At 35.7% G+C, this 71,227-nt stretch overlaps 6 protein-coding genes and 1 long non-coding RNA gene across 20 annotated transcripts; 3 read left to right on the top strand and 4 right to left on the bottom strand.

Annotated features, from left to right (window-relative positions):
• Nucleotides 1-12,436: 12,436 nt before the first annotated feature.
• LOC145113893 (uncharacterized) lies at nt 12,437-14,480 on the bottom strand. The gene is made up of 4 exons (XM_079049935.1): nt 14,247-14,480; nt 13,790-14,167; nt 13,340-13,747; nt 12,437-12,868 (listed from the first exon to the last, which is right to left on the bottom strand). Exons 1-4 carry the CDS (start codon nt 14,478-14,480, stop codon nt 12,437-12,439), a joined length of 1,452 nt encoding a protein of 483 aa, XP_078906061.1.
• A 990-nt stretch (nt 14,481-15,470) lies between these two features.
• Nucleotides 15,471-16,687, top strand: LOC145115635 (Pathogenesis-related thaumatin superfamily protein). The gene is made up of 2 exons (XM_079051980.1): nt 15,471-15,754; nt 15,847-16,687. The coding sequence occupies exons 1-2, from the start codon at nt 15,568-15,570 to the stop codon at nt 16,518-16,520; spliced, it is 861 nt and encodes a 286-aa protein (XP_078908106.1). The 5' UTR covers nt 15,471-15,567; the 3' UTR covers nt 16,521-16,687.
• Nucleotides 16,688-23,695: 7,008 nt separating this feature from the next.
• LOC145111189 (ATP-dependent zinc metalloprotease FTSH 8, mitochondrial-like) lies at nt 23,696-27,434 on the bottom strand. Its single transcript, XM_079047485.1, has 6 exons — nt 27,165-27,434; nt 26,867-27,077; nt 26,351-26,422; nt 26,016-26,143; nt 24,650-25,900; nt 23,696-24,580 (listed from the first exon to the last, which is right to left on the bottom strand). Exons 1-6 carry the CDS (start codon nt 27,222-27,224, stop codon nt 23,930-23,932), a joined length of 2,373 nt encoding a protein of 790 aa, XP_078903611.1. The 5' UTR covers nt 27,225-27,434; the 3' UTR covers nt 23,696-23,929.
• A 4,100-nt stretch (nt 27,435-31,534) lies between these two features.
• Nucleotides 31,535-33,931, bottom strand: LOC145116936 (uncharacterized). Of its 3 annotated transcripts, none has more exons than XR_013712393.1 (5): nt 33,830-33,931; nt 33,447-33,501; nt 32,740-32,784; nt 31,838-32,015; nt 31,535-31,718 (listed from the first exon to the last, which is right to left on the bottom strand). It is a non-coding gene; the product is annotated as an uncharacterized LOC145116936 (long non-coding RNA). The 3 variants fall into 3 exon arrangements; XR_013712394.1 differs by having other exon boundaries at nt 32,736-32,784; nt 33,447-33,700; nt 33,830-33,876; XR_013712392.1 differs by having other exon boundaries at nt 33,447-33,700; nt 33,830-33,876.
• Nucleotides 33,932-45,107: 11,176 nt separating this feature from the next.
• On the top strand, nt 45,108-51,150 carry LOC145111187 (uncharacterized). 11 transcript variants are annotated; one of them, XM_079047478.1, is made up of 10 exons: nt 45,109-45,666; nt 45,911-46,109; nt 46,300-46,464; nt 46,720-46,914; nt 47,022-47,110; nt 47,382-47,555; nt 47,627-47,684; nt 48,233-48,430; nt 49,390-49,538; nt 49,609-51,150. In XM_079047478.1, exons 9-10 carry the CDS (start codon nt 49,412-49,414, stop codon nt 50,514-50,516), a joined length of 1,035 nt encoding a protein of 344 aa, XP_078903604.1. In that variant the 5' UTR covers nt 45,109-45,666; nt 45,911-46,109; nt 46,300-46,464; nt 46,720-46,914; nt 47,022-47,110; nt 47,382-47,555; nt 47,627-47,684; nt 48,233-48,430; nt 49,390-49,411; the 3' UTR covers nt 50,517-51,150. The 11 variants fall into 11 exon arrangements, 10 of the variants coding, with proteins under 10 accessions (XP_078903608.1, XP_078903604.1, XP_078903601.1 ...); XM_079047475.1 differs by adding an exon at nt 47,217-47,253 and having other exon boundaries at nt 46,300-46,914; XM_079047481.1 differs by adding an exon at nt 47,217-47,274 and having other exon boundaries at nt 46,300-46,914.
• A 10,155-nt stretch (nt 51,151-61,305) lies between these two features.
• On the top strand, nt 61,306-63,675 carry FES1A (Fes1A). 2 transcript variants are annotated; one of them, XM_079047471.1, is made up of 7 exons: nt 61,306-61,404; nt 61,482-61,585; nt 62,120-62,262; nt 62,360-62,410; nt 62,493-62,714; nt 62,809-62,911; nt 62,994-63,675. In XM_079047471.1, the coding sequence occupies exons 2-7, from the start codon at nt 61,500-61,502 to the stop codon at nt 63,484-63,486; spliced, it is 1,098 nt and encodes a 365-aa protein (XP_078903597.1). In that variant the 5' UTR covers nt 61,306-61,404; nt 61,482-61,499; the 3' UTR covers nt 63,487-63,675. The 2 variants fall into 2 exon arrangements, with proteins under 2 accessions (XP_078903597.1, XP_078903596.1); XM_079047470.1 differs by lacking the exon at nt 61,306-61,404 and having other exon boundaries at nt 61,411-61,585.
• Nucleotides 63,676-68,555: 4,880 nt separating this feature from the next.
• Nucleotides 68,556-71,051, bottom strand: LOC145111183 (actin-like). The gene is made up of 5 exons (XM_079047469.1): nt 70,881-71,051; nt 70,190-70,259; nt 69,709-70,102; nt 69,021-69,634; nt 68,556-68,935 (listed from the first exon to the last, which is right to left on the bottom strand). Exons 2-5 carry the CDS (start codon nt 70,247-70,249, stop codon nt 68,870-68,872), a joined length of 1,134 nt encoding a protein of 377 aa, XP_078903595.1. The 5' UTR covers nt 70,250-70,259; nt 70,881-71,051; the 3' UTR covers nt 68,556-68,869.
• Nucleotides 71,052-71,227: the final 176 nt, after the last annotated feature.

Below are 71,227 nucleotides of genomic sequence, written 5' to 3'. Positions count from 1 at the left end.
GGATCTGAGGTTTGGAATCCTTGGATTCAAGAAAAAATGGCTTAATGCATTAAGTGGGTTGGCAGATTGGGGAACTCGACGAGTTCATAGGGGAACTCAGTGAGTTGGTTTGGGGTTGTCACAATTTTGTTGGAAAAAGGAGGAACTCGACGAGTTGTAGGGAAACTCGACGAGTTGGATCGCAATATCGCGATTCTGTCTTTGAGGGGAACTCGACGAATTGAAGGATAACTCGACGAGTTGGGTCAACTCGGAGTGTTGACTTTGACTTTGACCAAGGTTGACTCTTAGGGTTTGAAGTATTGAGTTGAATCTAAGGAATTACTTATGTTTAGGGGTTGAGTGGAGCTGATACTCGGAGCCAAGACCTATTCAGCTACCAGCATTTGAGGTGAGTTTCCTCACCATACCAATGGGTCGAAGGCAACAAGGCTGACCCATGTTACTTAGCTGTAATGATTATTTGTGGGTGTGCTACCTATGTGTTATGCACTTATATGAAGACCATGTGGGATTTCCCATGGCAGTTGGTTAAGACCATGTGGGGGTTCCCATGGCAGTTGGATAAGACCATGCGGGGGTTCCCATGGCATTCAGAGTAAGACCAAGGAGGGTTTCCATGGCATCCTCATATGTTCGATTGTATGCATGGTTTATATGGAATTATATGATTGTCGTTGTGGTATGCAATAGGGAACTCACTAAGCATTAGCTTACAGTTTGTTGGTTGTTTCAGGTACTTCTAGATCTAAGGGCAAGGGCCCGACATGATGGCGCTGCACACACTTTCCAACATTCTATTATGGACACTCTATTTTCAGAATAATTACTTGATGTTTTGGATTTTTTGAGAAACAATTGTGTGTGGATTTATAATTAATGAACATGGGAGTTGTTATTTAAATGAAAATTTTTATTGAAAATCTGGGCTGTTACACATCACATAAAGAAGATGGGATCTCATTCCTTACACCATAGAAGAAGAATGATTAATGCTCTTTAAATTGGATATCCCCATGTATTTAATTGAAAAGACCCCAAATTGATTATTTTATTATTATTATTATTTTCTTGGGGGGGGGGGGGGACTCTTTAATAGATACAACGTATTAAAATACTCGTAATCTTACTTAAATGTATGAGTAATGAAGTTAGCGTGCTTTACAACTTCTATATGTAATAAAATATACATATAAATAATAACAAAAATAATGTAATTGATATGACTATTAGAATATTAGTAGAAGCATGCTTTAGGAGTGATTGTTTTAAATGAAAGGTCATGATTTCAAGTTTCACTAGAAAACATAAGTAGCATTACAGCATGATCAATATTCAATAGTGCATCAATACATATAGGGCAGTAAACGAACCGAACGGGACTTGTTCATGTTCATTTGTTTAAGTTAACCGAACTAATGAACGAACACGAACGGTTAAACGAACGTGTTTTCTTGTTCATGTCCGTTCGTTTATGTTCGTAAACATGCTAAATGAACATAAACAAACGAACATAAACGAACAAAGATAAACAAACATATATGCACATATAATATAGTAATGTAATCAAACACAATTAAACATATATGAAGATAAAAGGAACTTATATGAACGAACATAAACAAACGTAAACGAAAAACATAAACGAACGTTCACGAACATAATTGAACGAAAAAGATCATTGTTCATGTTCGTTCGTTTAACTAAACGAACGAGAATTTGTGTTCATGTTTGTTCATTTATTAAATAAACGAACTTCCCACCGAACGGTTCATGAACAGTTCGTTTACAGCCCTAAACACATACATACATACATACATAAAAGGAATATATATATATATATATATATATATATATATATATATATATATATATATATATATATGCATGGATTATTTGTTGATCATTAGCTTCGAAGAGGTGTGAATTATCTATCTAGATAGTAATATTATTGATAATTTTGAAGTGTCTCTTGACTACATGATCACTCATACACAAATGGAGGTGTGTGCCATGATAGGTAGGGTTCATATAATTTTTTTTTTGTAGGCCAGACTCTCAAATTATTAAAGGTAATTATGAATGATAGAATGTATGTAAATCTACAACATAGTAGATCTTTCAGCATGGATCGAGCCCATACTGGTGATCAAGCTTAATCAACTGGAAATAACAGGATAAAAGATAGTCGCATGATTGTAATTTATTGAATGATTGAATGATACCAGCTGAATGATTTCAATGGTTTACAAATGGTTATTTTCGACTAATTGAATTTGCAAGACTAAACACTAATAAATAGAGCTAATAATAGAAACTGAGAAAAAATAGCAACGTCCCTTTTCCAACATTCAAGTCTTCCACATGCCTTTTACTTTCCTGATTACTTGGTCAACCATTGACTAACATTTACCCCCTCAATGTTGACCTTCTTCTTCAGATCTTCAACCCCAATGAGTGCTCTCATTTTAGCAAACTTTATTCGAGGCATTGCCTTTGTTAATACATCAGCCTTTTGTTGATCCCCACTTACATGCTCCTCATGAATCTGTTCTCTTTCAACACACATACGAATAAAGTGGTACTTTGTGTCTATGTTGTTACTTCTCCCATGGAAAAATGTGTTTCTTATAAGAGTAATGGTGAATTAATTTTCTATAAGCAACTTTACCTTTCGTGGTCTCTTCCCAACAAGGTCATACTGAACAAGCTTATTAACCACAGTCCTTGACAAGCTGCCGCAGTTACAACCATATACTTAGCTTCACACGAGCTTAGGGACATTATTTTTTGCTTCTATGAAGCCCAGGTTATTAAATTTCCTGAGTAGTAGTAAGCCAATCCTATGGTTCCTCTTCCATCCTCTCGATCATTGCTATAGCTGCTATAACTATAGCCTATAAGCTTGCCATCACTGCCCTTGTAATACATCAGCCCGTATTCGGTAGTTCCCTTCACACATATCTGAGGATGTGTTTTATGGCTGCGTAGTAAATTTGCTTGGGATGTTGCATATACTTGCTCACAACTCCAATGTTATAGCTTATGTCGGGTCTTGTGTGAACCAAATACATCAAGCTTCTAACCAGTTTCCTGTAATTTGTTGCATTCATAGGTTCTCCATCTTTGTCCTTGGTTACTTGGAGCTTGGGCTCCATTGGGTACTGTGAACTATTGAAATCCTCTATTCCTATCACCTTTAAAATCTTTTCTGCATATCCCTTTTGTGTGAGCTTTATTCCCTCTTTCCCTTGAGACACTTCAATTCCCAGGTAATATGATAGCAATCCCAAATCACTCATGTTGAGCACATGTTTCATTTTCTTCTTGAACTCTAGGATTCCATTTTGTAACATCCCGTTTATTAAATAAATAAATAGACAAATTAATAAATGAATAGTAGCCCTAAATGCGGAATAGTGTAGCAATGAGTTAGTTTTGGGGGTTAAAAAGTTATAATTGAGAGCTTGGGGTTAAAATGTAATTTACGGATTAGTTTGTAAAGAATTTTGAAGGTTGAGGGTTGTTTAGTAAATTATGGGCTTATTATGAAATGATTTTTGAAGATAGGGGCTGTTTGGTAAATGTTGAACTTAAATTGAAAAGATTTTTGGAAGCTGGGGGCTGAATGGTAAATATTGGATTAAAGTTGAAAAGATTTTATGGAGACAGGGGCTAAAGGGTAGGTTTTGGGTTTAATTTGAAAATAATAAGAGGAAGGGGACTGGAAGTGTAAATTATGGAAAGTTTTAAGTGACCGGGTATATAACCTCCAGGTCCCGTAACCCTAACACTAACTATTCATGGCTGCCACCTTCTGCCTCCCTCCCTCCAGCCGCCAACATCTGTACCGTCGCTGGACGTTGGGTGTTGCCAGGAAGAACCACCGAGACCGATGTTGTTATCAGGGAGGGCCGATCGAAGGTGCTGGTTTGGGTCTCGTCGTTGCCATCGCCGCCATACGGCTGTTTCACTAAGTGTTGATGCCGCCACCTCCGTTTCTACGATCCCCGGTGCCGCCACCACCGTTGTTGAGGTCACAAACCAACCACCGCGACCATCCTACCTTTCGGCGAGACCGAGTAGCCACCGTGAGCATCCGCTTCCACCTTCTTTCTTCTCTTCTTACCGTTAACCGCCGTTTTTGCCGCTGGTGTTGCTGATGCCGTCACCGTGCACCACCGGGGGTGGTTGCGTTCAGATTTTCGGGCAAGACGTGTGGTGTGTTCCGCTACTAGCTCGTGTTTGTGTGCGCCGGGGGCGTGTGTTGCTTAGCTGTCATCTCAAACCGCCGCTACTTCCCTCCATCTCCTGCCATCGTCGTCGCCGTACGCCACCAGGTGGGTGGGTGGGTCCATTTTGCAAACTGAAACATGTGTGTGTGTGTGTGTTTATTACAGTGAAGTGGTGTTTGGGTGTTGCTTGGCCAGATTTCACAAGAAAAGCCACCACCACCACCACCGTGAGGTGGTGGCTACCATCTTGTACCACCATCGGCCACCACAAGGGTGGTTGTGCGTGAGTGTATGTGTGTGATGTATTGTGTGTGTATTATTTTGGATATTATTGTACAATTGTAATTAGTGGCCGAAATAATCAAGGAAATTCATAACCACCACCGTGAGGTGGTGGCCGTCGTCGTGAACCGCCATTGACCACCACTACCCGAGATGGTAGAGGGTGGTGCCCAACTTAATTAATAATTAATTAATCTAAAGCTTAACAAATGGATTAATTGGAACATGATTGGGTTGGAAACCCTAATTAGGGTTTAGAAAACCCTAATTTGGCTTGGGCCTTGAGTTGGGCCTTTCTATTAGGCTTTGGTGATTGGGCTATTGATGGGCTATCCAAGAAAAAACATATGGACTAGAATATTTGGATGGGCTTTAGGGTAAGGCCCATGTGAGGGTTTTGGGCCTAATTTGGAAAAATGGGCCACAGATGGGCCATATTTGGGCCTTGATGATTATGAGATATTGGACCATCAGAATGCCAAGTCTAGGACCAAGTTAGGTTAGGGGTAAAATGGTCCTTTTACCCCAAGCAGGGATTTTAGAGTTATGTATTGGAAACCCAAATGGTTAATTGAGTGTTGTTTTGATTTTGACAGCTTGGGGATCTATCAGCCAGCAGCCCGGGAGTTATTCGTGGGACTTCAACAGTGCGAGGTGAGTCTTCTCCTGTAGGAACGGGTCTAAGGCACCAATGCCGATCCGTTTATGTATGTTAGTATATGCCGGACTTAGGTCTGATGTCGGGGTTAGCCCGATGTAGATTATATGTTTCTGGACCTCTGTCTGATGTCGGGGCAAGCCCGAGGAATGTTTGTATTCTTAATGTCTTCGTGATTCTTGCATGTGTTTATTATATGTTCCAGACTTCGGTCCGATGTCGGGGCAAGCCCGAGGAATGTTTAGCTTATATGTTATGTGTTATGTGTTCCGGACTTCGGTCCGATGTTGGGGAAAGCCCGAGGAATGTTTATTTGTTATGTTATGTGTTTATGTTATATGTGATTTTGATACATTGACAATTGTTATGATGTTTTTGAGATACATGATTTATGATTTTTATATGATGTTTGATGACTATGGTTTTCTTAATAATTAAAAACGAATTTTTTAGACTCTATTTTTGAGACGTTTCATGTTGGTATCAGAGCCTTGGTTTGAGGGATTCGAGTACGCTCTCGGGTGTGTCTGAACTCAAACTGAGGACTTGGTTTGAAAGTTTTCGAAAGAAAATCATTTTTATAAAAAGAATTTTGAAAAAAGAAAAGAACTTTGAAAAGAGAAAAGGGTGTGGTGCATGCAATCAGCCGAGCTCAAGTAAGTACTCCAAAATTACCCATACAAGTTTATGTTATGATATGCTTATGAGAACTGTATGCTAGACTAGGGCTAAGGATCTAGGAATGATGCCTTGTATGCCTGTTATATGTGTATGAGAACTGCATGCTAGTTAGGGCTAAGGATCTAGGAAGGATGCCTTATGTGCCTGCTATATGAGCTTATTGAGCTGTATGCTAGTTAGATTAGTCAGTGATATGAGGGACTGAGTATGATATGCTTGATTAGGTTTACTCAATGCTCGAATGTTGCTTGCTTTGTGCTTTTAGGAGTTCTAGTTATCTTTAACTAACTAGTAAACGAATATGTTAAGTTACATATTACGAGGACTAAATAGTTTCAGAAGGTTAGGTTTAGCTCTACTTCGCAGCTCTTGTTTGATTCTAACCGTTGTAGGGTAGGGCCTCTCATTCGAAGAATTATCTAGTCTTAGTGATATGTAATGGTATTGGTGAGCTAGTTAGGGGGAGATAGCAGGGACTTCTTATACAGCTGATGGTGGAGAGTGGGTTGGTGATTACTCTAGGGTCAAGCCTAGAATGAGATTAGCGTAAGAACAGCAGTAGAAGGGACTTGGTGGAGTCAAGGCAATTCTTGAGGAAAGTACAGATAGATGTGGAAGGTAGTATGGACTGAAAGCAGAGGATCCGTACTCGAATCAAGGTAGGCTGAGATGAACCCAGGGAACTTGTAGTGTGTGAGATCCCTCGATTTATGATGAGTATTTTGATGATTGTGATGGTATATTTTCAAGTATAGTGACGCTACGTGGTAGACCAGATGGTAGTTCTGGTGCCGGTAAGGGATCAGGCTCGGACTCCATAGTCGGGCAGCTCGATGATCAGATGAAGGAGTTCATTCCATCTGAGATTACGCACAATATCACTTACCAGACTCCTTTGATCTTCGGTATGGTCAAGGAGAGCATTTTGGAGATTCTTGATGAGAGCCAGAGTGCATTCCGCACTGAGATAGCGACCATGATAGGGACGCGTACGTTGATGTTTCGGGAGTTCAGAGATTGTGAAGCTCCATATTATCATGGGGCTAGGGACCCTATTTCTAGCAGCAGGTGATTGGCAGATGTCGCCAATATTTTTGTACCAGCCGTAGTCCCGAAGGGGACAAGGTCCGACCTGCTTCCTGCCTCCTGAAAGACAGGGAATATGATTGATGGAAAGAGGTTGGTAGTGAGTTGAGTGATGAAGCGGTTGATGCTATGTCACGGGATGACTTTCCGACCAGATTCTGGGCGAAGTTGTAACGCCCATGTTTCGAGGCTTAGCATTGATGCGATGATGTAATAGTCTAGGTCAACCGTTGTAACCTATTTTAAAGTAATAAAGATGAATTACTTGAATATTATGTGAATTATGTGCTTTTATGTGATTATATACTTGTTTGTAAAGATATAATAAAAATAAACATCAAAAATAAAATGTTAGATAAGCCCGATATCTATGAAGAAAGTTTTAGTGGTTGTAACAAGGATTCCGGAGATATAAAGAACGCCGAAATCCGAGTTATAACGAAGAAGTTATGACATGTCGAAGTTTCGCGACAGAACCGGCACGACACTGTGTAACGTAAATAGTGAATTTACGATAGAATGCTTTTTAGCCTTAACGATCTAAACGAAAGTCATAGTTTTCATTAAACCGAGAGCGTGCATAAAGAGAACGCCCAAATCTGACTTCGTATGAGGAAGTTATGATTTTTCTAAGTTTCGGCTTAGCAGTATGCAGCCCGGAGTTCGAATAATAGATCGAACGATTTCTAGCCGACACAACCTAAACGAGAAACGAAGATCTTGTTAATAGTAGTGCAACGGTAAAAAGGCAGATGAAAACGGACGTCAGATGAAGGAGTTATGAATTTTTAACGGACTTTTCCAGTCCAGACCTGTTAAAAATATAACTTTAAAAATAAAGTCAAAATTAGCCGACGGAGTCTAAACGAAAGTTGTAGAGTGCGGTCCCGCCTACGCGTGGATATAAATAACATCGAGAACGGAGCTCGTATGCGAAAGTTATGAATTTTTGAAAGTGGGATGACGATTTACGAGACTGTCCGAGGGGGGTACGCCTAGCGTATCCTTGGACGCCAAGCGTTCCGGAGTACGCCCTGCGTACGAGAAGCGAACGCTCCGCGGTTTGACTATTCCCGCGGTCTGAGATTAGCCACGTCGCACCACCGAGGAACCAACACGTGCCCCATTACGGGCAACGTAGGTCCGAGGTACGCCCAGGGCACCGAGGCCTCGCACGACTATAAAAGGGCTGCGAGGGCAGCTCGTTTCCTTTGCCATTTTTCAACTCTCTTTCACTCTCTAATCTCTCTATAGCCTTCCAAAGCACCCCCCGAAGCCTAGGGAACCTCCCTAGCACTAGAAGAAAGCCCCGGAGCACCCGAAGGGTCCAAGAAAAAGAGTTCTTTGGTTTGGAAACTCTCCCCCCGCAGAGCCCGGTTTTCAAGCAAACCTCTCGGTTTCATCAAAGAATATTATTTTAAGAAGCGAAGTGCTGTCCGAATCACCCACTTATCAGGTGAGTGTATAGTCACTTTCATCTTACACATAGATATGAAGTATTTTATATAAATTGTGTGCTATGTGTATATATATTACCTGTGTACTTGAGATCTATGCTGGATAAAAGATCTGAACCTCTTTCTTTTCAGATCCAAACTTTTTCCTTCAGATCTAAACTTTTTCCTTCAGATCTAAAATTTTTCCTTCAGATCTAAACTTTTTCCTTCAGATTTGAACCTTTTCCTTCAGATCTAAACTTTTCAGATCAAGACTATATATATATATATATATATATATATATATATATATATATATATATATAGAGAGAGAGAGAGAGAGAGAGAGAAAAAAAGAGAGCTAGGTTCAAATGTGGATTGACATCTATTGTGTGGACGTACGGACAATGCTATTCTGTGAGAATGACAAAGAAAATATGTTGTTTGATAAAGTGAATACGTTCAATCTTAAATAACTATTGTCATTATCACGCATTTTCACCAATTAAATCGTCTATAATGTTATTATAGACTTTTTATTATTATTCACATTCTGTCAGAATGCTGTCAGGATGTTTATTGAGTCGTATTCTGTAAGAATGAAAATGAGTGAAAAACGATGTGTGAGAACAAAAATGAATAAGAATTAGTGAGAATGAATGGAAATGACAATAATTGTGTGAGGTTGAACCTATTCACATTACTAAACAACTTATTCTTTTAGTAATTCTCATAGAATAACATTGCCCACACGTCCGCACAATAGTTGTCCATCCATATTATAACCTAGCCCTATATATATATATATATATATATATATATATATATATATATATATATATATATATATAATTTATATTTGAAATCTATGCTATATGAAAGATTTAAACTTTTTCAGATATAGACTGTACATGTATTTATATCTACAAATATGTTGGGTAGAACATGGGTAGATGAAATAGTTGATGTGTGGTAAAATGATGAGAGGCCTTGATGTTTACGATGATCTAGTAATCTAGCAGAGTATTGATTACGACCACGGATTATTCTAGGCAGTCCAGTGGAACGCTAGCAGGCTCGCAACCTGTAGGTGTTTTTGAACTAAGTGTTCACCAGATGTACTCCGTCCCCCCATGGTTGCCTTATTTGACATGTATTACTGAGGAATCCCCTAAGCAGTGTTGTTACCCCGAAGAAAAATGCTTAGGCTAGGTCCCTTAGAATAGATGTTGTAGGGATGTAAAATGAGGATAACGGGAACGGGTAATCGGGTTAATGATTTGAAGAAATTAAATAATGAACTTATTATTGTGGGTTGAAAACCCTATATGCTCACCAGGCTTCCCAGCCTGACCCACTCAGTTTCTTGTATTACAGGTAGTGGCAAAAGCATAGTTGGATGATCTGACGAGACATTATGGATTTATAGGTGTGAGTGTATGTGTGTGTTGTATTGTGTGTGTGTGTTATTTTGGATATTGTTGTACAATTGTAATTAGTGGCCGAAATAGTCAAGGAAATTCATAACCACCACCATGAGGTGGTGGCCATCGTCGTGAGCCGCCATTGACCACCACTACCCGAGGTGGTAGAGGGTGGTGCCCAACTTAATTAATAATTAATTAATCAAAAGCTTAACAAATGGATTAATTGGAACATGATTGGGTTGGAAACCATAATTAGGGTTTAGAAAACCCTAATTTGGCTTGGGCCTTGAGTTGGGCCTTTCTATTGGGCTTTGGTGATTGGGCTACTGATGGGTCATCCAAGAAAAAACATATGGACTACAATATTTTGATGGGCTTTAGGGTAAGGCCCATGTGATGGGTTTGGGCGCAATTTGGAAAATTGGGCCATAGATGGGCCATATTTGGGCCTTGATGATTATGAGATATTGGACCATCAGAATGCTAAGTCTTGGACCAAGCTAGGTTAGGGGTAAAATGGTCCATTTACCCCAAGTGGGGATTTTAGAGTTATGCATTGGAAACCCAAATGGTTAATCGGGTTTTGTTTTGATGTTGACAGCTTGGGGATCTGTCAGCCAGCAGCCCGAGAGTTATTCGCGGGACTTCAGCAGTACGAGGTGAGTCTTCTCATGTAGGAACGGGTCTAAGGCACCAATGTCGGCCCGTTTATGTATGTTAGTATAATTCGGGCTTAGGTCCGATGCGGGGGTTGGCCCGATGTAGATTATATGTTTCCGGACCTCGGTCCGATGTCGGGGCAATCCCGAGGAATGTTTGTATGTTTGATGTCTTCGTGATTCTTGCATGTGTTTATTATATGTTCCGGACTTCGGTCCGATGCCCCGCCAAGCCCGAGGAATGTTTAGCTTATATGTTATGTGTTATGTGTTATGTGTTCCAGACTTCAGTCCGATGCCGGGGCAAGCCCGAGGAATGTTTATATGTTATGATATGTGTTTATGTTGTATGTTTGTTGATATGATATATGTATACCGGACTTCGGTCCGATGCCGGGCGGGGCCCGATGTCGGACTTCGGTTCGATGTCGGGTTGGGCCCGATGTAGTGGTCTAGGACCAAGTTATGTTTATGTTATGTGTTTATGTTATATGTATTGTTGATATGTTTATATGTATAACGGATCTCGGTCCGATGTCAGGCAAGGCCCGATACCGGACTTGTCTGATGTCGAGCGGGGCCCGATGTAGCAGGCAAGGCCCAATGTATGTTATTATGTGATGATGTGTATGGTATGTGGTAGTTTGGGGAGACTCACTAAGCTTCGCGCTTACAGTTTTCAGTTTTGGTTTTAGGTACTTCCGATAGCAAAGGGAAGAGCTCGGGATGACTGCATGACACAGACCACAGCTTTTAGCCCGGGATGATTTAATTTGATGTTTTGACATGTGATTTTGATACATTGACAGTTGTTATGATATTTTTGAGATACATGATTTATGATTTTTATATGATGTTTGATGACTATGGTTTTCTTAATAATTAAAAACGAAATTTTTAGACTGTATTTTTGGGACGTTTCACATTTTCACTTGAACCGGTAACTATGAGGTTATCTACATATACACCAACGATGAGGATTAGGTTGGATTTGTGTACCTTATAGACCGCTTATTCGTGTGCACACCTGGTGAATCCTAGCCCTTTAAGTGAATCCTATCCCTTTAAGTGATTGATCCAACTTCACATTCCAAGATCTTGGTGCATGTCTTAACCTATACAGTTCCTTGTGTAGACAATAGACCACATCATTTTTTCATTTGACTGAGAATCCGATTGACTGTAAGACATAAACTTCCTCCTTGAGATATCCATGTAGAAACTCTGACTTGACATCTAAGTGATGTACAAGCCAGTTTTCCTTTGTTGCCAATGCAAGAATCAGTCTGATTGTTTCTAATATGGAGACTGGCGCGGAGGCTTCTTCAAAGTCGATACCTATTTCTTGGACATACCCTTTGGCGACTAATTGGGCCTTATATTTGATCATGTTTCCAGCTGCATCCCTTTTCAACTTGAATACCCACTTTATCCCTATTGCCTTACGATTTGGTGACAATTTGGTTAAAGTCCAGGTGTTATTTCTTTCAATTGACTTCAATTTTGATTCCATGGCTTGCTTCCAATCCTTTTCAATCGATTCTTCAAACGTTGTGGGTTCATCATCAACCAATAACATTTCTTGGTTTCTTTCATACAACTCATGTATCTATGCATCATCCAATCTTGTTGTGTTTTCATAAATTTCATTAAGTGATCGAAATCCCTTTGCTGAAGTGTCATCGTAAGAGGCTACTGGCCGAATTCCTTAATGGTTTCTTGAGGTTTGACTGGGAGGGGTTGATTTTGAGCCGACTCCAGATGTGTGTGACCACGGAGAGTCCTCAAGTTGCGAATTACCTGTTACACGGTCATCATAAGAATTGCCATTTAACAGCGTCAAGGGTTGTTCAATCACATCGTCTATTGACTCGTGTTCTTGGGATGGTCGTGGTTGGGCTATCATGTTGACCACGACATTGGTCCAGTAAGGTATGGTAAAGGGCTCCTCCACAATTTCTTCATTCCAGGCCTATCGTCTTGCTTTGTCAAATACTACATCCCTTGCAATTATACTGCGCCGATTGTTGGGATTGTACAATCGATACCCTTTCCTTCCTTCCTCCGTTCCCAAGTAGAACATCGCTTCACTTTGATCACTCAACTTGGTTAGGCCTCGCAGCTTCTTGACAAATCCCACACACCCAAAAACCTTTAGATGTGCAATCGAAGGCTTTGAGCCCTTCCATACTTCATATGGTGTTACATATTTCAGTGCCTTTGTACATGTTTTGTTCAACAAGTAAACATAGTGTTGCACCGCCTCACCCCATAATTGGTCTGGTATCGCCATGGCTTTGAGTAACGACCTTTTCATCTCCAAAATTGTCCTGTTGCGACGTTCCACAACCCCATTTTGTTGTGGGGTGTGTGGTGTTATCAATTGTTGTTTAATTCCGGTTTGCTAAAAAAATTCCAGGAACTAATTAGAGTTAAATTCACCTCCACGGTCAGTTCTTAGCATCTTGATTTTATAGTTGTTCTCCTTCTCAACTAGTAACTTGAACTTCTGGAACATGCTAAAGGCTTCATCTTTGGATTTGATCAAATACACCCACATGTATTGTGAATAGTCATCCACAATTAATAAGAAGTATTGATTGCCTCCCTTGGTTTCTGGTGTAATGGGTCCACACAAGTCTGGGTGTAAAAACTGAAGTGGTTCTTTAGCTCTCCACTGGGCCACCTTTGGGAAGCTTTGTCTTGGTTTCTTGGCTATCATATAGCCTTCGCACACCTGTGATGGATGAGTCAACCGAGGCATACTTGTCACCATTTCCTTATGTTTCATATCTTCAAGCATTCTGAAATTAGTGTGACCCATACGTGCATGTCATAGCCATGAGTCATCATCTATGCTCATGCTTAAGCATACATGCTTCGCAAGTGTAAGTCGTATTTTATAAAGTCTATTCTTTGGCCTCTGCACCTCCATAATCAAGCCACCTGCTTCATCATACATCCTTAGGAAATCTCTATTCATTCCTATGTCATATCCTTCCTCTATCATCTGTCCCAAACTAATTATGTTGATGTGTAGGGTTGGGATGTAATATACGTCAGAGATGATGAATTGATCACCATTTTTGCAATCAAATAGTAGTGTGCCTTTCCCTTTGATTGGAACCTTAGAGCCATCTCCAAATCGCACCTGTCCAGTCACCTTTTCATCAAGTTTTGCAAATAGAACCTTGGAACCGATCTTAAGGTTGCTAGCCCCGTTGTCTAGATACCACATATTGTCATCATCACTTTCTTTTAACTGGTTCGGATATACCTTTTCCTAATTCAAGAGAACCATTCTTTTAATCTCTTCCCCACATACAGTCAACAACAGTGCAAGTCCATCTTCATATGCAGCCAAATTCACCTCCTGCTCATGTTGCTTCTTTGCTTTGCATTCAGAAGCAAAGTGGCCAAATTCTTGGCACTCGAAACATCTTATGTGACTTTTTTCACGAGGCTTCCAGCTAGAACTACCTGTTTCTTGTCGTGAACCGCCACCCCAGCGTCCACCTCTGCCACATGTCGACCCCCGACCACATGAGCCTCCTCTTCCAGCTCTGCCGTTACTTCCACCTCTACCTCGACCTATGGTTGTGTTTGGCTTGTTTGGACTTCTCTGAGTAGAGGGATTTTTTTGCCTTGGTGAGTAACAATTCATTGTCTGCATGTGTACTTCTCTTCCAGAGTCGAAGTCGATCTTCATGTGCATTTAGATGCCCAATTGCTTTTTCAAATGATATGGTTTCCATGTCTGAACTCTGCTTAATTGAGGCCACCAGATTTATGAATCTTTCCGGGACAATATCGAACAGTTTTCTCACAAATTCTTCATCATCCAATGTCGCCCTTGCACTCCCATATTTTATGATCATGGCTGATATCCTTCCTGCATAATTGTCTATGGCCTCCATGTCTTTCATTTGAAGTCCTTCAAACTCGCTTTTCAATCCCCGCAATCTTGCCTTCTGGACTCGTTCTGCACCCACATACCGCGATTTAGAGAGTCCCATACTTCTTTAGCTGTCTTTTTCTTGGCAGCTTGTGCAAGCATATCTTCTTGAATCGATTGGAAGATTAAGGCTCAAGCTTGCTTTCTCTTTTTCTCATCCACAACCACACCGGTTTGTGGCTCGATGGCATCCCACAACCCATGGGCATCCATGATTGCTTCCATCTCAATCGACCAAGTATTGTAATTCATTGAGGTTAGCATTGCATTGAAGAGGAACTGGGCTGTCTTTGGGTGGATTGGATGAGGATTCAACTGTCATGGTGTTCAATCGAAGGATTTTAGGCATACAAATTGATCAGAACTTCAAGCTCTGATACCAAATGTTGGTGATCATGCTTAATCAACTGGAAGTAACAGGATAGAAGATAGTCGAAAATAACCATTTGTAAACCACTGAAATCATTCAGCTGGTATCACTCAATCATTCAATAAACTACAATTATTCGACTATCTTCTATCCTGTTACTTCGAGTTGATTAAGCTTGATCACCAACAGTCCATGTACACTATGTGATCTCCGGACCTCTTTCTTTGTATGGTAATCGGGAAGTATTTTATGCATATTGATATCTATATAAACGGGTCATGGAATTTAAGTAGCCTTAGGTCTTAATTGGTCATGTTTATATAGTTGTGGGCGACCTGCATAGAAATCAAGGTATGATACGCATATACCTTGAAACAAACAAAATTTGCACTGGTATATAAGATAAAAAAAAAAATTTATAGCTACTATATATTTTTGTTACCCACAATAGCGATATATGACTCATAAGCAATGTACTTACAATTCCTTACACTTAATAGCAACGTGCATATAGTAGAAATGTACTTACAGTTTTTCAGATAATATAATGTGTAATATATTAATATAAGTATAATGCTTATATTTTTCAGATGATATAATGTGTAATATATTAATATAAGTATAATGCTATTACATAGATATCTTAATGGATAAAAAGCAAAATATATTATTCGAGAATAAAGTACCTTCATATTATTGACAATTTGCCCCGTTTTATATAGTATCATAGTATAGGCTTTTCTTTTTGTCACTTTGGAAAAACCCTCCAGTAGAAGCAATGCATCTATGCACTCCTTTTTTACTCCCACAAAGTGAAAGCGACACACACACACACACACTCACCTCTATAAACTCCTTTACCAGTCACACCATCTGCAAACACTTTGCAGAAGCAACAATGGCGAAACCTTCTTATCCTCTCTTCATTCTACTCTGCATGTTCTTACGTTTCTTCATCACTTCATGTAATCTACAACGTCTTCAAATATCTCCATGTATAAAGCATAATCTTTAGTTGTTTTGCATATGTTTCACTGCTTTTGGTCTTTAATTGCAGATGGAGTTCAGTTGATTCTAGTCAACAACTGCAGGCAAAGCATATGGCCAGGTTTACAAGGCGGTGCAGGCCACCAGAGTCCCAAAGACGGTGGATTCCGATTGGGTGGTGCGGAGGAAGTAGTGGTTGATGTGCCGGATAAATGGTCAGGGAGAATATGGGCAAGGCAAGGTTGTGATTTTGACGGTAACGGTAAAGGCAGATGTGCCACCGGTGATTGTTCCGGGCAGTTACACTGCCAGGGTACAGGCGGTGAGCCACCAGCTACGGTGGTGGAAATGACATTAGGGTCTTCACGCTCCCCCTTACACTTTTATGATGTGAGCTTGGTGGATGGATTTAACATTCCGGTGGCAATGGCGCCGGTTGGTGGTGGCGTAGGGTGTGGCAGGGCGTCATGTGAGGTTGATTTGAACGTGTGTTGTCCATCGGCGCTGGAAGTGAAGGTGGGAGGGCAAGTGGTGGGGTGTAAGAGTGCGTGTTTGGCAATGGCGTCTCCTAAGTATTGTTGTACAGGGGAGTATGCGAATCCAAAGACATGTAAACCAACGCTTTTTGCTAATTTGTTTAAGGCGATATGCCCTAAAGCGTATAGTTATGCTTTTGATGACTCTTCGAGTCTTAATAAGTGTCGGGCTTCACGATATGTGATCACATTTTGCCCACCTAAGTGACTCACTGACTTGTGTCGACTGTCGAATTGGGTGAGTCGTTTAGTTGCGGTCTTTTTTCCGTAGAGTTAATGATTCATGTGGGTATGTACGTCGTTTAATAGCACATGTACATTGTCCTATTTCAATATGCATTTAAATGAATTAATGAGATTATATGTTATTTATAACGGATCAAAACAATCGCCACATAACTCACTTCTTTCTATAAATAAAGACATTCCTTCGATCACTGACCCAGATCCAAAAAAAAAAAAAAAAAAAAGGTAGGGTAGCATGGGAACAGCGACAAGACTCGAGGAAGAAGCTCCAGCTAACTCGGGGGGGGGGGGGGGGGGATAAAAACTTTTTTACGAAATATGTTTCTAAATTGTAGGTACATAGTAATAATTGTTTATTGAATTTATGATAATAATTCATAACGATAAATATTTATAATAATATTTATGATGATGCATGATGAACATATATTCATATGAATGAAAGATTTATCATTCATAATCATAATAAGAACGATACTTAGCTTTGATACCAATTTTAACGACATGACGGAATTAATAAAAAGATTAGGATAGGATTATACCTGAATGATGCGTCGGGATGGATTGACGATGGATTGTTTAAATTGTATGAATGATTATATGAATATGTTTGGATAGGGCTCTGCTATTCAGAAATAGAACGACTATTTCAATAGAGGAAGAACTTTGAGATCAACTCAAGTCTTAAACACTCAAACTTAACTTGTTTATTTCATATGGGCAAAGGCCCTATTTATAGGCTCAAGAGAACCGGTTACATAATTGAGTTGCAATCGTTTGATTGCAATACGACATACGTATTTACAATATAGCGCCCTAGACTATTGAGGGTTATACATATTTAAAAAATTATGGAAAGATTTAGAAAACTCTACAAAACATTTAAAAGAAAAAGAATCGGAAATACATAAATTAACCTCTAAAAACAAGAATTATACTGCATATCAATTAGTTAAAATTGGAAGATTAAAAATTGAAATTAATCATTTTAAAATAGTAATAAAAAATATTAACAATTCAATTAATTTTCTTTCAGACGCTTTAATAATTTGTTAAAATGAATTCAAAAGTACAAATTAATTCTTCAAAAGATAACATGCTTTGGACTAATATATTAAAAAACCATTGGAAAATAAATTCTAATATCTCTAATATCATTCAACATTTAGAAAATGCTTTATCATATGAAGAAAACTATTTATTAAAATTACAATCAGTAAATGAAGAATATAATAATCAATTAAAAAAGATATCTAGATTACAAGAAGGAATTAAGAAATACAAAAAATCACAAAATCGTAATTTAAAAACAATACGCAATGTTTCAACCACTCTAACAAACACAACTTGTTAATATGGAAACTTTGCAAGAAAAAATAAAAACACAGATATAGAAATTTATAAACTGACTCTAATGAGTAAAAGAAAAACAAATATTAACCCAAACAGTACCTTTATTACAACTAAAATACAAGATAAAGAACTAGTTTCGTATATAGATACAGGAGCTACTTTATGTTTTGGAAGAAGAAAGATATTAAAAAATTGGGAAAAATTAGGAAAACCAAAATTACAATTGCTGATAAATCAATTCACAAAATTTGATTTGTAGGAAGAGACATAGATATAGTAATTGAAAATGCGCCATTTAAAACTCCAACTATATATCAACATGATTCAGGAATAGATTTAGTAATAGGAAATAATTTCCTTAAATTATATCAACCATTTATACAAACAAATGATCATATAAGTCTCAATCATCCGACAAAAGGTATTATAAAAACTGCAATTATCAAACATTATGATCTTATTAAAATAATCAAACAAGAAGTTGGTTTTCAACTACGTATATTACTAACGTTCGCTAAAGAAATTGCTGAAAAACAACTTGAAGAAGTATGTAGTGAAAACCCGCTAGATCATTTAAAAAATAGAAATAATCAAGAAATAATAATATTATTAAAAAATCCTAATGATGAAGTTAATATTCCAAATAAAATTCCATATAGTATAAAAGATGTTTCTGAATTTAAACAAAAATGCACTGAACTACTAGAAAAAGGAATCATTCGACCTAGCACAAGTCCTCATTTTGCACCTGCATTCTATGTAGAAAATAATAATGAAATAAAACGGGAAAAACGAAGAATGGTGATTAATTATAAAAAAAATGAACGATGCTACTATAGGAGACTCATATAAATTACCACGAAAAGAATATATTTTAGAAAAAATAAAAGGAAATACACATTTTAGTACATTTGATGCAAAATCTGGATATTGGCAATTACGCTTACATGAAAATACGAAACCACTAACCGCTTTTTCATGTCCTCCTCAGAAGCATTATGAATGGAATGTCCTTCCATTCGGTTTAAAACAGGCACCAGCAATATATCAGCGATTCATGGATGAAACTTTAAATGGTTTAGATCATATTTGTCTTGCATATATTGATGATATAATTGTTTTTACAAAAGGAAATGAACAGACACACATTGATGCAGTCATCAAGGTTTTGCAAAGAATTAAAGAAAAGGGTTTAGTTTTATCAAAAAAGAAATCAAAACTTTTTCAATCTACAGTTGAATATCTCGGTTTAAAAATTGGAGAAAATTGTCAATTATCGTTAACAGACAATATACGAGAAAAATTAAATATGTTTCCTGATAAACTTGAAAATAGAAAACAAATACAACGATTTCTTGGTTGTTTAAATTATATTGCAGAACAAGGATTTTTGAAAAACTTAGCAAAAGAAAGAAAAGTTTTATAAAAGAAAATATCAGAAAAAATACCTTGGTCTTGGATCAATACAGATACTATTTTGGTACAAAGTATAAAACAAAAAATTCAAGTTCTCCCCACTTTATATAATGCAAAAATCGACGATTTTCTAATTGTGGAGACAGATGCATCACAAGACACTTGGGCAGGATGCCTAAAAGCAATTATACATGGAAATGTATTATTGGGATTAGATAGTGAGGGAAACCTCATATCTAACTCATCAAAAGTATACAATGGTAAAGCATACACTGGTATGAAAATACCATCCGAAGTAAACAATGATAAAGTATACAGTGATATGAAAATATCACCAAAAGCATACACTGATACGAATGTATCATCTGAAGTATTAAAAACAGATAAATATGAGCAAAAATTATGCAAGTATATATCGGGAACATTTTCCCAAACGGAGCAAAATTATAGCACACATGAACGAGAAACACTAGCTTGTCTTAGAACGTTGAAGAAATGGAAGGTCGAGTTTCTACAAACAAGATTCGAGTTACGAACAGATTCCAAGTATCTACTTGGATTTTGGCGCTATAAATTACAAGAAGATTATTGTCGTGGACGATTGATTCGTTGGCAATTACAATTACATCAATTTCATCCTTATCTCAGATACATCAAAAGCGCAAACAATCATATAGCAGACCCTTTGACGAGAGAATGGAAGCCATCATGAAGCAAGAACAACAACAGTTCAAAAAAGCATCCATTCATGAAAGAAACATTGTGAACACCATTCATGGAGGATTAACATCAGCCATGACATAAGCAAACATTTTCAAAAAAATATATGTCCTTTCGAAGGCGGGAGGAATGACGTAAGCAATGATGTATAAAGCCATTATTATTGAAGACATTATTGAAGACACTTGTCCTTTCAATGTGAAAGGAATTATATTAATATAAATATTGTTTAAATATTGTGTCGGTAGAATTATTTGTCGTTGTATAATTATTGTTTGTATGTGTCATAAAGCTAGTGTCGGTTAGAAATGAAATAAAGTGTGTAACCCTCAATAGTCTAGGGGCTATAATGTAAATATGTATGTCGTATTGCAATCAAACGATTGCAACTCAATTATGTAATCGGCTCTCTTGAGCCAATAAATAGGGCCTTTGCCCATATGAAATGAACAAGTTAAGTTTGAGTGTTTAAGACTTGAGTTGATCTCAAAGTTCTTCCTCTGTTGAAATAGTCGTTCTATTTCTGAATAGTAGAGCCCTATCCAAACATATTCATATAATCATTCATACAATTTAAACAATCCATCGTCAATCCATCCCGACGCATCATTCAGGTATAATCCTATCCTAATCTTTTTATTAATTCCGTCATGTCGGAGGGGGGGGGGGGTTGAAACGTGCTCCAATGGTGGTAATTTCTCCTTGTAAGTTTCAGAAGTTGGGCCTAGCAAACACCAAGTTTTCTCTGTGCAAATGTATATGAAGAAAGAAATTTTTTTTGTATAATAAGACAATATATTCTTTTTTATTGATCAATTAACCATCGTACATCAAGACACAAAAACATATATACACAGTTTTAGTAACTGCCATATGACAGTTACTTGCCAAACGACACAACTGTTGACCCACTTTTACAAATATCAGGAATGACGCTTGAAAGACAGTGATTTGAGGTTCCTTGATACAAAGAGTTATGGGATTTCAATCATGGGGGAGATAGTATTCGACTCAAAGCATGAATTCTATCCAATTGATTGAAATTCATCACAACTTCACCATTAGGTCCACAGATCCCGTCATGAATTAAATTGTTCCTCTGAATCTCATATGCGTCTTAGTTAATTGAAATTCATCACAACTCACTAGGAGACCCACTGCAAGGTTCGATTGGGAATTAATTGGATTTTTAACGCCCATCTGGGTTTTGATTGAAATAGGTTTGCAGTTAGTTTTATAGGATGCTTGAAGAAAAAGACAAAAAGACGAGTAAAATTCATTTAGGTGTTGTTTGTTTTTTCGAAGCAAAAATGTCTGAAGTCTCCGGACCATCTCTGCAACCCTATAGCAGCAGAGAGGTGGACTAAATAGCTGCAGCATGTAATAAAAAGTCTGTTTGTTTTTTAACGTCTGCAGACTGCTGCAATAAGTTAAAGTAAGGTGTGAAGATGTTTGAAGCAGATGGTCTAGTGTTGTGCCACGTAGCACACGCGCAACAGTTTTAAGTTAGAATTCTTCTGATAAACAAACAGCTGCGAATGGCCAAGTGTTACACGTGTGCTGTTCGGCGCAGCAATAAGTGGTTTTTTAGGAAAAAAAAAAACAAACAGCACCTTAGTAACCATCTTTATACACTACCCATAACTTTAGTGTTTCATTTTTTCGGGTATTCTAGCTAATGAATCAATAGTTAAATTGTCCCTTGATCTAAACACCACTCATTGAATTTTCATGCTTATTTGTTCTAAGTGACGAGGCTGGAGGACAGTAGATAGGTCATGGAAGTTATGTAAGCTCAAGAACTGACATGGTTGGACAGACGAAAGAAATAATGCTTGTTATGCAGGCGAGCAAGGCTTGTAACAAAAATGCAAGGCTAGTGCATGTTATGTGTTTGTCTTGAATATGTGTGCTAAAAGTGCTTATGAGACAATGTTATTGAAGAATGTTAAGGGTTAATGTCATTAAATAGTGACTAAGTTACAGGATACAACCTAAGTCCTTCAAACTTTGTTTGAAGAGGTTTTACCTTTAAAAATTTTGTTCATTTTTACGAATTCTTTTTTATTATGAGTTTTATTCTATTGAAATCCATGTATAAGGGCAAAGTAAATACAACCAGTTATATATGTATATACATATATATATAAAGAGAATGTTTGATTTTAGAATAGAAATGATTCCACGGAAGGCAGTGACGGCGTCAGGTCAATGTGGGTGGCCCGTGGCCGACAATGTTGGGGAAGGCTCAACACTTCTTCTCAAAACCCCGGCGCCAGCGAATGTTTTATTAGATTTTGGGTCTTAAGAATATCAATATAGATTTGGATAATTTTTAAGATCATGATTGCAATCATTTTCCAAAATCTGTGATTTTGACTCCTATGTTTTGGGATGATCCAAGAGAGACAATTTAGAGTCATGTCACTTCCAAATCCGAAACACGAAAATACCTTGTTTTGCGTTTTTGAAAGATAGGGAGAATCTGATGATCAAATCTGAGTATATATAGAGAATCTAACCCTTTTCTGGAACATTTCTAAGCTCTTATACCGGGTAGAAAATAGTTAAATAGTCATTATATGCACTTTGGCAACAAAATGATGGTTTGAAATATGGTTATAAGACAACCGAATCTTACATCACGGCGATGTCATAACCTATTATTGGCAGGAAAATGCATGTACGGACTCTTTCCTAATATAGAAATTTGTTTACGTTTCGGGGCGCTACCTCCGAGCCCCGCAAGGGCGCTTCCCCTTGACCATCGTAGTCTCGAGTTCACATTTATCACTCCAAATGTGCATCCGTACCTCATGTCTCGGTGAGTAAATGGAGCTCAATTTGTCTCGATATTAATAATAACTATACTAAAACATGTTGATAACACTAATCATCAACATGTGTTGGTTTTCTGGTCAATTACCCGGTTGGAACCGGTAAATGTTCTTATGCAGTTGGTATAAGAAGATAAAGTTTTATGTTGTTAAATGAATGAGTCAATGCTTTAAGCCCAAATGATTAGAATAATACCAAATCACCAAACAACCCAAAAATAATCATACTTTAATACCTATTCGACCAATAAAAAATTAATAATCGTAATAAAAACTTACAAAGTAATTATTGTAACACAAAAATTCATAGTTTAATACCAATTCAACTAATAAAAATAATAAGCTTTTTTTGTCTAAAATAAATAAAGAAGATGACATATTCGACACAATATCGAGACAACATAATTCGCTTTATACCATGCGTTCTCTGTAGCTCAATTAATATATAACCAAATGAAATGTTTCTATAGCATGGGCGGACCTAGGATTCCGTAACATGTGTTGTCAGTTGCACATTTTTTTATGTAGTGGCACAATAGTAGAAAAACAAAAAATATTAAAAATTTTACACTGCGTCCGAAAAAAACATGGATTGTCGGTGCCACTATGGGCACCATAGTGGATCCGCCCGTGTCTATAGTTTAAAATGAAATACAACCAGTTTACTACATGTTGGAAAAAAACATCATGTTCAATTAGTTTTGAACTTTTTATCATGAAAAAGTAGTAGTATTCTATGACAAGGACAAACGGCAACACGTGTATATGGGATGGTGAATCACAATATCCCATAGTTGCAAACAGGGTAATATCTATGTAATATTATGCTGTTGGAATTCTCTTGAGATATCAACTCAAGCAAAGTGAACATGTTCCAAAAGACTATATATATACATCACCAATCTCCCAAGACATTTGTGTTTGCTAAATTTATTTATTGATTTAAACATCTAACAATCAACAAATCACTTCAAATGCCATTCAAACAAAACCAGTAAACCACCTCACCTTCACCTAACCTTCACCTACCTGTTAATTGTTGAAGTCATTTTTCACCAGCTAATCCATGGTCATCATTCTCCACAAACCCTTCCTTAAACCTATCATAATTCGTAGGTTCACTACTCTGAAAAGGCCGTTTACCAAGTATATAAACCAAATCTTCCTGATGCAACACTTCCTTTTCAAGCAACTGTTCTGCAAGCTGAGCCACTTGCTCTTTATGCTCCTCGATCAGTTGCAGTGTACGTGAGTACGCTTTTGCAACCCATTCTCTCACCTCATTGTCTATTATCGCAGCTGTTTTGCTGCTGTAAGGCTTTGTCACCTCAAATGCATTATCATTTTGTGGAAAAGATAAAAGACCTACTTTCTCACTAAATCCATACACAGCCACTTGCGCATACGTCATCTTTGTTACCTTTTCCAAATCATTCTGAGCTCCCGTTGAAATCTTCCCAATCAAAACCTGCTCAGCTGCTCGACCACCAAGTGTCATACAAGTCAAATCAAAAAGCTGTTCTTTAGTCATCAATAAATTCTCATTAGGAACATATTGAGCAAAACCAAGAGCAGCAGTTCCTCTAGGAACAATAGTCACTTTAAGCAACGGTTCAGCATGTTCTAGAAACCATCCAGCAACCGCATGCCCAGACTCATGATAAGCAACTGTCCTCCTTTCCAGCTTACTTATCACCTGTCAAAACTCAAAAAAATAATAATTCCAATTTTTCATTCAAAAAAAAAAAACAATTTAAAAACATACCCTGTTTTTTTTCTCCAAACCTCCAATAACCCTATCAATAGCCGCCTCAAAATGTTCCATAGTAATCACACTGCTCTCACACCTCGCAGCAATCAACGCGGCTTCATTACAAACATTCGCGATATCCGCTCCCGCAAATCCAGGTGTCAGCGCCGCAAGCCTTTTCGAGTATTTTTCAGGATCTTCTTCATCGAGCTTCAACTTACACAGATAAATTTTGAAAATCTGTTCGCGCCCTTTAATATCCGGTTTATCAATCGAAATTTGTCGATCAAATCTCCCGGGCCTCAACAAAGCTTTATCCAAAATATCGGGTCTATTAGTTCCCGCAAGTACAACAACTCCTGAAGTCGTACCAAATCCATCCATTTCAACTAATAACTGATTCAACGTGCTTTCACGTTCATCATTCCCACCTGAAAACCCACCACGACCACGTGCACGTCCAATCGCGTCTATCTCATCGATGAAAATTATACTTGGTGCACATTGTCTGGCTTCTTGGAATAAACTGCGGACCCTTGCGGGTCCCACGCCAACAAACATTTCCATGAAGTCGGAACCGGAGATGGATAGGAATGGAACGTCGGATTCACCGGCGGTTGCTTTTGCAAGAAGGGTTTTCCCGGTTCCCGGGGGGCCCACGAGAAGCGCGCCTTTTGGGATTTTCGCTCCTAATTCTTCGTATTTTTTAGGGTTTTTTAGGAAATGGACGAATTCCATGATTTCTTGTTTTGCTTCGTCGCAACCGGCTACGTCTTTGAAGTATACTTTGTTTTTGGAATTTTTATCCAACTTTGTGACTTGTGCTTTGCCAATGTTGAAAATCCCACGTGCGCCCTTTCCACCTGATCCAACATTGATCTGCATTCTTTTTCCCATGAAATATAATGTTCCTAGGAGTAATAATGTTGGAGTAAGCCGGATTAGTTCTTGGATCCAATTTGTTTCTGAAGAATATGTGACAGGAATATAATTATGAGGGTCTATTCCCAATGCTTCCTGAGCTTCCTCGAGCTTCTCTTCGAATGTATCCACACTTCCAATATTGAAATAGTATTTGTAGTGACTCCCATTTCCTCTGGACCCCACATCGCTACTGTTGGGACCCTGGACACCTTCTTCACTGCTTTGGATTGTATTAGGCAGTGAGCTCTTTACATAAACTTTAGCAACAGATTTGTTGGTGACAACAATGTGGTCCACCAAACCAGGTTCTAGAAGCTTGTTTTTGAACTCCTGAAAACTTATCTGAAAATGAGGGAACACAAATCCAATCAACCAGGTTAATAACCATTATTCCCATGTATTAGAAAAGAGAAAACAAAGAGCATGTTTTAGAAAGAAAAGTAGTAAGAAAGAGTACCTGTTTTTGTTCCTGAGGAGTTAAAAAGATTGATGATAACACAAAAGCAAAAAACATCAAAGGTGAGATTAAACTCTGGTATTGCTTCATGAGGTTCTCTCGATTGTCACTTTTACCAGAGTCCTCTCCTACATATACCACATTACTTGATGTCAATTTCTCAAGGTCCATACTACATGTTTTTAATATAATTACTTTTTTCTAAACAAAGAAAATGCCAAATAACTAGTTCGCAATTTCTCAAGGTCCAAAAACAACTTGATATTTCTAACATTTGAAGAGGGGTATTTAACATTGACGTTGTTTGTAGCTAATTGATAATACATATGGCATACCTTTAGTGCCCGATTTTTGTCCTTCTCCCTTTGGCACCTCTCTCTTTCCCTTTGGATAATAGTTTTCATAGTCTACATGTATTCATCACAAAGATCAAATAGTCATAACCAGAACAAACAGAAAATGGAGAAACGAAATATCTAACTCAAGAACTTTTAGACTTCAATTTTCAGTATCATTATGCATAAATACAAAAAGTTGCACCAGAAGGGAAAAAGGTGATAACTCTGATCTTATAAAATGATAAATTTCATGTTAAATGCATACAAACAACATGTCTTCTATTCGATTAAGCAACTAGGAGAAAAACTCTACTCCCTGGAATAAACAAAAAAAAAAGGTAAATGAACCATCTTTCTAATAAATTGAAGTGAATGATGTTAACCATATGCTTGAAGTTCTCAAAATTGAAATAAAACTTTTTTTTTCCTTTTGCGAGTAGAAAGCTCGGTAAATAACCATAAAACAGGAGTAACAATTAATTTGAGGAACAAAACGGTTTTATTTTCCCTTACTTTTCCTCTTTGGTGCCTCGCTGCAGAACAGCCTTCGTAACCCTAGGTTTTTTGCAAAGAATTGAACTTCAGAAGCATCTATTTTGGGCTTAATAATCTGCCCCTTGGCACAAATTGAGGTCAAGTAGCTCCTTACGAGCCCTGCTCCGCCATCGAAGCGTGCGATGCTCGCATTTGCTGATGGTTCGCTTGAAATCAATCCCCTCACATTCTGCAATGAGGATTCATATCAAAATTAACACTATTGATTTTTTGTAATAATAGAACTTAATATTATAAACATGGAAGAAAGGATTACACGTTGGAACGTAGAGTGAGAGGAACGGGAGAGGTATCGTGAAATGCGTGTGAAAATCATTGTCTGGATGATCTGGACATGGATTGAAACCCTAGAAGAATCGAAATCTTGGTTGGTTTAAATTCAACCTAAAGCTGAAACGCAAGGGGAAGGATGGATGTTCAGCGAGAAGAGAGAAAGAACTGAGGAGCATTTCCGTTATCATGGCCAAAATGCCCAAAATCAATTCTCGTTCTGGTTGCTTCCATTGATTCCATTTGTAATTTTTCTTGAAAAATATTTTAAATAAACAAATTTAAACAAAAAATCATAACTTATTTATTAGACAAAAAAGATATATAGTGAAAAATCTTTATATATAAAATACATGATTTCCAATCCTAGTAGGAAAAAGAGGGAAAGGGATACTCAATTTAAAGTGAGTAAACAGAATTCCATACTCGATCTCATAGATACATATAAAATTCTGCGGAAAGCCGCATTCGATGAAAGTCTTATGTACGGCTTGGAGTGAGATCTTTCATATATATATATATAAGCGTCGGTGATAAATAGTTTTTTTTTGGCGAATATTTTTCTTACGGGTAAATAATTATTAAATTTTATTAATAGTTATTATGTAAAAAATTACCATTTTTGAATAAAATATTTATATTTAGACCTTATATTTATATTGCATATTTATGCATTTAATGTAAATAAATTAATACTGGTGTCTAGTTTAAGAAATTTAAATTAATTTAAATTAATTTAAATACATGAATTTAATATTTTAAAATTAACATTTTGCTTCAAATTAATTTACTTAATAAGCTTCCTTAATTCAAGACAAAATTACAAGAATGGTCCCTGTGGTATGTCAAAACTAGCAACTTTGGTTCAAAATGGGTTTGGCTTGCAAGGATGGTCCAATAGTTTCGTTTTGTTGCGAACTTAGTCCAATTTCCTATGAACTTTTTTATAATGACGGATTTGCCCCTTATTATTTTATTTTCCATTTTTTCTTTTATTACAACAATTAAAAAACAATTAAAAATAAAACAAAAATAAAATCTCTCTCTCTCTCACACACACACACACACACTCTCTCTCTCTCTTCATTGCCGCCCCCACATCTTCATTGTCTTCCTCCTCTTAATGATATGTAGAAAAAAGAAACCCTAATTGTAATCTCCATTGTTGCCCCCATTAATCTGTATCTCAACAAGATCAAATGGTTTTCAGACGAGCTTCTAAGTGTGAGAGGGGAGAACCCTGATAGTTGCACCAGCTATGAAACAAGGGTTTGAAAATGGGGGTTTCGGATCCGCCGCCTCCTGAGAATCGACGAGCTTCGTCTTTACAGACCAAAACACAACGATGACGACCAAACCACTGGAAACCCCAATCGTCGCCCTGGTCTGTTACTGCCTCTCGACGCCATTACAGACCATAACGAGGCCACTGCAGCAGAGGAAAGGCCACTGGAAATACCGACTGCCACCCCTCTTCACCACCGTTTGTAACCGTCCACACCGTCTCTCGAACCTCCTGGCTCCGTCAAATGACCCTCAAGTGAGCTTCAATCGAGTTTGAAGAAGGAAATAAGGATGCCCTATGGTTTTCACAGGTTACCTCCATTCTCGTTTCCTGAAATCTTAGGGTTTTCAAAGGCCGCCGCCGCTAGAAACCTTAGTTTCGATCTATACGCCGCTGCCTGAAACTTTTAGGGCTAGGGTTTCACTGCTAAAGCTTCCTTTTTTCGGCGATGGTGTTTAGAATTCCCATTGGGGGTGAAGGTTGGGGGAGGGAGTGAGGGTGGTGGCGTCCTCTAAACTGGAGAGAGAGAGAGAGAGAGAGAGAGAGAGAGAGAGAGAGAGAGAGAGAGAGAGAGATAGAGAGAGAGAGAGAGATTTTTCTTTTTTATCTTTATCTTTTTTTTTATTTCTGTAATAAAAAAAATAAAAAAGGGAAAATACTAAGGGCAAATATGTCATTATAAAAAGTTTTAAAATTTTTGGACTAAACTCGCAACAAAACGAAACTATTGGACCATCCTTGCAAGCCAAACCCATTTTGGACCAAAGTTGCTAGTTTTGACATACCACAGGGACCATTCTTGCAATTTTGTCTTAATTCAACTCTTCAAACTTTTTGCAAGTATTAATGACAATTATGCATAATTGATTTGTACAAAAAACTTTGTAACTTATACCTCTTAAAAATCAAGATATGACTAATATGCTTTATAATATACTAGCCAATTTTATGCATACCAACAAGTTTTTACTGATGGGTTCAATGAGGTATATGAGTATTTGTGTTGGTTCGAATCACCTGCATATTTGCGACATTGGATGATTATGCCTTTGATTGGTTACTTGATTGTGATTGCCAACAAGTTTGGTGTGATTGTTCATTGTCTAAGCCATGAACAATCTACAACCTGCTTCCCTCTTTGGAGAGGTCCTGAAGAGTTTCAATCTCACTGAAACATTACAGTGGCAATTGTAGGCAGACATTATATTTCGGTGTCTTTAAAAGGAAATTACCCAATGCCTCCCACCACAACATATTGGAATGCTCATAAAAGCTCGTCTGCATCTTTCTGGCAAACTATGTATTGGTCGCGTTTCGAATTATACAATCAACATAGGCCTCGTAGTTCTGAAATACCTTGGATACATATCAAGGATTAAGTATGAATGTAATTAAACTCTTTTGATATGTATTGCTTTCAAAATTTTGTTTTATTATTAGTATGTCATATTTGTAGTTTTTTGTTATAATATTTTTAAATAAAACGATTTTAATAAATTACATACAAATAACCTAAAAAATATATTAAAAAAAATTATATTTAGCCTATTTTATTTTGCAAGTTTAATAACCTAAAAATATATATAAAAAAAATTATATTTTACCTATTTTATTTTGCAAGTTTAAAAAAAATATTAAAAAAATTATATTTAACCTATTTTATTTAGCAAGTTTAAAAAAGATTATTAAAATACTTTTACATAAAAATGTATTATGATTGGTAAAAAATTCATCATTATTTATTAAGTACTTAATAATTACAAATAAAAGGCATAAAATTATTATGTAATGATGGTTATTAGAAGGTACTTATTAGTATAATGATTTGTTTATTTGAAGAAAAAAAATAAAGTAATGATGAGGGGGTCCTTTAAGACTATTAAAGGGTCTTTTAAGACTATTAAAGGGTCTAATTAGATGGACCCTTTTTGAGATTGTTATAAGGTGATTTTTTTTGTTCTAATTGTTGTGAACACTATACATAAAACAAAAAAAATAAAAGAAAACATGAAAACATTAACAAATTTTATCCTCTCTAATAAATAAAAATGATTTTGCCACTTGTTATCTTCTAATATATTATGCCACATAACTTTTTTTTTTTTAATATTTTCACTTTTTTTTTCCAAATGTTATTTTATGGTTTTTTTTTCATTTTATTAAATTCTACATAGTATTTAAATATTAGAAATAATAATAAGTACATATCAATTTTATTAATGTATTTTCTTTCTAATTTCAAAATTACTAAATTTAATTTTATTAATTTAATTATTATTTTTTTCACTTTTTTCTCATAAATTCAATCTTTTCAAATGTTTAAAATTTTATATTTAAATTTTATTTAAAATAAACTCATGTAATATATGGATCTCACACCTAATAAATTATCAAAATACGAACTAAAAGGGAAAAGAATGTGATAAACAAATAGGGAAACCGAAAGCAAATGAGAAAATCTAAAATGTCACTCCAATACTATATATGAAAACTTATATGTGATTGGTAAAATATATTTAAACTTTCGGTTCAATTAAATTTGATGTTTTTCTTTCGCATATTATTAAATATATATTTTATTTAGAATTACAGTTAATATTTTGTTGGTATTTATAAAAAGAAGGTTGCCTTCTTTAATATATTTTATAGCTAAATTTGGTTATTGATTTCACATTCATTTAGAATTTAGAATTTTTATAATTATAATTCATCATAGTTAAAATCAAATCAATGAAAAAACAAAATCCATAATAAATTTTCGTTTTAAAATTTTAACAATTACTCAAAATATATCACTATATTAAGTTTTATCCTAGAATTATAGGGTTTTGCTTATTTAATAGAGAAACTCAATTTTTCATATTACATAAATAATTAAACTTAATGAATTGTAGAATTTACTACAATAAACATAGCAATATCAAATTAAAAAATATAAACTTAATGAATTGTATGTTTACGTGGATGCAAGAGAACAAAAAAAAAAAACTGAAAGATAAACTTCAAGAATTGTAAACTGTGTTTACAACATTATAAATAGCATATGTTATTATTATATATGGCTTTAATGTCATATTTAAAAGTATCTACAACATTATAAATCCATAATTAATTAACTTTTACCTACTCTTGCAACATCAAAAACTACAGGTAACCATATAATTACAACTCTTAGACAGCCGACAACCCATGTCAACACAAAAAGTCACTTTCTACCATTGCAATAACACTTTTCCCATAAATGACAACTCCTCCCTGAAAACAGAGAAAACGAACACAGTAGAACACATTATAATCAGCAAACAAAAAAAAAGTTTTACATCTTATGGTCAGTGTTTTATATCTTATGGTCAGTATGTTAAATGCCATCATACCTTCCATAAACGCATAGCATCATCCCCTCTTTTTTGCCATTTCTGAACCAGCAAGATCAACCAAATGAAGCTTGGCACACAATATATCATCCCGACAAAGTAGTCTTTGCCACTCAACCAACTAGTATGGCAATACAAAACCTTTATTGTTGATTCTGTAAGCAATTCTCATCCCAATCTGAATGGAATAATTTAAAAATCAAGGTTAAGAATCCAAGGAAAGTGTGTTTCTATTATAAAACTATTTGCACCATTACAACTATTTCAAATAATTTTCTACTTGGTAAGCAGTAGCTAGCTTAATCACAATACAACCAACATAGCATAGATTGAAGCCGAATGTGGGGGTAAAAGTAGAAAATGCAAGGAAAATGAGGTTTTCTTTGTTAATCTAAATCAGAAAAAAAAAACAACATAAGAAGTAGATTGGATACATTGGTTTTCAGTTATGCATCTGGTTCCAGCAGAAACACATATCATGAGCTTGATTTTGTCTAAAAGTATATCAACATGCTTCTTAATCAATATGGATTATGGCTGATGGAGAAGATGTTGACAACATCAACAGATGGTGGAAAAGTTCCTTGAGTTTTACAGATTCATCAAACTAACCACCGCCACCAATATTTTGTCCTACCAAATTCTTCTGAGTGAAAATAAAAAGGTGGATCTAGGCTAACAATATTGTACGATTAAACTAAAATCCAAAAATCCATTTGATTGAATTCTAACATAATTTGGTCAAAATGTTACCTCGAGATGGAGCAACAGATCTCAATAAATCCATTTAGTGAATCAATATCCAAATCACACAAAAACACATAAAAATGAAAAGAAAAAAAAAAGATGCTCACACCTGCAAAAACAGAGAATATCCAAAAAAAAAAAAACCAATTACCTACTTTTATTGCATCAATGGTTGTTCCTCCACTTTTTACAAATTGTACCTTTAAATCCAAATAAAAACTAAATCAAACAGAGATAAAATTGTTATATCTTTCTATCTTGTCCATATCAAGACCAAAATCCATGAAATCAATACATACATAGTTAAAAACAAATGTGCATATTGAAGATGTTTTGTGCCCTACAAATCAATAAAGGTTTCATTTAAGGAAAGATAACGATGACATTACTAACATATATGATTGAATTTAACAAAACACAACAAATTATAGAGTAACATCTACTATCAAATTACCAAGAAACATTCAATAGTTAATTATGAAGCAGACATTCAGTTCTTATTATTTATCTAATCCACATTTAACCAACTCTTTAGTTCTGAATTGTCTTCAATCCTTGGTAAGAGATCCTTCGCATTCATAGTTGTACAAGTAAACACATACCCATAATCAGAGACACATAGTAACACACATTCACATTTAGTTTGTACCCCGTATTAATGAAAATATGGTTCAATCGACATTTAATAGATACACACCTTTAAGATACACACTCGGTCAGAAAAAAAGGGAAGTATATACATATGTTGTTGTTTCTTGAAGCATTTGTTTTTTATACATAGAAATAGAGAAATCAATATTAAAATATCCAAACACATGTGAAGGACAGTGAAGAAAATAGAAGATTACTGACAAAAACTGACCTCTAGCCATGGACTTCCGTAAAGCTTCATCTATTGGGTACTTTATTTCATAGTCCTGCCATTCCAAAACGTGTAAACACTCATAGATTTAAGTCTTTTCCTAGAGAGAGATACAAAAAGGGAGTGAAAGAGAAAGAGATTGTGTCGGTTTTTAAAGAGAGACAAAGAGGGTGAAAGAGAGAAAGACGGTGGTGCAATGCCAGATCTGAGAACGAAATCAAGCAAAAGGGTCGGATGAATCTTCACTCATAAATCTATTATTCAAAAAAACATATCTTTAAGAAAGCATAAATAAGTATCATACAAAAAGACCGAACCATAGAAATCTGAAAAATAAGATCTATGTGAAAAATCAAAAGCGAAATAGATGGGAAGATGCTTACAAGTTTAAGGGTTCTTGATCATTTGATGATGCAATATCAAAATGGGTGCTCCTATATACACGAATAAAATCGTGTAATTGAGCTTTGGGAACAAAAAAGTCCCGTCCCATCATCTTCCGTCCCTCTGAATGAAGAATTTCAATTTCCTTTATGTTTTTTTATTTTACTCCCTTCAATTTAAATGTAAGTTTTAAAAGATACCCTTTTTTCTAATTTTCATATTACACTCTAATACTTAATTATTGATTTGAAATATGTATATAAAAATAAGGGAAAATACAAAACTAGCCTTTTTTCCTAATTACTTATCAAAAAATAGCCAAAAAAACTCACTTAGCCAAAAATAGCCCACAAAAAAGTAGTCAACATTCGGTTGACTACGGTCAACAGGGGATGACTACGATCAACGCCCGTTGACTACTCTTTTCCCCTAATGGGCTACTGTTTCAAGGGACGTTTACTTTTTCGTGGCCCATTAGCCCAAAGTATATAATGAAATTTTTTTCAGATTAGGTCATTTTCCTATTGTTTTCTTTTGTTAGGCTATGTTTTTCTCTCAATGGAGCACCCGAAGAACAATCAGGTTTGTCTACTTTTCTTAAAAAATTTACCGTGTTTGTGATTAGGAGTAGGTTTGTTTATGGGGATAATTTTTTTTTTTGAAAAAAATTGAAAAAAAAAATATAAAACCGTAGGTTTCATATGAAACCTACGGTGTACAAGTGCCCAATGCACTGTTTGTGCAGTTTCGACTTGTACACCGTAGGTTTCATATGAAACCGTAGGTTTCATATGAAACCGTACGGACGTTATTTTTTTCGTTTTTTTTTTAAATGGTATCAATAGAATAGGAATTGGATGTATTTTGTTGTGGTATAATTTTTTTAATAATAAAAAAAGGAAAACCTACGGTGTACAAGTATTTACTGCACAGTTTGTGCAATAAGCACTTGTACACCGTAGGTTTCACAAAAAAACTGTTTTTTTTATTAAAAAAAAATTAATAGCCAAAAAACATTTGTATCCCCTTTTATGTATCTTATGATTTTTTTTGGAAAAAAAAATTGTAGGTTTCCTAAAATTTATGGTTTTATATATATTTTTTTATTTTCAATTTTCTTAAAAAAAAATTGTTTAAACGTATTTGTAACGATTGTATCCCCTTGTATGTATCTTATGATTCAATGTTTTGCATGTTGTTAAAAATGATGTTATTTTCTATGTCTCAATTATAGCATACAATAGCAATATAGTATCTATTTGAAGAAGTTTTTATGTGTTTAATGTGTAGATACTTTGTATTATACTGTATTGATAAAATAACATTGTGTTTTGGTAGTTTCGGGTTTGTTATAAAATATGTTATTGTCACACCATTTTTAAAGTACAATACTATTTTTTGTATACAAGTAGTATAGAAAAGACAAAATTTTGTGTAAAATAATTTACTTTGGTATTTTATAGAAAGTAAATAGATTATATGAAATGTTTAACTGTTTTATTGTGTGATACTTCAACACTGTTTTTTTTATAAAACCTTATTTAACTTTATTTTTTATTTATTTTGTAGCTTCTTAACAAAAAGATGACATGCAATATATCTGTGAAAGCTTCATGTCACAAGTTGCATGAAGTTTTGAGTCAGTTGAATGGGCCGGTTCGAGAGATATTTTCAAGGACTAGCTTTGGTTACCTCTTGGATCTACCGGCTCAGTCCGGAGACGGACTACTTATTCATGGCCTACTACTTCACATGCTGCGTCCTACCCCTGAAAGTGATGCAGCTGAGTGTCTACATTTCATGTTTTCTAGACGTTCTTTATCATTTGGGCCGGAAGAGTTTTGTATTGTCTCGGGACTTTACATGGGCCGTTTTCCTACTTCAAGGATCGAATTTTCAACCATGTATAATCACGGATACGGTGATAATACATTTCGGTACAGAGTCTTCCCGTATCGCACGGACACTACGTTACTTGTAGAAGATTTAGAGCTACTTATCTTGAACCGACGGTTCAATGAGATATCGGCTGACGATGATGTCCGTGCGATTTTGCTATATATCCTCAATCAAGGGTTTTTGGGAAAAGAACCCAAAGACAAAGTCACGAAGGAATTTCTGTGGGTGGTGGAGAACCTGGATGAATGGAACAGGTATTTTTCAATTTAATATTATAAAAAAATACTATTTTTTATATGTTTAACTAATAGTTTTTCATATAATATAGGTTCTCGTGGGGGAGTTACCTATGGAGTAAAACATACCCTAGATTATCGGGTATGTTTAAGAAATTTGAGGATCATATGTCCAAACATCCCACAAAACCTTGTGTGTATACACTATCCGGTTTTGTTATTCCGTTGAAGGTAAAAATATAATTTTAAATTTTTTGGTTTTTATTTTTTCATAATCCCTGTTAGTTATTGCTAACTCTTATATATTAATGTATATTTATTACAAGATATGGATATGAGAGATGTTCCCACTAGCTCGGGGGAATGTTGCGTTACGACGAAACAATTTATATCCTCGTATGTTGCGGTGGTTTCACCTTAGGAGGTTAACATGGGAGAAAGTTTGCGATCTTTTCGATGTTGACCAGGACGAGGCACATCAACCGAAAAGAAAGATGATTGCGTCAGATGTCGAGTCATCTACTCCACATTACTTGACATATATTTCTAGTCTAAATCCTGAATCGCCAGAAGTCCCTTCTTCTGTACGCTATAACTTTAGAAAAGATGTAAGTAAAATACTAAAATTAGTATCTAGTATATTAAAAATTTTCAACTATTATTGATATATAAAAAATTTTATGTAGGGAGCATCTTCATCTGATCCATCCTGTGGAAACAGCCGATCTACCCAGTCCACCGGAGAAACGCATACGATGGAATTAATAGGAGAACAGCCCGAGAAATAATGGCAAGACTTCAAAGCTTGGAGGAAGAAATCTGAGGAATAAAATGTAAAGAGGGATTTGAAAAACGGGATGACAATAATGAATTTTTTGACGCAGCGTTTGGGGTAAAATATTTCATTTTATAAATTTACTATTAATTCTTAACGAAGGTTTCGAGGTAAAATAATTATTTGTTAAATTATTTTTCGTTTAAATGTTGGGGAATGAAGATGTGGGAGGTAGTTATCGGATGACAAGCCCGGTGAACGAACAAATCGGTAGTCCACCGAATTCAAATCGAGTAAACGAGGATGATGATGTTGGTCGTAGAAAACAAAAAAAAACCCGTGAAGGAGGTTATAATTTTATTTTTTTTGTATATTAATTTTTATATTTTCTCAGAGTATATTAAATAAATTAATATGTATTTTGTAGAAGAAGAAAATGAAGATTGTTGCCAGCAACATCGTGGATGCGGAAAATCATATACCTGTGCCTCCTGTTGCAAAACCAGGTCGTTCGGTTAGGGTATTGAAACTTTCTCAATATCTTAGCTCTCCATATGTTTCTGTAAGTTTATTTAAAATTATATTTACTATAAACTTTTTTAACTATATGGATACTTATTGACTACGTGTATACTGTAGGTTCAAAATGCTCCCTGATATCGTCCGGGTGGGGTAATACGCAATGAACCATCACCCCCCCCCCCCCGTTTCTTTTAGCGATCCCCCGACACTTTTATTGGAGCCGTATGTCATTCCTGGATGTGCCGCCCCTTCATTATACATGGGAAACAAACCGGCTGTTTATTTGAAACATCGATTGTACAATGAAAGAATCGAAGCAAGGTTTTGGGATCTCCTTTTTTATTCAATTGACTTGGGATATTTAGATGAAGCGGCATGAAGACATTTTTTATATTTAAAATTTAAATAATTGATAAGGTCCGTATGTTAAATTAGATTTAAATGCAGCATGTTGACTTATGGGGAAGGCTTTTGAATGAGCGGAGACCGAACGATGCTCGATGGACAATCATGTCATCTTCATTTTTTGCTGCATTTGAGACATTCGAGTGGGTAGGAAGTGCATTGGGACATCTGTTTGACCCGTTAGATGGATGTAAATCTTGGTTAGAAGTTGACCGTGTAAGTAAACAAATATTATTGATTAATCACTTAAATTTTGATATTACACTAATTAAACGTTGTAACTAATCCCAACGGTTGTGTGGTAAAACAAGTTTATTTTCCAATTTGTATAAACCCACATCATTGGGTACTTGGGGAGTTATGGATGGACACACTGTCGTTGAATTTGTACGACAGCTTGCGATCTTTTCGCGCCGTCACCATGATTGATTTTGTGCGGTTTGAAGATCTTGTAGACCGCATTCTTGTTGACATTGATTATTGGAATCACATGGGTTTGCCTGTTCAGAAAGCATCCATTGCTGTTACGGATGTTACAGACGTGCCCCAACAGGAAGGGATGTTTGGAGAGTGCGGTGTCTTTATGCTGATGTTCATGGAGCAGCTTGTTTCTGGACAGGCGATTGGTATATCGAAGCAAGGTTTTGGGATCTCATGGGAGGTAATATAGGAACTTTTTATAAATCAGTTAAATGTCGGTAATTTATTATCCTTTGATTTTTCAGGAATGTTGAGCACCGTATTCACACCTTACGCGGAGATGGTCCTTCAAAGGAGGATGCAAAAGTCTCGGCAATGGAAAGCAACGAAAATCCCACCTGAGATCCCGTCTATGTTACCTTCGGATATTTTCCAAGTTTTTGATTTTGTCACAACCAGGGATTCTGATACGTTGTAAAACCCTTAACAAAGATAACATTGTAGTTAAAGCTTGGAAAACATGTATGATGCTTGTTCAATGATCACAAAAATTCCATCAAATACTCTACACAAACATTCAAGTAGTCAACAAAGGATGGAAACCTTAAAAATCCCGGTTCAAGTCCATTTTGGACTAGGATTTCCTTATCGGGCCTAATGGACCAATAAACTTCCAATTTGACTATTTGGGCTTAGGACCCTTAAATGGACCTTAATTGGACCCACTTCCATAAAACTAAACCTTTTTGGGCCTTGTAATCCTAAAATGGGCTAGTTTATCTAAATGGGCCTTATTGGGCCATAACAAATCTAATTAGCCCTAATGGGCCATAAAACTCATTCCTTGATGTATATTGGGCCGTGAATTGATCTAAAAGGCCCATTGGGCCGAAAACCATCAAATTGGGCCCAAATTATGGACTTAAGCACAAATGGCCCAAATCCTTTTCTCTCCTCTCCCTCTCGGCCCAACATATATATATATATATATATATATATATATATATATATATATAAAGGGAAATAGAGGTTGACTTGGGAGGTGCCACCTCCATATTACACAACAAATAACAAAGCCTTTGCATCCCATACTTCCATGCAAGCTTGTATGATCCAACATGCATCAAGGCCTCTTTCTCTCTCTTCTTCTTATCTCTCGGCCGAGATCACAACACACACACACATTACACCAACTTCTTTCAACCTCACTCTCTTTAGAAAGTCTTCATCTCCTTCACAAATTTTCGAAGATATAAGGTGGATCAAGAAGGTTTCCACCCAAAAAATCATCTTCCCTTGGTAAGTCCTTACACCTATAAGTTGTATAACTTCATTTTTATGCTAAGATCATTCATTCTAAGAATTTTGTGATCATACTCTTAGAACAACCTCCATAAGTTCGAGATCTATTCAAGGAGGGCTTGCTAAAGCCGAAAATAACATCAAACTATTCCATTTCTCTTCAAAACCGAACCCACAAACTCAAGGTGAGTTCATACCCCTCTCTTTTCGATTTTCACAAGTTTTATGGGGAAGAATACAAGTAAAATGTGTAGATCTATGTGTATGTGTATGTTATGTATGATTTCATGTATGTATGTGTGATTTTATGTGTTTATGTGGTAAATATGTAACAAAAAGGGAAGAAATATCGAGATCTATGGCACAAGAGAGGAAACAAACATGATAATATACTTTTCATTGAACAAGTCAAGAAAAGTTTCTATCTAAAGTCATAATAAACATAATGCAACATAAAACTCATTTTTGGGGCTATAATTGTCAAATAAACAAAAGTTGGGTTGAAATTTGTCATTTACGATTTTTTTAAGGACTAAAAGAGTCAAAACAGTAAAAATAAATGTTTTTATGAATATCATACTCTTTAAAGGGCTAGAAATGTAATTTGTAGTTTAATGGGCCAATTTTTGGGCTTTTCGGCCCATTGAGCCAAAAATTGCGAAAAACATAATTTTCAAGGGATTGAAATGGTAAACTTCTCAAAACAGAGGGTAAAATGGTAAACAAAACCAATTCAGGGGTTAAAATGATTTTTTTTCCAAATAAGGATCAAAAATGTAAACTTTTTGGATTTTGGGCCAAAATAGTAAAAGTTGCGAAAAGTGTGGACTATAACTGAAAAACTCTTTACTGGAGGGGCTGAAACTGCCAAAGAGTAAATTTTGAACTAAAAACATCACTAAAACAAGTCTATGGGTCAAAAATGTAAAGAAAATGGTTTAAGGACCTAAAATGTTTCTTTTTCAAATTAAGGGACTAAAATTGTCATTTTTATTAAAGAAGGGCTGAAAAGGGTCAAACCAATATTTTGAGCCAATTATTTTATTATTAAGATATTTGAGTCAAAAAAAAATATACCAAACTATAACTCATGAAAATAGAAAGATGAATATACATAAAATTCCAAATATCGTTATAAACAACCAACCGACCTCGTGCCGATACGAAAATAACAATCGATCAATCAAACTTTCCAACAATTATACTATACCTAAAACAAGTAAATATTCAAATCTTTGGGCTTGAAAGTCTCAAATCATGTTTATTGGGCCTTCGTGACCCATTAACATAACTTTTGAGCCCAACGAATAAAAATAAACGTTATTGGGCCTCATGTGACCCAATTACATGTTTAAGGGACCCTCAATGACTTTCAAGTGCTATTGGGCCTCAGTGGCCCACTAGCATTTCTAGTAAGGTCCAAATAAATCAAATGCGAAATGGGCCAACGTGTCCTTCGTATACCCAACAGCCTTAAATAACACACGTAATTAGCAGGACCTAGTAATCCTCTTATCCTCGTTTGTTAGTCTTACCTTCAATTCAAGTAATCAAATACAGGTCGTTAATCAATAGTAATCAATTTCGTTTGGATTAAGTGAGTAATAGCGGGCGACACCTCTAAGGGTCGTTCGTAGTCTGTAGTTATAATCAAAGTCTCCTGGAAGGAGAGCGAGAGTTTGTAGGTATTCCCATACACAAATATTTACATTTTTTTATTTTTTTCATCCCATTATCGAATTTTTTAATGGTATAGGCTTTGCATGTCTCCCAAAATAATGCGTGCATTGTATCGCTGCTTCCAAATTTTGCTGAAATGTTGAAATACAAATGGATACCACATATTCCATGATAGGCGTGAGGAAATATATTTGCAATTGACGTCGCTATGGATGGAGCCCTATCAGATATGATTGTAAGGTCTTCCAAGTTGCCTATACATTCACGTAGCTTTCGAAGGAACCAGGACCACGTCTCAGTACATTCACTTTTGCAAATGGCATAAGCAACAAGCATGATTTGGTTTTGACCGTCCATTGTCACTGCGAGCAACATCGTGCCTTTGAATTCACCCTTTAGGTGACCACCATCAATTATTAGGGTCGGCCTACAATATTTGATGAACGCTCGTACCTACAATTATTTTTCATTGCATTAACAAATACCAATTAGGATTCATATGTTATATTTGTTATAAAAATTAACACTGCTTACCGAGAAACCCAACGCGATAAACACGAACTCAAACCGATCATCATCGTCTACTCTTATCTGAGTAACAGTTCCTGGATTGTGCTTGACCAAGTTGTGCAGATACACTGGTAGTTTGGTGAATGAATCCTCTTTGGTACCTCTTAACATCAACAACGCATACTGTTTTGCACGCCATGCCTGTTGGTATGAGATATTGATTGGAAATTTCGAATTGATGTCCCTAACAATTTCATTGCCCCGATAAACTCTATTATAGTCTCCGGCCAATACTTCAGCGATAAAGTGGCCGGGTACCTTTTTCTTTGATTGTCGATGATTAGACTCCAAATTTGTCGCACAACATGTGTGTTGGTCAACAACTTTTGTGACTTGGAAAGCAGTAGTCGATTGGATTCCCCTTGCCCTAACCATCCATGAACAATTTTTAACCAAACAAACAACCTCGAACCTTCCTTTGCTCGATCTGGTAGTCTTATACTACTTACCTTGTTCCATGCATTGTCTTCCGATTGCAAGCTTGAGCAACTCTTTGTCATCAAAAATGTCTAAAACCTTAATCTCTTCACTTATATCCACCCTCTGACATGGAATGTTCACATCAGCGTTTACAGGACACGAAGGAAAGGGGGCATACCATGAAACATGGTATCTGAATAAATAAGCTTAGATTCGTCATCTAATTCTTCTCCGTTAGAATCACTATCTAGGCCGGATATATCCAACTTGTCACAATCCGCAAACTCGCCATATCCTTTTAGTTCACCATCATGCAAAAACAAAACTTCCTGTTTTCCAGATTCATTACCAACCTTATTCACCACGGCTACTGCTTTTTTTTTTGTCAAATGAATCATTTACACCAACATCATTAACACATGCACCAACATCATTATCACCGATATACTTATAATTCTCCGGTGTAACATACATAATCGGTTTTGGCACTACATTTACATTTTCAGCAACACTATGATATTGACTTTTACTTGGACTTTTAAAATTACCTATTGGGTTGTTGCTCCCTTTTCCACTTGATAAATTTGCTACAGATGCCTTTCCTCTATCATCCATTTCGTTCGGCCAAACGCCTTCTTCAACCACCGCATACACAGACACATATTTATCTCCAACATCATTTATTACCTTCATCAGCTGTCTAATATCTCGATCATCAACAATACCACAATAATAGAGTTGTTCTGGATGTTGATAGGCCAAACTAACTTTTGATTCTTCGGGAAGACCCATCTTGCACTTGACCAACTGAACAAATTCGGTGAACGTTGTGTTTTCGTAAAATTCAACACCTAAATAAAACATTCTCGGATTGTATCCCAGTGGCCAAACATATGATAATTGGGAATTAACAAACTCCCATCTTCCATCCGTAATGAGCAATACAAAATACTCGTTACAACTCATTATCTTAATTTTGAGGATAAAGAAGCCAGAGAGAATAAAATTTCCAAAAATATAAAATACTTAATATATATAAGATAGGTTGAAAACAGTAGTAGTCCAATTTAACAAAAAAGTAGTCAAATTTAGCAACAAAGTAGTCAACTTTACCCAAAAAGTAGTCTACTCTTTTCGTCAGAGTTGACTACTGTTAAAATTAAAACAAAATAATTCAAACCAAATAATTGTTAAAATTTAAACAAAATAATTGTTAAAGTTATTGTACATATTATAAACACTCTTTTTTATACTCTATATTACAAAAAAATAATAATAATAAAAAATAATAAAAAAAAATTTAAAAATTAAAAATTAAAACCGTAGTTTTTTTTTGGCCAAAATAGTAGATAAAACCCCCAAAATAGTAGATAAAACCCCTCCCAAAAAAAAATCGTAGCTTTTTTTGCGAAAACCGTAGCCTACGGTTTGGGAAACAGTAGGTTTCGAGAGGAAACCGTAGGTTTTAAAAAACCTACGGTTTTGAATGTCAAAAATGAATTTTTTTTTTTATACAAAACGCGAAACAGTAGACGAAATGGTGAAACAGTAGGCGAATCTCGAAACCTACGGTTTCGTGGGCTATTTTTGGCTAAAAATTGTTAATTACCCCATTAATTTGGCTAGATTAGTAATTACCCCATAAAAATATATTTATGTTCTTAATAATTAACTCCTCATTAAGATCTCGTTAAAATTCCAAATACAGAGTGTCATTTTTTCTAATAAATTTGAGTTCTTAATAATTAGCAAAGCACATTAATCTGTCTTTAAAACACAACCACAAATCTTGTTTTATCTGTTAGGCTTGGTTAAAATTGATGAAAAAAATTTCATTCATGTTCATTAATATGGAGTTTGTATCATCCAAAGAGAATTTTTAGTAACTTGTCAATTATTTGTATGCCCTACAACTTATAACAATAAAACACCACAACTTATAACAATTATTTTTAGTAACCCGCCGAGTACGAACTGATTTATGAATTATTATTATGAACTATTATTATAATGTATTAGTAACTTGTCAATTATTTTTACGCCCTACAACTGTTACACCCCCGGCCGAGGCGGCGGAATATAATGTTTGATTTGAAAATCAAATATAAATGTAAGGATATTTAATGAAAATAATATATTTTATTATTTTCAAAATTCATATTATTAACGATCGACCAATTTATAACTTTATTAAAATGTCTCATCTTCGTGACATATACCCCCAGTTTACGAATGGCAACTGGCATATCATTTCAATTATCGTATTAATATGTGTGCCAATCATTCTATCCATAAAATGTAATATTACAATTTTATACTCCCACTTTACGTTGTAGTTTTAGAAAAGACCATAGATTTTATCAATTTAAATCTTAAACCCTTAAAACTTTATTAATTTTGAAAACTAACAAATAGAAACATATTATTTATTCATAAAAGTTGTATAATTAAAATGATCTCATGAATACATTTACAAGAAGAGTAATAATGAATATTATTAAATATTAATAGAAAAAAATTAATTTGTTAAATAAGAAATACAAACTATAAAACATTAACAAAAATAAAAGGGATAAAAATGAAAATTTGGTTACAATTTCTTTCAGAGGATTGGTATTTCTTATATGTTAAACTGAAAGCGACTTGCAATGTCATTTTGAAAGTAACTTTCCTTAAAAGCAAACATATGATATTTGTTATAAATATAGATTTTATTAAATGACAAGTTGGGAAGAATGGATGAGTGACACATATTATGAGGTATTTGTACTTAACCTTTCTTATTATTATATATATATATATATATATATATATATATATATTAAAGTTATGAAGAATAGTAACAGTAAAGTTGCATTTTATTTGTCTCTTTTGGTCCCTGTAGTTGCATTTCTTATTTCTGTAGTTATAGGTCCTTATGTTTTCCTGTATTTGTCACTTTCTTATTTTGTTTCCATTTATTTGCTGTATCCGTCACTCTCTTATCTTCTTTCTATTCCTGGTTATTGGTAAAGATATTTGTATATAATATTTTTTTAATCTATTTCCTGCTTCGTGTCAAATGTTTGTGCTTTCCACGTTTTGTTCCTGATCCTTCCGCTCACTTTATCTTCCTCAGCACAAAACCTCCGATCTTCTCGCATCTTCTTCTTCACCGATCCTGACTACTTCACCGACCTCTATTTGGGTGTTCTCTCCTCTAATTCCTGCTTCGCCAAACTTATGCGTTGCTGAGATAAAGAGAAAAATCGAGAGATAGAGGCCATAAATCGAACCACCAATTCCTTTATCGGCTCCGTTGTTGAACTTCTGCCTTGCTAAAACCCTCGCCGCTCCATCGACCCACCACCTGTGGTACCGCTTCTGATTATAGGACGAATCGGTAGAGTCGGTGGTTCTACCGCCATCGCCCTCTCTAACTTCTCCCTGAACCTTTTCCATTTATCTACTTTCGCTTCTTTTCGTTGCTTTTTGTTGATTTGGGTTTCAATAATTTGTCGGTGCGAGCCAGCCTCTCATAAACCGTCGTTGATTTCAAACATCTCTTCCCTCAAATACGAAGAGTGATAGTCGTTTTCCAGTTCATTTCAAATACCGATTTTGGAAGGTATGTCTTCTCTTTTTTATTTCCCCGTCCCTGTTTGTTCTCCTTCATCATCGCTCCTACTCTTAATCGATTGCCTCTTCCACTGTGTTTTCTTGATTTCGATTTTGGGATTAACGGATTGTATTTCTATTTGGGTTAAATTGTTAAAATCAATATTCATATTTACCTTAGTTAACTTCTTTTCGTTTCTTTTTGTTGTGTTGGGTTTCATTCGCCTAACTGGTTGTGCTGTTGGATTATTTAGGGGTGCTGATGCAAATATTCTACCTAGAAGGTGTTTATTGGTTTCTCTTTCTGTCTTCATTCGTTAATAGTTGAACCTGCATTTATTTTTCTGTTATGATCAAGTTTTCATTCGTGATTTAATTCCTTCTGCTCTTGCATTCTTGCTCAATGGAGGAGAGATTGTGAAGAACTTTCTGTTCCATACTCTCCAATTGCAGGTATTCACTGATTTCGTTACTTACTCTTTAAGAATATTTCTTTTTTGGTTAATGAAGTTGTAAGTTTTTAATAAACATGCCACGTTATATGTCCACATCAGCGTTGTGTCAACAAAAACCACAGATAATGTCAAACCATGATTTCATAGTTGAAGCATCTTTGACTTTTTTTGTGTTCTTTTGTTGCCAGAGTTTGGAAAAGACAGTTGACTGCCATAGACCTGGTCAAGGGTTGATGCCAGCAAGCTTTAAAGTTCGAAGTGTGGCTCTTGATGGAAATCCGGTGAATTTGAGGATGTTTTGGATCCTGATTTTGGTGAATCAGCGATTGGTCGTGTTGCACCCGTTCATTCCAGTAAATTCATACTTATTATATCATCAGATCATTTGGAATAATTTTTTCTAACATTTTGTTTGCATTGTTCTTATTGGCTGTGGTTAAATGCAGATTACTGTTCACACAACTATTTAATTTCATTTTATTTTACCAATATATGCAACAAAATGGACTCACCTGCTTCCAAAATGGCATACTGAATTACTGATTTATGTGATGAGATGTTTCTTGATGTAACTATGATTGATTGTGTTACTGTTTTGTGAGTAAAAGGAGAAGATGAACAGGCGGACACCATATGTCGATGCAACTGTGAGCAGTTATGCTACTTCTCAATCTCATGCGTCTGCACAGAGAATGCAACAACATGCTCACACACCTGAATTTCCATTTCGACACAGCAGTGGAATACAATTCTAAACCCAAAGATTAAATTAAATCCAATGTCCCCTCATTCGTATTCCCAAGGTATGTATTTCCTTCGATATCATGATACATGACCGTATTAACCTTATATTCCAACAAACAGTTTTAACAATATTTCCACTGATATAATTTATTCTTTTTTTTGAAAGATGATGGTCGGGTGCTTTCTTTGGGGTATCTTTGGGGTATCGTAGACATGGATAATGAACAATGGTCTTCATATTGCCACCAAATCGAAGTAAATGAAATGTTTATATCTAACTTGAGACAAAGTAAATGACCATTTTACTATTTTTTTAAATGATGATGGATAATGAATGACTATTTTACCCTTATGTTTATAGGTTGTGGAGTCTAGAAGACATTAGTTAAATAAGAATGGTAAAGATATTAAGAAAGTTGGTAAATGAATTATCATACCTTAACAACATCATGTGGTGGGTCATATACGATATAATTAGAATGATAGGATGGATAATTAATGATTAATGTGTGGTGTCGTCTTGTAGATGGCACCCTGAGTTATCTCTTACAAGAAGATGGACTTTGAATAGCTCTGTGTAGCAGCCATCTGCACATACCAGTTGGAAGCACTACGCACATGGAACCACATTGAGTCGACATCATTTAACTACTTTGAACAGGACAATAACTGGACCGTCCCTGCCGAGGAAGCTGTTCGGGTATTTATTATTATTATTTTTGTTATTACTTATTAATTACTAACTATCAATTAATAATGATGATGGTGTAGGAATGTAATGTGGATCCCACAACACATTGCATCATCAGGGACCGGATTAGAAGCGATGGTAAATTTTAACAAATTTTACTTTATATATATTTCCTTATACTTCCCGCTTTTATTTCCTATAAAGACTTTGCAAGTTTATATTTTTAATAAAGATATTCTAGGTTGATGGTCAAATAAGATTATAGCTTATTAAGACAATGTACTTTTATTGTATGTTGAAAGACTAAACATGTTCGTTTTTGGTTTTATAGCATCGGGCCGTTTTTGTAATATTTTTCTACAAAGGGACAATTTTGGTAATGTTTTTATGTCATAGGAACCAACTCTGTAATCTTTTTATCAAAAGTGACTGTTATATAAAATAAATTTGCCACAAGGACCAATTAAGTAGTCAATTTCGGCTTACATTTCCATTCATCCGATTGATGGCAAATTACATAGATTAGCAACATACTTCAATTTGGATACCAATTTATGCAATGTATTTCATTAATTGTCTCACACAACAAACACATTCCACCTCGCGCAACGCTCGGGTAACCCCTCTAGTTATTATTATTATTATTATTATTATTAAATGTATGTTTTTCTCTTTGTTATGTTTAGAGAGATGATATTCATCCAATGGAGACAAATGAAGTAGATGAAAATAATAGTTTCAATGAAAGTAACTATTTTTTCGACGACACATCGCCATTCGAAACGGATATTCATCCAATGGACACAAATGAAGCAGATGAAAATGAAAGTTTGAATGAAAGTCGTTATTTCTTCGATGACATATCACCATTCAAAACAGATAAGGTATAAATTCATTAGTATGTTGTTACAGTAATGTTAGCATCGAGTGGATTTGTTAGCTACTTATAATAATATAATTGTCAAGTGTTCAATTCTCATCAAGAATTGATGGATTGGGTGCAAAATATGGCAAATACTTTAGGTTATGTTATCGTCATAAAAAATTCTAAACGTAACTTTAATGTTGTATTTCAATGTGACCGTGGAGGTACATACAAAAGTACACAAATCTCCAAAAAAAAAATAGGGACAAAAAAAATTAATTGTCCATTTAGCCTACAGGGTAAATATTCGTCAGTAGATAATTCTTGGAAGATAAAAATGATATGTGAATTTCATAACCATGAGCCGTCATTATATTTGGAAGGTCATCATTATCCACGACGGCTAACTGAATATGAATGTCGAATAGTGAAAAATTTGTTGAAAAAGAATGTCAAACCAAAAGATATATTATCTGCACTAAAAAACCTAAATCCGAAAAATGTATCTACTCTCAAAATTATCTACAATGCAGACGAAAAACTTCGACGTAGGGAGAGAGAAGGTAAAACTCAAATGCAAGGTGTTATGAAATTTCTAGATCAAAATGGATATGTTTATTATAGTCGTGCAAATGTTTTGACAAATAAGTTAGAAGATTTATTCTTTGCTCATCCAAGATCGTTAGAAATATGGCGTGCATTTCCACATGTCTTGTTAATGGATGCAACATATAAGACAAACAAGTACGTGATGCCTCTATTGGAGATTGTTGGTGTAACTCCAACAAATATGACATTTTCCATTGCATTTGTGTACATGCATGAAGAAAAACAGTCCAACTATGTTTGGGCTTTAGACTGTCTAAAATCGGTAATGAAAGGATGTATGTTGCCGCGTGTTATTGTGACTGATAGAGAAATGACTCTCATGAACGCATACGCTATTATATTTTCAAATGCTAAAGGATTACTTTGCAGATGACATATAAATAACAATATCATGAAGAAATGCAAATCATGTTGGGATGTTCTTTATACGTCATGGACGAGGTTGGTTAACTCTGAAACAAAGGAAGCATACAACAAGAATTTGGCACAAGTTGAAAAAATTACGAACAATTATCCAGGTATTTTTAAATATACATTATAATATGTTATAATTCATTACATCAACTGAAATTTGTTTATGTATTTCAGATGCATTTTCTTATCTAAACAAAACACGGTTGCCACCACACAAAGAAAAGTTTGTGTCTGCATGGACCGATAAGTTTCTTAACTTTGACAACCACACAACTAATAGAGCTGAAAGTCAACATGCCAAGTTAAAAAGATATGTCGAAACATCGCGATCAGATATCGCCAAATCATTGAAGCGTATTGCTGATGTTGTTGAGTCACAATACACAGGTATAAAAGCGAGTCTTGCGCATAACAAAATTTTGATTGTACATCCGTGCTACGAAATACCACATCTAAAACCATTGTGTCGTTTCGTTTCAATTTATGCACTTGATATCATTTTTAAAGAATATGAGCGGTCCAAAGAATTTGGATTTGTTTATGAAAATTGTGGATGTCAAGTACGTACAAGTTATGGGCTGCCATGTGCGCATGAACAAGCTATATTTGTTAAAAAAGGTCATTATGTACCGCTTCATTCAGTCGATAAGTTTTGGAAGAAACTTGATTTATTAGAATGCAAATCGTTAGAAGATGACAATTTGGGTTGTGCAGTTGAGGTAAATATGTTTAATGTTCATTACGAAAAACAATCAAGACCTGTTAAGTTAAGTTTAGCAAGGAAGTTACTAAACTTAATCACGCCGTCAACAACTTCAGTTTCGGAACCTGCTACTCACAAAAATACTCGTGGGCGCCCCTCCTTAAAGAAGAAACTTTTCGAGAAAAACCATATCGATTTAAACCAGGACCCACCAACTCAAGATCCACCACCTCAAGATCAACCGACTCAAGCGCCACCAACTCAATATCCGTCTCGACGTAGCATTTCTACTTATACGCCTGATTATATGCGGTCTAATTTGTTTGATCTAAACCAGAACCAGATAGGCACAATACGTACTCGTTCCGAGAACCTCTAATGTTCAACTCAACTTTTAATCAGGAACAATCGATGCATAACTCGTACTTCAACCAAGAACAAGTAATGTATAATTCAGATCCACTTATGAATGAAATTTCGTATGAATTTCATCCATATGTCACAAACATACAAAACGTGAGGGGAGATGGAAATTGTGGATTTCGTGCAATAGCTACGTGTCTCGGTTATAGTGAAGATAATTGGCGTCAAATCCGCTTAGATTTACAGAATGAGTTGTTAGCATACCCAGCTGAGTACGCACAAATTTTTTATTACGATTTAAGCACCATACATCACTCATTAAATTTCAATGGATCACATTTCGCACCAAAAGATCGTTGGTTGATTATGCCGGTCACTAGCTTTCTCATTGCTAACAAGTATAGTGTAATAGTTATTTTTCTAAGCAAAGATAGTCCATCAACATGTTTTCCACTATGGCTTGGTCCCCAAGACATCTCAACTCATAGAGTTGTTGTTATTGCTCTTGTTAGAGGTGATCATTATGTGAAGGTTGATTTACATGGAGCATATCCAATCTCTACTAATTTGCCACTTTGGCGTCACAACAGATCATCACGGTCTGCTGGATGGGAAACTGTTTATGCTGCTCGCCTGAATTCCTACATTTCTCCATTTGCAACACATAGTAATTGTAACAAGTCTACAGTTATAATATCTGATAATTAATAAAATCAAGTTTATGTTTTGTTGTTTATAATTATTAACATCTCTATAAATAAAAAAAATTGTTTTTTTTTTAATTTAGCACACTTATATATGTGCGATTCTGATGTTTCTAATATATATATATATATATATATATATATATATATATATATATATATATATATATATATATATATATAAACTAAAGTTGTAAAGTATAAGGTTTAATCTAAAAATCAGTATAAGTACAAGGGCATTTACTATAAATTTGAAAAGTAACATCTTTATTAATTCACAATAACCGTCGATGCCCAAGTACACTTTAATATATTTTTTAATATAAAAAAAATATAATTTCTTAACTGACATATATCAACTCAATTAATTGTTTCGTGTATTTGGAATCCGGTTCGTGCATTTAGAATAATGAATTTGTGAAATATCCTCTACAAACCAGTGGCGAAAGTGTTAGTGGCAGCATTGATTTTTGAAGATAGTGTCTGAAGAAGCAGATTTTGATATCATAGATCGATAAAGGTAGGGAAGGCGAAAAACAACGGTAATGGAGGCATATGGTCGTTCGAGATATCCAGGTCTAGGTTTTATGAGAAGAGATGTATGATTGACGATGTAGGGGAAAGATGCGAGATTAACGATGTAGGTGTCGGCATTAGTGTAACTGGAGTTCAAAATTAAATGTGATAAACTAAATGGGCAAAATATTGGGTATTTAGACGAGGGATTTAGACGGGGCTAAGTCAAACAGTGGAAACAGATACTCAGTGAAAATAGGAAGATAAGCTAATATCCTTGAAATCATATATTGACTTTTTCAATTGTTGACCAAAATAAGATTCAGATAAAATAATTATATAATTAAATCTATGATTTTTCAAGTATACTTTATGTGTTTCGAACTTTTGCCACAACATTTTGCACACTTTACCAGCTTTCGTCACTCAACCATCATGACTCCTCTCTGCCGACTTCTCTTCACCGCCATCACAAGGATCTTCTCGACTTTTATTTTCATCAGTGTATGTAAAACCAGCTACGTTGCCTGCCTTCCTTCTTTCTGTCTCCGTCGTCTTTCTTTGGTGACATCGTATCTCACTACCGACTGTTTCCCTCTCCACCACCGGTGTAACATCCCAAAATAATGACACAAAATATCTGTTTTTAGATTAATAAATCGTTATACATAACAACTCATAAAACCAAGGTAGACAATACTTGGCAAAAACATCATTAAATCAGAATACTTCTCAGAATGCGGAACATGTGGTGTGTGCTCTGCACTCATCCCGAGCCCTTCCAAATTGATAACCGAAGTACCTGAAACATAAACTAAAAACCGTAAGCACAAAGCTTAGTGAGTTCCCCAATATACCACATACCAGACATACATAAATCACATACTGGGCCCCCACCCTCCATCGGGCCTCGCCCGATCTCGAGTCCCACTCAGCTTCGGGCCCCGCCAAAAATCGAGCCTCGCTCGTATCAAGAATGACGAAATTTCATGAAAGAAATACATTTTAACCCAACTACGGTGAAATTTCAGATAGAGAGGGAGAAAGAATGACGAAATCGATTTGATTGACGTGTGATGGGTAAGAAAACTCTGATTCTAACAATTATCCATCTGTTGAGTATGTACGTAATTCAATTGTTCACCTTCTCTGTACATAATCATACAAGAACTTCGATTGCAGACAATATGTTGAGCATGTGTAGGTGGGCAGGTGTATGCGTGTCTTTATAGGTAGGTGTTTGTATTTGTGTATTTGTGCCATTTTCAAAATACAATTACTTTATTGTGTTTAATTGCAGGTTGACATTTTAATGTTAAGGAGAAACAATTAGAAGTTGTAGACAATTGTAATGAAAAGCCACCTACTAAGAAGCAAAGTGCAAACTAATTGCTTCTTCACAAAGGTAGGTTACATTTTTAAGTATGTTCTTTCTATTGGGTTTTGAGCACTATAACACTTACTAAGTGCACATGCAACCCTAAATTGTAACATCCCAAATTCAGGAATATAAGTTCGGGGTGCTATGTGTAAATAAAGGAGTAGACTCGACGAGTAGGTATCTTAACTCGTCGAGTCGGAGCGGGTTTTGGCCACGTGTTAAGTGACCAACTCGCCGAGTCGGCGGTGAGACTCGACGAGTCGGTGCTGGGAAGAGAAAACCCTAATTTTAGGGTTTGCACACTATTTAAAGGACCTTATGTCCTCACCCCAGCCTCTTTGTTACCCCTTGAGAGTCAGTAAACCCTAAATCATGTAAACCTCCATTGTTGAGTGATTGGAAGCTTTGGGAGAGGATTATAGTGAAGGAAACTTGTAGATCAAGAGGCTAGCATCAAGGAGTTCGTGTAGATCCAGAATCTACTTCATCTTGGGTACATTTCTGAGGTAACAAGTCGTTACTTTGAGCTTTTCCCTTCTAGATCTATTCTTGGATGATGATTTGGGGCTATTTAGCATGTTTGGGATCCATTTCGGGTTTTGGGACTAGATCTGGGGTTGCAACTTCAGATCTAAACTTATCTTGATCCAGGAAGGCATAAAGTATCATCCCTTTAGCTTGTTTGTGAGCATTCTTGTCTTGAACCTTCTCTCTAGCTTGTATTGAGCCAAAATCAACTTGCATGCACGTAAAGTTGGAAACTTTACGTGTAAAACTAGCCTTAGGAGTCCAGATCTATGAGTTGGAAGCAGTGGGATGGACTGAAATCGTCTGAATGAGGATGACTTAAGTGAACTCGGCGAGTCTGTTCTTGGACTCGACGAGTCGGGTCGCAAACCCTAACCCATCTGATTATTATGCGGATTAGTGAGTTGAGTGGACCCAGTGAGTTGGACAGGCTAGGACTCGGATTGAAGGGCTCGGCGAGTCATGGGGTGACTCGGCGAGTCGAGTCGCGAATTGTGGGGTTTCTGAGTTCATGAACTCGGCGAGTCACTAGGTTGACTCTGCGAGTAGGGTCAACCAGGAAGGTTGACTTTGACCAGGACTTTGACTTTGACCAAGAGTTGACCAGTTTGACTTCCAAGGGTATTCTGGTAAATTGGGCACTTATAGATATGGTTTCATTAAGTGTTAGGTGGCGGAGTTCGTGGCCGTGAGGAGAGGATTTGATCTTATCTCTTCAGTTCAGCATTTCAAGGTGAGTTATCCTCACTATACTCAAGGGTCTAAGGCACCAAGGCCGGCCCTTTGATTTGTTATTTGAGATAGTTGCTATTACGATATGTTAGCTCGACATCTTGGTAGATAGGATGGTTATATGCTTGTGTGATCGGTTAGATCTGTATCCTGTTAGATCGGATGTGGTTATGTTTAGTGACCTATAGTTAGGTCTGACTGTCTGTATGCTGGTAGGAGATTTCCTGTTATATGGGCACATGCTTGTTATGGTAGTTGAGGGTATTCCATCCCGAGGATGATAGGGCCCTAGTATGTTGTCTGGTAGACTGTTATATGATTATCTGATATAGGTGCACATGTTTGATCGGTTATGTGGGCAATCCAACCCGATGGTTGTGGGCCGGGAGTATTCCATCCCGAGGATGATTGGACTCATAGTGTGTGGGCAATCCAACCCGATGGTTGTGGGCCGGGAGTATTCCATCCCGAGGATGATTGGACTCATAATATGTGGGCATTCCAACCCGATGGTTGAGGGCCTGGGGTATTCCATCCCGATGGATGATTGGACCTATAGTAGTTGTTGTATGTGTAGGTGTGTGGGCATTCCAACCCGATGGTTGTGGGCCGAGAGCATTCCATCCCGAGGATGAGTGGGCTCGTAGTATGTTGGCATTCCAACCCGATGGTTGAGGGCCAGGGGTATTCCAACCTGATGGTTGACTGGACCCATATTATGCTGTTCATTGTTGTATGTGTATGGTTATGTGTGTATGGGTATTTTGGGGGTAACTCACTAAGCCTTCGAGCTTACATTTATCGATTATTGTTTCAGGTACATCAGGAGATCGTGACAAGGCAAATGCGTGATCGTACCGCTCCTCACTTTTCATGATTTTGTTTCTGGGATACTCTGATAATAAACTATTTGGAAACCTTTTGTAATAACTAATGAGACTTGGGTTGTTTTTGAAAGTTAAAATTGGTTTGAAATTTATGGGTGTTACATAAATGCTTTGGATCTATGTTTTCTCTAATTATACATGCATTTTTTTTCCAAATCATTCACCCTAGCTAGCATACAATTGAAGCTATATATAATCAAAAAATAGTTAGGATACATACCTATTGAGTAGGGTGGAGTTCTTGACCTTTGAAAGCTTGAGCACCTCAAGTGTGATGCCTCTAATGGTTCACAAACACCAATATGCAAGAGGAGGTTCTAAGAGAATAAGTTACTTGACTCTATGGTTGGTGTAACCGATTTTGGTGCATGGAGGGGGCTTTTTATAGTTGTGGCAAGTGCTAGGGTTACACTTTGTAAACCCTAATGTTCCATGACTTTCCACATTCCTATGATCCATGGGTTTAACCTCCATGGACTATCCATGGGTTATATTATTGGTTTAGCCCACTTACATAATCATGGATCACTTAGCCCATACTAAAAGTATCATTGATTTACATAATCAACCCCTCCATATTTAATTAGTTTCTTTTGACCACAAAATTAATTCCAAATTAATTTTTGGACAATACTAATTAAATAACCATATTAATATATTATACTTATAATATACTAATAAATCGTAAATAACCCTATTCTCATAAAACCATCCTATCAAATTGCACTGGTGAAGGCAACCCAAAAGGATCATGCTACTATCGGGTCAAATACATACCAGTTATGATTATGGGCTTAGACACCAAATCCAACACTTTCATCATCTATTTGTGTTTCCATTTTCTGCTATAGACACAATACAAACAAAAACAATCTATAGGAAGGGGTCCAAGGATGAATGGAGCCACACAATTTCCTTTTCTTTTTCTGTAATCATTTTTGTAGCTTGAGTTAGGTGCGTTTTAGGACTTTTTTCATTTTTTGTAATCCTTAATTTTTTTTGGTTTGTGTAGTCCCCTGAGGGTTATATAATGCCTATGTAAATCAATGGGTACTAAAATATAAAAATAAAAACCCTTCTAAACCATGCGAAGCATAGATCTTTTCCTAGTTATTGTTATGTTTAGTAAAACGTTTATATTATTATTTACGTTTCAAAAATTGTAAACTTTAAAAGAATGACCCGCTAAAAATATGATATAACATACATGTCATTTATATTTCCTTGATTGTATGTGAAAACATGTCAAATTTTACATTTATTTCAATGACTTTTGCTCGATTGTGTTCTTCACATGAAACTATACGATTGTTTTTTCTCAGCTTAACTAGTCATCTTTATCGGTTATCATAATTAACATCAATGTCGCATTAAAAAAACAAAAATGTAAGCAACATCATATTTGTAGTCGTCAATATCTCTTAAAAACTCGTATTTTTGTTTTTTTTCAAATGGTAGTACTGTTAATATAAGGGCTTTTTCTGAATATAAAAATAATATAAGGGTTTTTTTGCATATACATGTATAGATAGTTATGTTTTTTTTCCATATATCCTTATACAAAATTACATAAATGGTTGTTGTAAAAAAGCATAGGATGGGTCTTTGTTTTCTTTTTATTTTAGAGAATCATAGAAAAAGAATGGTTCTATATGGTTTCTGTTTTCTGTATAAGATCATCTTCAACTCTTAATATTAGTTTTTTACATTAAACTTATAATTATAGTGTAAAAGATAGCGCAATTGTTAAATTTTTTTTCAACCCATTGTATTGTATTTAACACTAAAAAGAATATTTCAGGTATATTCTAGTTTATCCAACTTTTATAGTGTAAAAAATAATGTTGATGGATGTTATAACATTGTATTAGTGTTATATTTTCACCAACACTGTATAGTGTAGGTTTAGCGTGGGGTTGGAGCATTTGAGTGTAAAAATGAGTTTAGTATAGAGTGTAGTGTGGGGTTGGAGATACCCTAAGCCTATATAAATTGATATTATTATTATTATTATTATTATTATTATTATTATTATTATTGTTGTTGTTGTTGTTGTTGTTGTTATATATATATATATATATATATATATATATATATATATAATAATAATAATAATAATAAAAGCACACCTACTTACCCTCTCCCTTATCTACACATGTCGTCTTTCTCACCGTCTCACTCTCTCTTTAACCATTTCTTTTTCTCTCCTCCTCTTTACATCAAAACCTCTAGGGATGTCAAAAAGTCCCGTGGGACCCCGTTTCCTTGGGGCCCATCCCGTTTGAGGGAATTTTTAAAAAAAATTAAAGGCGCGAACAGGGGCGGGGGCAAGGTTAACCCCCGTTTTAATTTCGGGGGCGGGGGCGGGGGTAGGCAATTCCGTCCCAAATCCCCCATGGGGACCCCGTTAATAAATTACACATATATTTACATATATTAATTATATAAATATAATAAACAATAACATGATTTTGAGCTTCCAACATTCATCAATATACATGTTTTTAAGTTGTTAGTATAATGTTTTTAAGATGTCATAATTTTTTTTTTTATTTTTAACATGTAAAATTCTGCTATAAATAATTATTTGTTACCTAAAAAATAATTTCTTTTAGCCCAAAAAAAGGCAACTTAAAATCAATCGGGGCGCGGGGGAACAGGGGCGGGGCGAGGGTAATAAATGAGATTCGGGGGTGGGGGAGGGGGTAGGAAGGCTGGACTTTTCTGGGGCGGGGGCGGGGATGGGTGAATAGGGAAATTTTGGGGGCGGGGGTGGGGGATGCACTCCCTGTCCTGCTTGCCCCTGTTGACATCCCTACAAACCTCCATCCGCTAACCAAACTCATCCCTTCTTCAGATTGAGAATCTAACAACAAAGACTCAATTTCATCTTTCTTGATGTTCACTTTTAATATTTAGTGTTATCCGCAGAAGATATAAAGCATATTTTCTTTAACTGATGTTTACCTCGAATTCCAAAATACAAAACAAAAAGAACCTCAAAATGAATATGATGATGTGGCTAGACTATATACATGTCGAATAAAATCAATCAAAGAGTGCCAAATCCATGATGACCTCGTTAAGATAAAGTTAGGGTTTTTGAGGTTAAGCTCTCTTTAGTCATGCAAAGGCTTAAAGTCAGAGACTTTATGAGTTAGGACGTTCTTTAGGGGCTAGATCCGAGTTTGGGATGAAAGTTTTAATGATTAAGACGTTGTTATGGAAGTTTTGAAACAACTTACGTACGTTGAGCGTACGCCTGGATACACCTCGCATAGCTAGATGCGAGCCTGACTTTCCCGATTTGCGCTCTACGCCCAACGTAGAGTTCAGTACGCTGAGCGTACTGACCAAGGTTGAATTTCGTTGACTTTTGTGGAATCTGACCATTTGAGCATTAAGTGGATGGTAAGGGGTTTGTGAGGGGTAAAATAGTCTTTTACTCTAAGTGTGTGGACTAGACTTGTCTTGGGCCTTATTAGTGTGCGTGTGTGAAATACCTTAATTATTAATTAAGGTTAATTGGTGTATTTAATTAAGGTGGAGTCTAGTTCTGATAGTTTGGGTGTGAGTTCTATCAGTCATTATCAGGTGAGTCTCTTCACTTATTCTTACTCGTGTGGTAGAATAGTTGTATATGTATGTGACGACCAGCTGGGTCTATGTGTTATAACTGTGGTTGTGTTGTTTATATGTGTTGAGACTTTGGGTAGTCTTCAGGGTTTCTGATAACCCACAGGGCGTGCTGTTTGTCCACTGAGACTTTGGGTAGTCTCCAGGGTTGCTGATAACCCATAATTGTTTTATGTGTTGTGATGTATGTGTTATTTTGGGGAACCCACTAAGCTTTGTGCTTACAGTTGTTGATTAAATGTGTTTGAGGTACTTCTGAGGATCGCAAGAAGGCGAATGCTTGATTGTACACATTTGCAGAGAGATTTTGTTTGGACATTTTAGGACACTCACATATTTTGATGTGGAATTGTATTTGACATTATGACTTTTCTTTGGTTGGTTTTTATGAAAATTGTTTTTCTATGGTTTTAAAAATGAAAATTTTGGTTTGAAAACTTGAATGTTACAGATTCTTTAAAGGACATTTTCTGTACCCTTGCGTGTGCACGTTGGAGGAAGATACTATGTTGGAGATTTGAGATTGGAGAGGAGAATTGGCTTGGACAAAATTGCAAAAATGGTCCCTGTGCTTGTCAAAATTATGTGGTTTTGGTCCAAAAACGTTTGGTGGTGCAATAGCGGTCCAATTTTGGATACCTTGTGTGGTTTTGGTCCCTATGGTTATTATTTTGTTGTGATTTTGGTCCATACCCTACCTGAAATGACAATTATGCCCTTAACTGATTCTTTTTTAATTTTGTTTAATTGATTTCTTATTTTCTTAATTAAAAAAAACAAAAAAAAACACCCCACCCTCTCTCTCTCTCTCTCTCTCTGGTAAAGACCCATCACCGGCCTTCAAACCACAAACGACCTTCAACCCACCGCCTCCACCATCCTGTCACCATCGTTGACCACCGCCACCTCAAACACTTCAATCAACCTTCGTAACCACATCTCATCCGTAAAAATCCCAACCTTCGCTTGGCATCTAAGTCTGTTCCGGCCATATCAAGTCAAGGAAATCATTGATCTCGGTATTTCATTGTTTCCTAGATCCCTAATTAATCCAACTCATTTATTCACCAAATCATTTGGAGGTGATTTATATATCTCGCAATTCCAGGTTCTTCTTCTTCTTCTTTCTTTCACTGTGTTTACATGGAGATGGATTTTGTAAAGTTTAGGAAATTAACACAGGATTTTGGAAGAGCAGAGAGGGCTTTTGTGAAATACGATTGTTTGACTGTATTCGATAAGTTTTTGCTCATCAACCATGGAGATGTACTCGTAGCAAATCCTGGAATTGAGATTATCGCTCACATGGAAACCCCTTCATTGCCTCCATCGATTAGTGAAGATAAGCTTCAAGCGTATGTGTATAGTTCTCTCATATGTCATTTTGAATGGTTGCCTTGAACAAGATTGGGAAAACAAAGTCCCATGTGAATAAGAACAAATTAGATTTACATTAGCAAAAATTGATGTTCCTTCCAGTGAAAATGATAATATGAAATCGATGAAACTAGGAAAAAATGATGATGTTTGTGTGAAGTTTTGAGATTGGGGGTAATCAAAAGATTATGGTGCTGATATCTTCATTTTTCATATATCAAAGCTACCACCGCCACCGTCGGAATAGCCTTAACCCTAGTGTCGAGCTGGAAAAGTCCTCTGATTTAAAACCCTAGAACCAGCCAGCGTCCGGTGATTTCTAAGTGGAGATCGAGGTGGTGGCTGAAAGTGGTGGCATTCAAAAAAATCCTAGCATCGATCTGGAAAACTCCTCCACTGATGTGTGTTGTTCTTGATTATGTATGTTCATAAGTGTGTGTATTGAAGAAGCCCATAAAATATGATGTGAGTATGTGTTTTTAGAATAGCCCATAAAATCTGATGTGTGTATGTGTTCATGAAGATACACATGTTCTTCACTATTTGTTTATGTTCATATGATGTTCTTGAGTTCCTGAAAGACAAACCCAGATGGGGGGAGAGAGATATACCGGGTGGGTGGGATTTTTTTTAATTAATTAAAAATATTAACATAAATATAAAAAATATAAAAAAAACAAATGTGAGGGGTATAATAGTCTTTTTAGGTTGATAGGGACCAAAATCACTAAAAAGATTCAATTTTGGACCATTGGTACACCACTAAAACTTTTTGACCAAAACCACAGAATTTTGACAACCACAAAGACCATTTTTTTTAATTTTGTCATTGGCTTGACGTAGCTAAGAATTAACCTCCAGCGTTAGTATTTTACTATGTAACCCAACACTTTGCCATTTTCCCATAATTCCATTAAAATATTGTATCCAGAGTCAACCAAAAATTAAATTAAGACTTTTAAATAGTTGAATTTTTATTTATTTATGATATTAGTCTTTTTTTTTTATATGATATTAGTCATTTTATAATCAATAAACTGTCCATTTGAACAAATGAAGGGTCGACTGCGTTCAGCGGTTCTAAGTAGCTTCCAGAATCATCTTTAGCACTCTACAACTCTATATAAATCAACGATCGATACCGTTAAGTCTTCTCTCATATTCCGATTCCGATTGTAGTTGGATTAACTTACACAAAACTGATCAGAGTTTGTAATTAGGGTTTGCGTTTTGTTGATATGGCGAAAGAGGGACCTAACTGGGACGGCTTGCTTAAATGGAGCATTGCTCATTCCGATGGCACTGGAACCGCGAGAAAGTTAAGGTACGCTAACCCCGTTTCAATTTGTTTATCCGCTTTCAGTGAGTTGAGTTATTTCTTGTTTGCTTCAATTTGGGAGTTTGATTTCTTTATATTGTTTGTGATTAACAATCATGTTTGGAAAAAAGTGTTTATCTACTTGTTCTATTCGCTATTCATCCCAGACTAAATAACTTGCGTTAAGATTCAAAAGGTCACGTTGACTGTTGTTTGTAGGCGGTGGTTCATTGTCTTGTTTCCTATGTTTGCTAGGTGTTTAGGTGTTTCATATGTTATTCTGTTTAGGTGTTTCATATAAACCCAGGAATGGTTATAATCTATACAATTCTTTTCAAGGATTCTTGGTAGACTTTTCAAATGAAATATTAATCCTACATATATCACTGATTTGTAATTTCTATATAGTGATTATTTACTAATACGATCTAAGTTATCCTATAATTTTTATAGTATTACTATATAAATCAGTAGTTATGCTGGGGATGCAATATTTGTACTATTTACATGTAATAATTTCTTTTCTTTTATATTGTATAGTGAGGATGATCGGAAATGGTTCATGGAAGCTATGCAAGCTCAAACTATTGATGTGGTCAAACGAATGAAAGAGATAACTCTTGTTATGCAAACTCCTGATAATATCCTGGAGGAACAAGGAGTAACTTCAACAGATCTTGAAGGTATATGACAAATACTTCGTACTTTTATATTCAATCAATCAATCTACATTTTAAACCATACCAAGGTGTTTACAATGCTATGTTTCTTTCTTTGAAGGTATGCTTGATGAACTTCAGGACCATGTCGAATCCATTGATATGGCCAATGGTAAGCTTTTCCTTCCATTTTTTTTCACATACTTATAGAATCCAAGTTCTCTAATGTGGTTAATTGATGCACTCTATGCCAGATCTTCACTCCATAGGTGGTTTGACCCCTTTGCTCAACTATCTTAAAAGCTCCCATGCTAATATCAGAGCCAAGGCTGCAGAGGTTGTAAGTACAATTGTCCAAAACAATCCAAAAAGTCAACAATTAGTCATGGATGCAAATGGCATGGAACCTTTACTTTCAAATTTCACTTCTGATGATGATGTCACCAGTCGCACCAAGGCACTTGGTGCAATTTCCTGTGAGTAGTCCTTCAATATTCATATATGATATACCTCTTTTTTTGTGCTTTTCATTTTATAAATTGTAACACATTTCCCATTGGTTAATTCCAGCTTTGATCAGACACAACAGGCCAGGGATTCAAGCATTCCGCCTTTCAAATGGTTATGCTGCTCTGAGAGATGCTCTAAGCTCTGAAAGTGTCAGATTCCAGAGGTATCTTTCTGCTTTTAACCTAAGTTAAGTAAAATAGAAACATATTATTTATTTTGTGTGAATGAAATTGATTAAAATGCAGGAAAGCACTGAACTTGATTCAGTATCTGCTTCAAGAAAACCCAAGCGATTGCAGTGTTGTTACAGAACTTGGGTTTCCACGAATCTTGAGACACCTGGCAGGAAGTGAAGATGCAGAAGTAAGAGAAGGTGCATTGAGTGGTCTTCATGAGCTTGCAAAGGTTGAATCATCAGTCGTAGAGAAAGATGATGAGAAATTCAAACAAGTACTTCAAGATAGGATTAATGACATCAGCATGATGTCATTAGAGGATCTTGCTGCTGTTAGAGAAGAAAGACAGCTTGTTGACTCACTTTGGACTGCTTATTACAATGAGCCATCTTCACTTAGAGAGAAGGGGCTTGTTGTTCTTCCAGAGGATGAAGATGATGCTCAGAAACCACCGCCAGATGTCGCGTCTAAAGTATTTGAGTCTCCTCTTAGACCTCCATCAAGTAATGATGAAAAGTCAAAATCTGATAAGAAAGAAACCCCTTTGTTACTTGGACCTTGATTCACAAATCAATTGGATTTGAAAGACCTGTTGGTTTTTCACAGGTTGCAAAGTTACTTTGTAATTCCCATGTTGTGCTTTTTTCTTGTTGAATATTGTTTTTGTTGCTACGTTTTAATAGTATTTTTCTTTATGTGTAAAATGCCATTTTGGAGGAAAATTTGTTTGAATTATGAGTTTCTTTTGTTAGTATTGTTTTACGTATGTTTGATCATGTGGAGGCTTGTAGTTAATCTCAAGTCTGATAAAACGGTTCAGTTTAGAAAAAAACCCACGTATTTCTGAAGAAAATAGGATACTCACACTCCATCATTCCTCGATACAAAAATTTCTTCAACATAATTCAATGTTCACCTTTTTTGGTCATCACGTCCATCAACAATCCTGAAATCATGATATGCATCAGCATTCAGCCAGTTGATGCCTTTAAACATGTATACAGAAGGAACAAACAAATGCATACTGAGTTCGAATTAATTTGAAGACTATAAATAAACATGTATAAAAGAGGAACAAACAAATGTATACCATTGATCAAGTCCTATTAACATTGTATACCATAATGTTAATGAAAATGAAATATTTGTTGCTGATAATTTGAACCCGTGGGTAAGAGATGAAGCTGTCAAAAGAGTGTTTGTGCTTGTAAGTTTGGTTGTTGGAATTAGGGGCGGACAATTGGACCAGTTTGGTTACTGAACCGGGACCCGTTATATATTGTGGGCCTGGTATCAGCTCTCAAGATTGATCATTTTTGATTCTGGGTTTTAGACGGTTCGGTGCCATCAGTTTCGGCTAAAGAACTGGACCAACCCAAAGGGACATGATGTTTTCTTTCCAACATGTAGTTTATTGAATTTGTCATCTTTACAGTAAATTGGTTGTACTTCATTTTAAATTGGTTGTACTTCATTTTAAACTATACAAACAGTTACATACTGATTGAGTTATAGGCTTCGATATAAGGATTTTAAAGTTGAATTTATGTTGTATCTATATTGTCTATTTGTACCAAATGCATAAAAAATGCACAGGCTCCAACTGGGTATTTGACCAGAAATCTGAGATCGGTACCGACACCGGTGTAGTCTTACCGGTCCGGTTATCGGTTCTCATAATTAGGCTTAATTGGTACGGGTTCTAACCGGGTTCCCTCGGGTCAAATCAAATTAAGAACAAGTAAAAATGTACTTTTAGTAAAGTAAAAATGTGATTGGTAAAGGTAAAAAATGTGTTCAGCCTTCAGAATTCAGAGAATAGATGGGTAGGCAGCTTCACCTTGTGACCTAAAAGATAATTAAAAAAAAGAGAAAGAAAAGAATAGGTCAAAACGGACAAGCCGACTCAAAAACATTTTTCGTCCATATTTTAAACTTTTTACTCCTCTTCTTATGTATATAATTTGATAAAATAACTTGGATAACAAAATGGTTTAAATTTTATAATGCAACAATAGACAACTGTTCTAAATGGTTATAGAATATAGTTTTTTTACTTGTAAAAAGTGATCAAATATAAGTTCATTCAAAGAAAAAAAAAGAGAAAATACGCTAAATTTTGAATTTTTTTTCATAAAATAGTTAAAATTTTTGAAATTACAATAGTCATGATTTTTACAGGTGGCAACTTGTGAAAATCCAGATTTTCATTAGTTTTTTTCTTTATTTTTTTTGATAATCGAGTTTTCATAAATTTTCATACAAACTCCGTTGTTGAATTTTTTATTTTATTCTGTCACAAGAGTTTTCCATGCATATACTAGACTACAAATTTGGATGTCAGGACTCAGGAAGTCAAAAAATTTTAGTTTCAAAATAAGTTATTCGTTAAAAATGATGAAGAAAAAACTCCATAACAATCACCAGACCATCTAAGTTATATTGATCACAAGGATGACCTGCAACCTAGATTTCTGCAGGTGTTGGCCTGCAAAAATAAAATAAAAAATCGCAGGCCACTTAGATTTTCGCAAGTGGTAACCTACAAAAAAAAAATCGCAGGCCACCGAGATTTTAACAGATGACGGTCTGCGGAAATTGTGGCTATTATGGTTATTTTCTTACTTCTAGCTATTTTGTGGAAGAACTTTTGAGAACTTTGGCTAGTATGGTTAGTTAATCGTTTCTAATTTTCAATTTTTTTTCTTATAAAATTTCACGTAGATGAAGATGGTTTGTCAGCTAAACTTGTTGACTCAACACTTTATAAAAGTTTTTAACTGATTTAGCATGTCCAAATTACCTTGTATCAATATTTTAAAAACCGTTTTTTAGTTGAATCGGTTTAATGACCATTTCTTGTTCAACTGGTTTAACCGCCGGTCTACATCTAATAGGTCTACATCTAACGGTGGTGTGCGTCCATCTTCGAGTTGTGTATACTATGGATAACTTGATCGATCGAGTTATTCAATTTTCTTTGAAAATAAACTGTTTTTTTAATGAACTAAGTGAAATCCAATTATCCAAGTCCAATAAACCGGCTCAAACGGTTTTTTACCGGTCATCACACCGGATCGACCTGGTTTTTGAAGAAACCGTCCGTTTCAATCCGGTCTAAAACTTACATTAAACCGGTCGTTGTTGAACCGCTCTCTTTTCCGGTTCCCGATCCGACTGGTTCAAACCGATTTCTAAAACACTGCCTAATATCAAGATTTTAGAAAATGTAGTCTTTTTATCCAACTTAAATTAGTACGTCGAATGAATAATGAGTTATTTATAGTGCAATATGGCCTTGAATTTAAAAGAAATAGAATAATAAAATATTAAAATGAACAATTGCATAGAAGGAAAATAAAATAAAGAATGCATATGATACATTTTCTTATCGTCCTGTGATTGTTTCATTTTTGCTTTTCAGTTTTTGACTCCATATAAGAATGGACGAATTTTGAGTTTTTTATCATAGGTCGTGAGGTAATGCTTCTCTTCGGAACCCCATTCATGGCCAGGTGGCATAGCCATCTCGGCCATGCACACCAGCCCAGCCACAACGACTGTGGTGCTGCTTGCCATATACCATGAGTAGAAACGGCCCAACAGTTTTAATGTGTGTTTATTTCAAGAAGCAACGGATATAATTTTAAACATTTACATACATTTCAACTATAAGTATACTCATTTTACTACAAACTTATATATACCCATTTTACTACAAACTATTTCACACAATGACACGATTTTTTTCTCTACTAAACAAACTACAATATATTCACATATAATTTCTTACTCCCTACCGTGGAACAATTTTCATAACCATCACACTTCCAAACCAAACAATCCTGAGAGGAAAAGGAAGAAATCGTGTTAGCTCGTGCTTGGATCTCGGTGTTCTAAGACCCCATAAATAGAAGATAAACCTTTTTACAATCTATTGGAAACCACTTCGACAACGATATGGGACAAGTTGTTTATCGGGATCTCGATGAACTTTCGTCAAATGACATGGTATGAGGCCAAAAATAACCGAATTCAACCACATTGACAAGGAACTTAAAACCGCACATCCAAATACGAGTAACGACTTCGAGGTAATGAATGCAACACTGACACGATACCAAAAATCTCAACTTAATCATAAACCTTTTCCCTGTATCAGTGTTTGGTTTAAGTTGCGCAATTCTCCGAGATGGTTTGAAGATGAAAATTAACTTTCATACTAAGCAATTTTTTTATTTAGATTAATATACTTTTTTTTCTATGTTTGATTTTTTTCGTTTATTTTTATTTTAATCTATTCAATGTTTTATTTTGATGAAAATTTAGTGTTTTATATCTCTTAATTAATTAAAAAAAATAATAATTTACTTAATTATAAAACAAAAAATAAATTATTTTGATGATGTATAGTGGTGGATATACCAAATGCAAAATGATTGTATCACCACTTTCAAGTTAATGGTTTATTGGCTACTAGTTGAATTCACTAAGTTAGTTAATTTGTCTATGTCTAATCAAAGAAGTTTCCACCTCTACCAAATGAACTAGTCGCACGTTGACAAGACATAATGTTTATTATTCTAATAATGTTCATCTATTTTATATTTTAGCACGATTGATTTATATATAACAAAGTCTTAATGCTTGTTTGTGCAATGCTCTTATATTTTCTTTCTATTTTATGCCGCAAAGTTGTTCTTTAGACAAAATATGCAACTTAACCAAAATATGTAACATATTACATGTAACCAATGTTTTAAACATCGGTTTTTTAGTTGAACCGGTATGATGATCGGTTCCCGGTTCAACCGGTTTAATCGGTTCGATCGCCGGTTCAACCGATTTCTATAATTTTCATATTTTTTCCTATTTTCCTACATACATAGACATCCATACGTTCAAACATTAAAAATACATATAAATACAAGTCGTAAATCAATCAAAATACATTAAAAAACACATAACCATAAATTTTACATTAATCCACGTACATCAAAAAGAAAATAAAGTATAATACAGAATCAGAATATAGTTTTAGATGAATACAAACATATTAAAAAAAAGTCTAACATTTACCATGTGTTTTTATTCAAAGAAATCTAAATATATTTGAAAAAACAACAAAATTTGTTATGCAAAATAACCAATTTTCATGTGTATTTTATTTAATTTAACCGGTTCAACCGAGTTTTTGTAAAAACCGGCTGGTTCATTTAGGTTCAAAAATAGACATAAAACCGGTGCTAATTAAACCGCTCATTTCTCCGGTTCCCAATCCAACCAGTTTTTAAAACACTACATGTAGCATGTTTAATCGGTTTTAACCTAATTGCATAATTTATGTCAACCACATAAAATGATTAGAAAAAAGGATAATGTTACTGAAATGGACAATAATTTTGGGACGGAGGGAGTATAATATTGTTACATAAATTTGGTAAATGATAAAACATTGTTGCATAACAAGTGTTGCATCAACCTTGCATAGTTTGTTGTATAAACCAAGAAAAAGTTAAACTTAGCTGCATAAAAAATTAACTTTAGTCTTTATAACAAAACACCAACTATAATGGTACAAATATGAATCATTTTTCCCATCTGTTAAAATCCTTAGTTGAAATGTAAACCGAAACCAATAATGCTATAAGGAATTCAATTCATTCATAGAAACATCTCTTACAGCAGTCAAAACCAAAAACCAAAAAAAAATCACAAAAACAAAATACGGCATATATTGATATCATTTTATGCTTGGCATAACTATTTCAACAATTGAAGTCAATTGTAAAAGAACACGAAAAAAATTGTAGCATAAACCTGCCTGCCGAAGCCCGTACTCTTGATGAAAATCTTATCCGTAGACAAAATAAGAAAATAGAATTTCCGAACCCCAAAAGGCACAATTAAAAAAATAACTATTTTTCTTCTTTTTCTTCTTGCAATTAGAAACATTTCCTGTGGACAATAGAGGGTCCAGATTCATCATATTCAGCCTTCGCAATCCACATCTGCAATTAAAAAAAAAAAATTATTATTTTTTCAGAAAATCGGTAAACTGACCGACCCGACCCGTAATATAATATTAGAACTGACCTGCTGGAAGGTGCTGAGAGATGCCAAAATGGAGCCTCCGATCCACACACTGTACTTCCTTTCGGGTGGAGCTACGACCTTAATCTTCATGCTGCTAGGGGCAAGGGCAGTAATTTCCTTACTCATTCGGTCAGCAATGCCCGGGAACATAGTAGTACCACCACTAAGTACGATGTTTCCATACAAATCCTTCCTAATATCCACGTCACACTTCATTATAGAGTTATAAGTCGTCTCATGAATACCCGCAGCTTCCATCCCTATCATCGATGGCTGGAAAAGGACTTCCGGGCACCTGAACCGCTCTGCCCCAATAGTGATCACCTGCCCGTCGGGCAGCTCGAAGCTCTTTTCAACTGAAGAGCTAGTTTTGGAAGTCTCCAGTTCCTGTTCAAAATCAAGCGCGATATATGCCAATTTCTCTTTCATGTCTCTCACAATTTCTCGTTCAGCAGACGTGGTGAACGAGTAACCTCTTTCAGTCAGAATTTTCATCAGGGCGTCGGTGAGGTCACGTCCGGCGAGATCCAAACGGAGGATGGCGTGTGGGAGTGCGTAACCTTCGTAGATCGGAACAGTGTGACTCACTCCATCACCGGAGTCCAACACAATACCTGCAACATAAACCGGCGAATTGACGTTAACCGATCACCGGAACCCTAGGAGAGAGATAGAGAAAAAAACTTACCAGTTGTACGACCACTAGCATACAATGAGAGAACAGCTTGAATTGCGACATACATAGCAGGGGAATTGAAGGTTTCGAACATGATTTGTGTCATCTTTTCACGATTGGCTTTTGGATTAAGAGGAGCTTCTGTAAGGAGAACGGGGTGTTCTTCTGGAGCGACACGGAGTTCATTGTAGAAAGTGTGATGCCAGATCTTTTCCATGTCATCCCAGTTATTGACAATACCATGCTCGATTGGGTATTTCAAAGTAAGAATACCTCTTTTTGATTGAGCTTCGTCTCCTACGTAAGCATCCTTTTGACCCATGCCAACCATCACTCCTGTGTGACGTGGACGCCCAACAATGCTAGGGAAAACTGCTCTTGGGGCATCATCTCCAGCGAATCCAGCCTTAACATACAAACAATGGAATGGAATCGTGAAAGAATGGAATGGAATCTCGAAATGGAATAACAAATAGCAAAGTAAATTTTATACCTTAACCATTCCAGTTCCATTGTCGCAGACAAGAGGCTGGATATCTTCACCGTCTGCCATCTTCTAGTAACTACATTCACGCATGCAGGAGAATAATTACATACAAACATGCATATATGTGTATGTTCATCATTAGATTGAAAAACAGGAAGTGCAAAACAATGGAGATCAAGAACTTTCATCTACAAATCACATGCTAGCTACTTGATTACTATTCAATTCAACTTCTGAAAATGACTTTTATCGTTGAGCACAAAAAACAAGAGATCAATTGATATAAAGGTTATCGTCATGCTTCTTGACTATCCAATCTAACGTTTCGGAAAATAACTTTTATCATTAAACACAAAAGACAGGAGATAAATCGATATGCGGTTATCATCTATTTCAAAGGATCCATGTTAATTATCTCTACATAGTACTGATTAAATGATGGAGAACGACTCAACTACAAAAGCTGATAAAGGAAAAAACAAAATATAATCAATTTAAACGCCGATGAGTTCACGGATGATGAAAAATTAGGTCGACGTATTCGTTTTTGAGAACAAAAACACAAAGATCCAACAGTAATCCGCACAAAATGATAAGAAAGATGTGCGAACGAACCATAGGAAGCACTCATTCAATGAAGGAACAGGAATTGAGCATAAATGAGATGATATTTCATGAATTGAAGAGAAAATTTTACCTTGTAAATTGGATTGTGGAAGTTGATTGGTGTAATTTGAAATTGGAATGAAGTAAAACAAGGGCTGATGAAATGCGGGGTTAAATGATAAATGTAGATGAAAGATGGCCGATTTCCACGATAATCTGTTGGTAGAGATGGATGGTGTGACGCTTCATCAGGAAATCTCGTGAATCCCATTTCAGTTCTTCCGTTCGTTTACCAGGTTTATTCTCCCCCTTCTTTTTTGTCCTTTTTCAAGGTTCTGTTACAATAAATCATATATTTTGGATTTTTATCACAATTTGACACAAAAAAACTTATCACATAACAGAGGACAATTAATTTCAAAAAATCAAAACTTATAA

This window comes from Lactuca virosa, chromosome 5 (genome assembly GCF_052849685.1).
Source record: "Lactuca virosa cultivar CGN04683 chromosome 5, Lactuca_virosa_CGN04683_v6, whole genome shotgun sequence".
Classification (NCBI taxonomy): Eukaryota; Viridiplantae; Streptophyta; class Magnoliopsida; order Asterales; family Asteraceae; genus Lactuca; species Lactuca virosa.
This window is presented reverse-complemented; position numbering and strand designations above follow the sequence as displayed.

Bases quoted from the DNA above. Each gene is read 5' to 3' on its own strand.
- FES1A (XM_079047471.1), top strand. From the start codon at position 61,500: ATGGCGAAAGAGGGACCTAACTGGGACGGCTTGCTTAAATGGAGCATT. The intron at 62,263-62,359 runs GTATATGACAAA...CTTTCTTTGAAG, and splicing joins AACTTCAACAGATCTTGAAG to GTATGCTTGATGAACTTCAG. The intron at 62,715-62,808 runs GTGAGTAGTCCT...GGTTAATTCCAG, and splicing joins GGCACTTGGTGCAATTTCCT to CTTTGATCAGACACAACAGG.
- LOC145111183 (XM_079047469.1), bottom strand. From the start codon at position 70,249: ATGGCAGACGGTGAAGATATCCAGCCTCTTGTCTGCGACAATGGAACT. The intron at 69,635-69,708 runs GTAAGTTTTTTT...TTTATGTTGCAG, and splicing joins TGCTAGTGGTCGTACAACTG to GTATTGTGTTGGACTCCGGT. The intron at 68,936-69,020 runs GTCAGTTCTAAT...TTTTAATTGCAG, and splicing joins CTCTCAGCACCTTCCAGCAG to ATGTGGATTGCGAAGGCTGA.
- LOC145111187 (XM_079047482.1), top strand. From the start codon at position 49,412: ATGAAGAAATGCAAATCATGTTGGGATGTTCTTTATACGTCATGGACG. The intron at 49,539-49,608 runs GTATTTTTAAAT...TATGTATTTCAG, and splicing joins AATTACGAACAATTATCCAG to ATGCATTTTCTTATCTAAAC.
- LOC145113893 (XM_079049935.1), bottom strand. From the start codon at position 14,480: ATGGGACTCTCTAAATCGCGGTATGTGGGTGCAGAACGAGTCCAGAAG. The intron at 14,168-14,246 runs GTGGCCTCAATT...ATGCACATGAAG, and splicing joins CGGAAAGATTCATAAATCTG to ATCGACTTCGACTCTGGAAG. The intron at 13,748-13,789 runs GTATGTGGGGAA...CTCTTGAATTAG, and splicing joins GACTTGCACTGTTGTTGACT to GAAAAGGTATATCCGAACCA.
- LOC145111189 (XM_079047485.1), bottom strand. From the start codon at position 27,224: ATGATTTTCACACGCATTTCACGATACCTCTCCCGTTCCTCTCACTCT. The intron at 27,078-27,164 runs GTAATCCTTTCT...TCCTCATTGCAG, and splicing joins CTCACTCTACGTTCCAACGT to AATGTGAGGGGATTGATTTC. The intron at 26,423-26,866 runs GTAAGGGAAAAT...GAATACATGTAG, and splicing joins CGAGGCACCAAAGAGGAAAA to ACTATGAAAACTATTATCCA.
- LOC145115635 (XM_079051980.1), top strand. From the start codon at position 15,568: ATGCATCTATGCACTCCTTTTTTACTCCCACAAAGTGAAAGCGACACA. The intron at 15,755-15,846 runs GTAATCTACAAC...CTTTAATTGCAG, and splicing joins ACGTTTCTTCATCACTTCAT to ATGGAGTTCAGTTGATTCTA.